This window comes from Panicum hallii, chromosome 7, assembly GCF_002211085.1.
Source record: "Panicum hallii strain FIL2 chromosome 7, PHallii_v3.1, whole genome shotgun sequence".
NCBI lineage: Eukaryota > Viridiplantae > Streptophyta > Magnoliopsida > Poales > Poaceae > Panicum > Panicum hallii.
In genome coordinates, this window is record NC_038048.1 from 10,869,615 (window position 1) to 10,941,703 (window position 72,089).

At 44.4% G+C, this 72,089-nt stretch overlaps 1 protein-coding gene across 1 annotated transcript; it reads left to right on the top strand.

Moving 5' to 3' along the window:
* The first annotated feature begins 24,354 nt into the window (after window positions 1-24,354).
* Window positions 24,355-58,481, top strand: LOC112900484 (nucleolar transcription factor 1-B-like). The gene is made up of 2 exons (XM_025969346.1): window positions 24,355-24,636; window positions 58,098-58,481. Exons 1-2 carry the CDS (start codon window positions 24,355-24,357, stop codon window positions 58,479-58,481), a joined length of 666 nt encoding a protein of 221 aa, XP_025825131.1.
* Window positions 58,482-72,089: the final 13,608 nt, after the last annotated feature.

Genomic DNA, 72,089 nt, shown 5'->3' on the forward strand with positions numbered 1-72,089 from the left:
AGATGTACTGCCGCTAAACAGATTTGTAAGTCACATATTCTGTTCAACCAACTCAATCAAAGGCAAAGATGTTGAAACGGATCAACAGAACATGAGGCTTAGATTACAAGGCAGACACTGGTTGTCCTTAACATATTACATCCGGGTGGTTCGATTACTACGGGTCAAGCCATATGCCACATACAGTACAACAAGTGGCTCTGGGTCCAGTAGACTACCCATTACCCATGTCACAACAGTCTACACTAGTTACATCTGAAAAGATCGACGATTTGGAGGGACTAGAAATCGTCGAGGTCGCCTACGGAGGACTGGCTGCCGAAAGAGGAAGGATCTGGCTGAGGATTAGGCTCTGGGTTTTGGTGCTCAGAGTCGAGATCAGAAACTCCCTCGATTTCCTCTAGGTGTTCTTCTTCGCCTTCAGGTGCTACAGGTATAGCAGGAGGTACTGGCTATTGCTGAAGTTCAACGATGTGAGCATGGGCGTCATTAACCTCAAGGATAAGGTCGTGGACTTGCTCCTGGAGGAACTCGATAATTGTGTCACGTTGAGTGATTATGGCATCACTCTCATTGATCTGATCCTCCCGGTGAATAATGGTCTCCTCTCGCTCTGCGATGATTTCCTCCTTCTCCGTGACCAATGCTTGAAGCTCTACTATCTGAGTGACCTGTCGATCCGCATTTCGATAGTGACCTTGAGCTATACTAGTCAACTGACCCATACCGCGGCATAGCAGAATCTGATAGTGGTGCTGAACATTCATGAACCTAATGGTACCACGGAGTGTTTCTTCGGCTGAATCTCCCAACATATGGCCATAATGAGCTATCCGGAAGTTCCACTTAGGATCACTGGAATCTATTACAGGGAATAGGCTGATAGGATGCCCTGCAACTTCCATGGGATGCTGGTTGCAGAAAATATGGATGGCCTCAAGAGCAGCGATCTCAATGGTGTCGACGAGACGATAGCCAACCACATCGACCTGGATAGGCTGCCACTGAGAATGAAAAGGGTGCTGAGGAATAGTCATTTTGACTTTGCACCAGGGAACACCTTCCTCTCTATACTCCACTCTATCGTACTGTGGGGGCTCGGTGTAGAAGAATAGACTAAGTGATTCCCATAAAAGACGGGAAAAACCCTCCCAGTGCAAGGCATTGGTATGGAGATGCCCTGCATGATCCCAAAAGATGTTTGAAGGAGCCGCCATCTGAAACAAGAATTTAGATGGTGAGATTTTGAAGGATGTTGAAAACCCAACTAAGACTACCACAAGAATCCTATTGAAACCACACTACAGATAGACAACACTCTATACGTCCTTAAAAGAACAACACATTCAAAGCATTCATTTTGATTATGGATGGATTATGCATGCACGTACTATTCGACCTCACAACCAAAACAATTGCCGAATATCTTCGGACTTACGTGGTTAATTTCGGTGGCATAACATTTACATCTCTCCCTAATAACTAATCGATATGTCCTATCCGTCTTAACCTCTTAATCGTGGTTAGTGTACCTGTAGAAAACCATAGGTATATAACATGAACCTTTCATGGCAGCACGACATGAAAGCGTTCCCAAACAGTACTGTTCACTATAGAAACAGTATCCGTACAATTTCCACCGTACGGACAATGTTAGCATACGTTACATCTGCAACGTATTCACGAGGGTACCGTTTAAAATGGGGGTATGAACAGTGATCACCATACCCTGTGCAGAACCATATACTCTCAATATGATCAACTAATTGTTGATATATTGGCAGCATCTCAAGTAAGCCACTGCTTGAGAAACAGCGTTCGGTTTGCATCACCGACGGGAAGGCCAATCTCCCTCAGTTGGCTGAGGATCCTTACCTTCTTACCTTCTTGTCTCGACGTTGAGGAACGGATAATACCAATAGATATCTAGGTTGGTTGTGCTTGAAAGTAAATTTTGACAGAAAGTAGTCCTGCGAGTTAGAACTAACTATACACACATATATATATATATATTAGTAGCCACCTGATTACTCCCATATAAATCCCTAGGGCTTTACGATCTAAGCACCATCCTTAACGAATCCAACGTACTTTGCAAATTCTTTTGTTAAGCAAATTTTATCCTGGAAACATTTGTAAGAGCTGCTGTAGTTATAAGAGTAAACCTACAGCTCTGATACCAGCTGTGGCAGAACCGCCTGAATTATTCCGGCTCAAGTGCGCTAGTCATCACTATACAACCGATACTAACATAATGCACTTCAAACGGAATAACCCATTGGTCTGTCGGGTGTCCGCCCGATGCAACCACAGTTCAACAGGATCGAAGCAGGTTTACCTCGCACGAAGGCGAGTTTAGAAACGCACAACAGCTCACCAACTTTTAATTCACAGAATAAACATTATTACAAATGTTTCAAACTTAAGTGTACTTATACAAACATTGTTTGAAAACCACAAGCTATACAAGCTTGTGCCAGAGTAACAGCGGAAGAAAATTAACATTGTGACTACACATCGCAAAAGTTGGCACCATGCTTCACCCTAAACATGGTGTCATTCTGGAGGGTCACTGCCGGCCGGGGATGGATCCCATTCCACGAACCAGCCAAACGGAACAGAGATTGGCCATGCCGGACCATCCGTGGGGTTCTCAATGGTCATACCTGAGAAATAGACTAGCAAGACTGAGTATACTAATACTTAGCAAGACTTAACCGGATTCGGGTATACTTAGCCCATAACTAGACCATGGAGGATTCGAGACGCTCTGGTTTTCTTTTGCTGAAAAGCAACAAAGAGTATGATCTAACTTTCTTATTTTAGCTTTCAAATTCTAGTTTCATTAACCATTCTAGGTAAGCACCTATTCTAGACAAACAAGGTAGAGATTACATCCATCAAGATTGTTCCAGCAATAGTTATTGTTCTTACTCTATGTGGCAGAAGGAATAAGCAGTCTCAATCTCCGCGTGAAACGGACGATTCTGAATCGAATTTCCAAACCTTGCGAGGCAAACCTAACTCATATGCTTGGAACATCCAATGATCGTTCCGAAGCAACCGTTTGCCTTTCATTCCGACTCGTGGAACAGGGCCACCACAAGCGACTGTAGGAACATACGCACATCCAATATGTAGGACGTACGTCTGTAGCGCGACTACATGACCGTAGTCCTGTCCGCTACGCGGAATGTACTCCCGCACGTCGGTGCGTGTGAAAAACAAAAATATGAGTGGTGGGAGGTATGTCCACTCCTCGGACCGATTGGTTACTAGGCTTACCGCTTTCCATATTTCACGGCATGTGGCTAGTACTTTCAAACGCTTAACCACCACTACCACACACTGTGACCTTATCAACTTTTATCAATACAGACGGGGTAACCATTCATGTCAGGATACTGTACATGACCCCGTCCATCATCCTTATAATGATTGCAGAATAGTAACATTCAATTCCTATATCGCGCGAGTGACAGGAAATCACCCGACTTCTGCCGGTCCTATTAGCAGAGCGTCTATTCGATAAGGACTCAGGCACAATACAAAGGTTCCTAAGATTCATGCATCTAGGGTTCCATTTCAACTCCTAGACTTAATGCATAATATAAATACATAAGTACAAAATTGCATAATGGTAGTAACTTCAAATATTGGGTTATGCATCGGGGCTTGCCTTCTTGAGCGGGGCTAGGGGCAGGAGTGTCAAAGATTTTCGAACTTTGGTTCGGAGCTTCAGTTAGAGTTTCGACAACGCTCACTGGGTCTTCAGGAAACCCTTGCTCTTGTTCCGGGACTAGCTCGTAGTCTCCGTCGTCGAGTGTCGTTGACTCTACATGATATGCAATGATTTGAATTAGTTGGTTCTCGAGTTAAGAGTTTTATTTCATGATAAAGTTGCAATCTAATAGATTAAGACATACAATTTCATAAAGCAAGATGTTTAAATATAAACCTACTATTGGTATCCTAACTCAATTATCCTAATTAGTTGAATTAATTGAATTAGGTTGGCGAGTGTGATTTTTAATTTGAAATCCCTAAAGGTTATGGTCTTGAATTTTTGTGGATAAGCTTATTCCTAATGAATGAGTTTACTATGAATTTCTCAAAATTTCTGAAAACAACTACTAAACCATTTGAATTTAGTTCAAATGTCAAGTTTAAATTCAAAGCTTAGGTAAAACAATGCTATAAATTCTTGAAGTATTTATTATGAGCTAATCAAATACAGATCACCACATGGTAAAAAGATCTAAGCATGAAAACCTTAGCAACATGCTTAATTAAATTTAAACCCTTTCAAGCTTGGTTTGTATAAGTTTAAATTAATTCCAGCTAGGGTTCAGTATTATAGGTAAATTTTTCACACAAGATCACCTGTATTCTAAACAAGCTACTCACCAAAATTCACATGAAATAAAGTTAATATGCAAAAGTTATACTCAAGATACCCTTTTGCTAGACTTTAAAAGAACTCTAAAAATATTTGGTTTCAAACTGAACTTCATTAACAAAAGTTGTAGAGTTGGATTTCAGGAGTACAACAAAATTGGTTTGGCCATTTTTGAATTTTTCTACAATTTCCTATAGGTTTTACAAATTGGCTGATTTGAATAGGGGGGTTCTGATTTCCTACAGATAGGCCCCTGGAAAATTTTGAATCGTTGCAATTGGGTCCTTGGCCGGGCTACACAGGAAACTCGATCGGTGCTGATCAAATTCCGGCGAGGGAGCTCACCGGCGGTGAGGGGCAAGTGAGGGGAAATGTTCAGGAGCTCATGGCGGTCATGGGGGTGGCCGGTGTTGAGGAAGTGAGGGACTGTGGCGACGTATCGACGGTGAACAGAGGCGGGCGGCGGAGCTCCGAAGGACGTCGATGGTGTTTCGGTGGCCGGAGGGCAGGAGAGCGGTGGGGAAGTGGCTAAATCGCTTCTACGTGATGATGTGGTGCTGGTGGTGTGCTTGGCCGGGGCTAAGAGGCGACGGAGCGGTGGGACGACGGCGAGGCCGAGCGGCAGCGGAAGCTCGAGCTCACCGGCGTAGTGGTCCGGTCGTTTCGGTGCATGAGAGCGAAATTGGCTAGGCTGGGGAGTACTAGTGGGTCGCGACGGTGCTCTAGGAGCACTGGATCGGGGATGGGAGGCGGCAGCGGCGGCTGTCGACAGCGAGCAGAAGCTGCGGCGGAGGTCCGGCGAGGTGGAGAGCTCGGGAAGAGGAAAAGCAGTGCAAATGTGGGTGTGGGAATGCAAGAGTGGGTTCGTGGGAAACTCCAGGACGTGCTCGGGGTCCAGAAGAAGGCTTGGCCATGCGGGAGCATGTGCTGGCATGCCCGCGGGATGCGTGGCAGCTCGGGCAGTGGCGGCGCGACGTGGAGCGGCAGGGAGGGGTCCAGCGCGGGGTGGGGAGCGGCGGCGCGGGTGCTGGGGCGGCACGTGGCACCGAGGAGGGCGGCGCGGGGATGGCCGGTGCTTGGCACATGGCCGGTGAAGGCGGCGGGGTCGAGCAGAGAAGAAAACAGAGGAGGAGGACTGGAGGTAGACGAAGGGGGACTTAGTTGCAAATTCCCAAAAGTACAGGGACTCCAATATAAAGCCTAGTTAACTTTCAAACCATAGCTCAAATGGAAATGTGTCCAAAAACAAAAGTATAGAGTTCAACAAGATCTACAGCTTTGCTTTAAGGTTCATCCTCAAAAGAGTTAAGGATTTGAAGCTAACATTAAACTTAGCAAAGTTTTTAAATTTTAAAGAAATCCTATTTAAAATCTACACTACACTTGCATCCTTTGGGTAGTGTCACCTCTATTTGCGGTTTAAAAGTAAGTTCTTGACTTTTTGCAAAACAATCTTCATATGTTTTGATTTTACATCCCATTCTCACCTATTTTGCACTAAAAGACCTAAATTTTCCAGAATTACACAAATACCCTTTTCCCTTTGCATTCAAGTTTTAGCACACATACAAAAGATCAAACATACACACTTTATACTAGAATCTAGTGGGTCTTAACCCTAAATACCTGAATGTCACATGTTGAAGTTCTTGTTTCTTGCTAAAATTCTAGGGCTTACTTAGAAAGATTTTGATTGTAGGCAGTTCGAGCAAAGCGGTACAAATAAGCCTATAAACCTTGGAAATTCCTTCGATCTACTTCTGGTTGAGGTTTGATTGGTCGAGTATGATTCCAGCATATTTCTTTGGAGTGTCCAGACATTTCTTCGGAATCTCCGGAAGTTGCGGAGATTTCGGATAAATATCCGCAAACTCCGAAAGTTACTTATAGAATTGCTTTAAGTGTCGTAAATTTTTAGTTTCAACTATTCAGCCCCTCTAGTCGATCTCTAGATCCTTTCAATTGGTATCATAGCTTTGGTCTCCGGATTGAAGCTTAACCGCTTGGAGAATCGACATGTCGACCACACAAGAGGGGATTCCGATCACCAAAAGTGAAGATGAGGCAAAACAGCAAAACATTGGTGAAAAGAAGGATGAGAAGCTAGAAAAAGAGTCACTAGGAGAGGACTCCAACTATGACAACAAATCGGTGAAGGTAACCAAAAAGGGAAGTACTAAAACCTTCACCAAAATTTCTTTCGATTATGATCATTTAAATGGGTCCTCCCAAAGCGCATCGGTTAACCTAGGGAAGCCATCTCATTTTGATGGGATAGGCTACTCCTCATGGCAATACTCCATGCTTGTGTATTTGATTAGGGTCAATTCAGACCTTTGGAAGATTGTGTGTGTAGATGTCAATGTTCCCGAGGAAGATGAACCTATCACTCAAGAAGAAGAGTTTCAGATTCAACGCAACATGCAAGCCGCTTCTGTACTTCTTACCTCTTTGAGTCTAGAAGAGTTTGACAAGTTTGATGGAATGGACTTGGCTAAGTAAATATGGGACATACTTCAAATCAACTATGAAGGTACAAGGAAAGTGCACAAAGGAAGAATTTGTGCACTAGAAGAAGAGCTCAACCGGTTCATCATCCATGAGAATGAGACACCACAAGAAATGTTCAACCGATTGAACAAGATGGTGAATAAGATTAGAGCACTTAGGGGTGGCAAGTGGAGTGACAAGTGTTGGTGTTTTACCGCCAAGCCCACAAAGGGATACCATCGAGGTGGTGAGTTGTAGGTGTGGTGTTGCCGAGATTAGAAACTCGAACGTGCAAGGAACATAAAGTTTAGATGGGTTCGGGCCGCCAAGAGCGTAATGCCTTAGGGGTGTGTGTTTGGAGGGGGTCCCTGCCCGCCCTTAGATAGTCTGGGGGGATAGGGTTACATGGAAATCCGAGCGAGATACGAGCTCAGGAGTCCTCCTCGAGTACTACTCGGGTAGTTTCCTTCTGTTCTGACTAGTTCTACTATGGTACCAGTAGTTCAACTGATATAGGGCATAGGCCATGTCCCATCCCTTATCCTAGAATATGTACGCCACGTGCGCAGTCCCGTGGCCCCGGGTCTGACAAGCCCCTGAGCTCTTCATAGTCGAGTACTGCAGGCTTCTGAGTACTTCTGAAGGTGTCTTCGAGTTCTCCCAAACTCCATCTTATGGTGTCTTCCAAGTACTTCCCTGGCTACATCGAGGCTGTGAGGTGCTCATGCCCCGAGTAGTTGTCAAGTCTTCTTTTATATGGGGTGTGATTAAACTCGACTCCATATGGAGTAGCCCCCGAGCCTTAGGTTGAATCAAACAATCAGGTTGAGGGTCAAATTAGTCTTGAATCTTCTATCCTTATCTTCCAAAAGATTAGAAAAATAAGTCGCTGATGACACGTGTCCCGCAGCCCTAGAGTTTGAAAAAAGGATCCAAAGAATCGTGGCATGCAATATATGACGGTAAGAATTTGATGGTTAAGATGGACAAATTGGTTCAAAAATTCGAAAACCGCTTTTTTCGGAATGAATTCCCTAAAAGAATGGTTAAACAAATAACTTCTCCAAAAAGCACCCTAAATTACTGCTCAAATCATACCTTTTTCCTTGATTTAATGGCTTGATAAGACCTGTGGGTTAAAAATTTGAAAAACCTATTATTTCGGAATAAAATCCCTGAAATAATGGTTAAACAATTATCTTCCCAGGATAAATTCTCAAAAGCCTCTTAAATGAAGTTCTTCTACGAATCTTCTGAGTAGTTTTGTGGCGTCCACCCTCCAAGAATGAGAGCTAAACGATCCGCCGAAAGCACGCTGAGTACCCTATCGAGCCCAGCCCCCGATCATGGGAGCTAGATGAGTTGGCGAAGGTACGCCAAGTAACCTTATTGCACCCAGCCCCCGACTATGGGAGCTAGACGAGCCACCAAAAAGAATGTTGAATGTCCTGTTTGTAGTCGAGCTGAGGAGTCGAGATTGCTGATGGTGCGTAATACTAGTCGGAAACTAGTAAACGCAGTGTTATGGGAGCGAGGCCCCTTTAGTAAACTACACGTAGTACTAGTCGAGAACTAGTAAACGGAGTGTTATTGAAAGTATAGGAGCAAGGCCCCTTCAGTAAACTAGGCATAGTACTAGTCGAGAACTAGTAAACAGAGTGTTACTCGAAGTATGGGAGAAAGGCCCCTTCAGTAAACTACGCGTAGTAGTAGTTGAGAACAAGTAAACGAAGTGTTACTTGAAGTATGAGAACGAAGTTCCTTCAGTAACATAGAATACTAGTCGGGAACTAGTCATCTAAGCGTTATTGGAAGTAGGGAGCGAGGCCCCTTCAATAAACTACACGTAGTACTAGTCGAGAACTAGTAAACAGAGTGTTACAGAAAGTATGGGAGCGAGGCCCCTTCAGTAAACTACGTGTAGTACTAGTTGATAACTAGTAAATGGAGTGTTACTGGAAGTATGGGACCTAGGCCCATTCTGTAACCTAAAATACTAGTCAGGAACTAGTAATCTGAGTGTTACTGGAACTATGGGAGCGAGGCCCCTTCAGTGAACTACACATAGTACTAGTCGAGAACTAGTAAACAGAGTGTTCCGGGAAGTATGGGAGCAAGGCCACTTTAGTAAACTAGGTGTATTAGTAGTTGAGAACTAATAAATGAAGTGTTACTAGAAGTATGGGAGAAAGGCCCTTTAATAAACTACAAGTAGTACTAGTCGAGAACTAGTAAACGGAGTGTTACTGGAAGTATGGGAACGAAGCCCCTTCAGTAACATAGAATACTAGTTTGAAACTAGTAATCTGAGCGTTACTAGAAGTAGGGAGCAAGGCCCCTTCAGTAAACTACGCATAGTACTAGTCGAGAACTAGTAAACGGAGTGTTACTAGAAGTATGGGAGCGAGGCCCCTTCAGTAAACTATGCGTTGTACTAGTTGAGAACTAGTAAATGGAGAGTTACTGAAAGTATGGGAACGAAGCCTGTTCAGTAACCTAGAATATTAGTCGAGAACTAGTAATCTGAGTGTTTCTGGAAGTATGGGAGAGAGGGCCCTTCAGTAAACTACATGTAGTACTAGTCGAGAACTAGTATACTAAGTGTTACTAGAAGTATGGGAATGAAGCCCCTTCAATAACATAGAATACTAGTTGGGAACAAGTAATATGAGCGTTACTAGAGGTATGGGAATGTGGCAGAACCAATCCGCTTGAATTATTCCGGCTCAAGTGCGCTAGTCATCACTATACAGGCGATACTAACTCAACGCACTTCAAACGGAACAACCCATTGGTCTGTCAGGTCACCGCCCGATTCAACCACGGTTACACAGGATCGAGATAGGTTTACCTCGCACGAAGGCGAGTTTACAATCACACAACAGTTCACCAACTTTTAATTCATAGAAATATTAAACATTATTACAGTCTGTTTCAAACTTAAAGTAAACTTATATATACATTGTTTAAAACCACAAGCTATGCAAGCTTGTTCAGAGTCACAGCGGAAGAAATTAACACGCGACTACACACATCGCGAAAGTTGACACCACGCTCAACCCAAAATATGGCATCATTCCGGAGGGTCATTGCCAGCCGGGGACGGGTCCCACTCCACGGACCAGCCAAACGGAACAGAGAATAGCCAGACTAGACTATACATTTGGTTCTCACAGGCCATACCTGAAAGATATACTAGCAAGACTGAGTATGCTAATACTCAGCAAGACTTAACCGAGAATGGGTATACTTAGCCCGAAGCTAGACCATGGAGGATTGAGAGGTTCTGGTTTTCTTTTTGCTAAAAAGCAACAAAGAGTATGATCTAACTTTCATGTTTTAGCTTTCAGATTCTAGTTTCATTAACCATTCCAGGTAAGCACCTATACTAGACAAGCAATGTAGAGATTAGCATCCATCAAGATTATTCCAACAATAGTTACTGTTCTTACTCTATGTGGCAGAAGCAGCAAGCAGTCTCAATCTCCGCGAGAAACAGATGATTCTGAATCGAGTTTCATAACCTTGCAAGAGATCCTAACTCACACATTCAGAAACTTAACTTTCCGAACAATCGTTCCTATCATATTCCGGGTTATGGATCAGGGCCACCACAAGCAACTGTAGGACCATACGCACATCATGTGCGGGACGTACCTCTACAGTGCGACTATATGACTATACTCCCATCCGCTGTACGGAATGTATTCCCACACGTTGGTGCGTGTGTGCAACAGAAACCAATATATCGAGTGGTGGGGATAATTCCATTCACCGGGCAAACTAGGTAATAGGCTTACTGCGTACCATATTTATGGCATGTGGCTAGTACTTTCAAACACTTGACCACAGCTACCACACACTGTGACCTTATCAACTTTTATCAACACAGACGGGGTAACCTTTCAAGTCATGATACTGCACGTGACCCCATCCATCATCCTTATAGTGATTGCAGAATAGTAAACATTCAACTCCTATATCGCGCGAGTGACAGGAAATCACTCTGATGGAACCCGCTGGGGTTTGCTCCCGATCTTTCGATGAGAGTGAGGGATAACTCGATTTGAGGAGGATCGATGTTGTGCTGCCCGACTACAACACCACAAGGGCTGCGCTGCGCCTTAGCGACAGTTACACCGCCTCCAATTTGTGTTGTTCTTGCTGTGCCAAGAACAACCTTGAACCTGCAAGCAAATCGAAGAACAAGCAAGAACAAGTGGACAAGCAAACAGCACACAGACCTTGCGCAAAGGATAAATCTGATACACACGAAGTTGGGGTTCTGAATCGAGCAAATCGGGTGGTCTAATCGACACACGCGTTTACAAGAAAGTAGCAACAGCTAACTTACAACCAAACAAAACCCAAGTGTCAAATGGTGGCTGCTGGTGGTTTATATAAGTGGGGGGGCGGGGGGGCAGCCAAGAGGCATGGGGCGTGTAAACCCTAACTTAGAATGGACCCCTTGTGGGCTGAAGTAGATACAAGGGCCTCAGCCCAAGACTGGAAGACTGAACGTCATTTTGGCGATTCTGCTTAACTCCTTTGGAATTTCATCTTGAGGTTGGATCCATCTGAAAGTAGACTTCAGGAGCTTTCCAACAAGTACTCGTGCTTCAAACAATATTCGGAGCTAAGAGTTATGGCCTTCCGAAGTTGCCCCTTCCTGGAGGTCCGAACTGGTATGGTCCGATCTGATCATCCACACTCGCTTTCTTATCGTGTTTGCTCTCCCTCCAATCTGGTTCATGTCCCATGTTCCTAAGAATAAGAAAAGCATCACAAGAATTTAGTAGTACCCCATTCATGGATGATGGTTTATGGAAAGCGAGGAACGAGTTTACCTGATAATTTAGCTCTCGTGCACGAGCTCTTGTCATTGGTCCTTGCTGCATAGTAGGCATAGGTGTATCGTTGGGAGGGATGTCCTCATCATCCTCCCCTTCTTGCATTTGAGTCGTCCTCGACTCAAGTTCATCTTTCTCACCCAAATATGGTTTCAAATCTGCAATGTTAAATGTGGGGCTAACCCCAAAATCTGCAGGCAACTCAAGTTTGTATGCATTATCATTTATCTTAGCTACAACTTTAAAAGGGCCATCAGCTCTCGGAAGCAACTTTGACTTCCTCAAATCAGGAAACCGATCCTTTCTCAAGTGCAGCCAAACCAAATCACCTGGTTCAAAAGTGACATGCTTCTTTCCTCTGCTACAAGCAAGTTTATATTTAGCATTCATGGTTTCTATGTTCTCCTTTGTGGTCTCATGCATTTTCAACATCAACTCAGCACGTTGTTTAGCATCAAAATTCAATCTCTCAGAAGTTGGTAGAGGCAGCAAATCAATAGGGGCTCGAGGCACAAAACCATAAACAATCTCAAAAAGGCTCTTTTTAGTAGTAGAATGTTGTGAACGGTTGTAAGCAAACTCAACATGAGGCAAACATTCTTCCCACATTTTTATGTTCTTTTTCAAAATAGCCCTAAGCCTGGTAGATAAAGTTCTATTCACAACCTTAGTTTGTCCATCAGTTTGGGGATGACATGTAGTAGAAAATAGCAGCTTAGTATCTAATTTAGCCCACAAAGTTCTCCAAAAATGACTAAGAAATTTTGCATCATGATCTGAAACAATTGTGTTTGGCACACCATGCAAACGAACAATTTCACGAAAGAACAAATCAGCAACATGAGTAGCGTTATCGGTCTTATGACATGGTATGAAATGTGCCATCTTAGAAAATCTATCCACAACCACAAAAACACTATCCCTCCCCTTCTTTGTTCTAGGCAGTCCTAAAACAAAGTCCATTGAAATATCCTCCCATGGTGCATTAGGAACAGGTAGAGGCATGTACAAACCATGAGGATTAAGGCGTCACTTAGCTTTTTGGCATGTTGTGCAGCGAGCAACAAATCTCTCCACGTCCCTCCGCATCTTGGGCCAAAAGAAATGATCAGCAAGGACGTCTTCTGTCTTCTTCACACCAAAGTGTCCCATCAGCCCTCCTCCATGTGCTTCCTGCAGTAATAACAAATGCACGGAGCTAGCTGGAATGCATAGCTTGTTAGCTCTAAAAATAAACCCATCAGTTAGGACAAATTTGTTCCAAGTTTTCCCCTCCTTACAGTTCAGCAACACATCCTTAAAATCATCATCATGAGCATATTGTGCTTTAATCGTTTCCAAACCAAAAATTTTGCAATCAAGTTGGGACAGCATAGTGTAACGCCTAGACAAAGCATCAGCAATGACATTCTCCTTCCCTTTCTTGTGTTTGATGACATAAGGGAAAGATTCAATGAATTCAACCCATTTAGCATGCCTACGATTCAGTTTTGCTTGACTTCGAATGTGTTTTAAGGACTCATGATCAGAATGTATAACAAACTCTTTGGGCCACAAATAGTGCTGCCAAGTTTCCAAAGTTCAAACTAAAGCAAGCAATTCCTTATCGTAAGTAGAATAGTTCAAGCTAGGTCCACTCAATTTCTCACTGAAATATGCTACAGGCTTACCATCTTGCAGCAGCACGCCACCCAACCCAATTCCACTAGCATCACATTCAAGTTCAAATGTTTTATTGAAATCTGGAAGTTGGAGCAAGGGTGCATGAGTTAACTTATCTTTGAGCACGCTGAAAGCATCCTGTTGAGCTGCAACCCAAGTGAAGGTTGTACCCTTCTTAGTGAGTTCATGCAACGGGGCTGCAATGGTGCTAAAGTCCTTCACAAAGCGATGATAAAATCCAGCAAGTCCTAGAAAGCTTTGCACTTGGGTGACTGTTGTGGGAACCGGCCAGCTATGAATGGCTTCAACCTTGGCTTGATCGACTTGAATTCCCTGCGGTGTCACAACATAGCCAAGAAAAGAGACTCGATCTGTGCAAAAGGTGCACTTCTCAAGATTACCAAACAAACGTGCATCACGGAGAGCATCCAAAACAGCACGCAAATGATCAAGATGGTCTTCTAGTGATTTGCTATAGATTAGAATGCCATCAAAATATACCACAACAAATCTGCCAATGAAAGCGCGTAAAACTTCATTCATTAATCTCATGAAAGTGCTGGGTGCATTAGTGAAACCAAAAGGCATGACTAACCACTCATATAGACCGAATTTAGTTTTAAACGCTGTTTTCCATTCATCTCCTAACTTCATGCGAATCTGGTGGTAACCACTACGCAAATCAATTTTCGAGAACACAATTGATCCACTCAATTCATCAAGCATATCATCTAGCCTAGGGATAGGATGACGATATCTGATTGTTATGTTATTAATCACTCGGCAATCTACACACATGCGCCAAGATCCATCTTTCTTAGGAACCAAAAGGACAGGAACAGCGCAGGGGCTCAGAGACTCACGCACGTAACCTTTGTCGAGCAATTCTTGCACTTGGCGCTGAATTTCTTTAGTTTCTTCAGGGTTGGTCCTGTATGGTGCACGATTGGGCAAGGAGGCCCCGGGAATAAGGTCAATCTGGTGCTCAATCCCACGAATTGGTGGCAGCCCTGGTGGCACCTCCTTTGGAAAAACATCCGCATACTCCTGCAAAAGATTAGTGAAAACAGGGGGCAAGGAAAGAGGTATGTCCTGAAGTGAAAACAAGGTTTGTTTGCAAATCAAGGCAAAGCAAACAGCAGTGGTAGCATCAATCTCATCCAAATCAGATTTAGTAGCAATGAAACATGCCCCTTTCAGCTTGATCTCATTTCTGTTATCATGAACAGATTTGGTACTTCTCTTTTTGTGCTTCTCAAGTTCATTTGCCACAATCTGATTTTCACTTTTAGCCTGTTCCTGATTCTTCATTTTACTAGCTCTAGTAAGTTCATCTTTTAAAATTGCTTCAGGAGACATTGGATGCAACACAATCCTTTTATCATGGTATTGGAAGGAATACTGATTTGATCTACCATGATGCATAGAATCTTTATCAAATTGCCATGGCCTTCCTAGCAGAATACTACATGCTTGCATTGGCACAACATCACATTCAACAACATCTTTGTAGGATCCGATGGCAAGATTAATTCGCACAAGTTTTGTTACCTTTGCCTTACCGGTGTTATTCAGACATTGAATGCAATATGGATGCGGGTGTGGTTGGGTGGTTAGCGCAAGCTTCTCCACCATGTCGCTGCTGGCCAAGTTGTTGCAGCTACCTCCATCGATGATCACTCGACATGAACGCTCTTTGATGACACACTTTGTTTGGAACAATGTGTGCCGCTGATTTTGCTCCGCTTTCTCCATTTGTGCGCTCAGCACACGCTGCGCAATTAGGCTCTCATAGCGGTCGGCTTCAGCTACATTAATATGTTCTTCTAAGCAGCCCTCACTTCCTGCATGGTCAGCCGCAAGCAATGCAAGTATATCTTCATCAAGTTCACTAGTAGATGAGTACTCAGCATCATTTTTGACCACCAAAACACGCTTGCTTGGGTAGTCACGCGTGACATGTCCAAATCCCTTGCAGCGGTGGCACTGAACATCTCTTGTTCTACCTATGGATGCCACCGATGAAGTGGTTGCAGCAGGTTTTTGCGTTGTCTTTGCTGCTGAATTTACAGGATTGTCACGAGGCTTGTCGCTAGAAGGTGGGGCTGCTGTTCGAGCTGACGATAAATAAGGTGTAGCAGCACGTCCAGTTGATGGAATGCTTGAGCGGGGCTGCGTGGAAAAATTCCTCCCTGCAGAAATGTTAGTCCTGGTACTTGCACGTCATCCCTGCACTTCCCTTTCAGCTTTGCAAGCAAGATGGAATAAACGGGTTATGTTAGTGTACTCTTTATAAGCAAGGATGTCCTGAATTTCCCGGTTTAACCCGCCCAAAAATCTAGCCATAGCAGGTTCCACATCCTCCTCTAAATTGCAGCATAGCATGCCCATTTGCAGCTCTTGATAGTATTCTTCTACACTTTTAGTACCTTGTTTTAACTGTTGCAGCTGGTTTAAAAGATCACGTGCATAGTAAGATGGAACAAATCTAGCCCTCATGATCCGTTTCAAAGCATCCCAAGTTTGTGGCATGTTATTAGGATTTTTCTTGCCATGTTCTATCCACCAAACGGAAGCAAAATCAGTGAATTCACTAGTTGCAGACCTAACACATGCATTTTCAGGAAAATCATGACAAGTAAACTTTTGTTCAACAGCCGTCTCCCAAGTAAGATAATCATCCGGATCATATTTACCATCAAAAGAGGGTATCTTAAATTTTATCTTACTGAAAGTAATGTCATTGTTATGTACCTCATGTGGATATTGTCCACCCATACCTCGACGGTTACGACATAGACGTCGCTGGCCTCGATCCTCAACTTCGGTGTCAGCAGCATAATCAGCACCTGAATTTTCTGCGCCGTCCTCATCCTCTTGGCCACATCCTCTATGCTGATCATTCATCTTCGCGTGGAGCTCATCAAAGCGCCTTAGAAGAGCAGCGAGACTCTTGTCCACGCGAGCAACCGTCGTCTCCAAACCTGCAAGCTTGGTGTTGTTGGAAATCTGTGCGGCCTCCATTTGCCCAATCTTTTCATTTATCACCTGCAAATCATTATCAATTCCAAAGGTGTACTCCCTCACTTGCTTTTGAAAATGCTGTACGATGCCTTTGGTGCGAGGTGTTAGCAGACCTCCACCATCCTCATCCTCACTCCCTGCACCTGCCATGGTTAGCTTGCAGCAAACAAAGTCACAAGAAGTTGCCTACCAACTAAAGGAAATAGGTGGTGGCACACTATATGTTCACTCACACTTGTCCATTCAAGTTCTTACATGTTCTTACCAAGCAAGGCAGGAGGTGTCGGCAGCCAGCAAGAATAACACAAATGGTTACACAAGCACAACCCCGTGATGTAGTTGATGATTTGTGGAGCTATAGGTGGCTGCAAACAAAACAAATCAAGGTACAACTAGAACCACATTAGTCAAAGCAAGTTGAATAGACATTCATTGATGGTCCTATGCTGGTTCTAGTGCCAAATCAAGCTAGAGACGTGAGCCTGAACACAAATGTTATCACACACCAAGACAGCAAGGAATGCAAGAAAACAACACCTCTATTCCCTTCACTTTTTTTTTCTCTTCTCTTCTCTTTATTTTTTTTTTGCTCTTTCTTTTTCAAGGGCTAAAACTCTTTTGAAAACCCAACAACCCAAACAAAGGGATTGCTGCACACAACTCCTTTGAAATTAGTTCCAACATCTCAACTTCCAGACAGCAGGTCGTGAATCTCAAGTGCTATTGCGACGCGCTCAGAAGGAGTTAGGGAGCAAATTTAGATCCGTTGGAAAGAACACGAGATAAGCTTTCCAGATTGTATTTAAACATTTGAATCGGACATGTAACACAAGATATAGGACTATTTTCTTCCAGTGCTCAGATCTGGGAAGATGGATTCGTGGTGGCAGAAATGACAGCGGAAATATGAATAGATTTGGTGGATTTTGTGGTGACTAAAACGTGACCAGAACTCAAAACTCTAAAGATTGAACCACTAAGAACCAGCCACTAGCCCAAACAATGCAACTAAAAACTCAACAAGCAAAGAACTAAGCAGAACAGCAAATGCTCAAACTTGTTGTTGGGATTTTCAGATCTAGCCTATTTTTGTGTAGTTTTCTAGACTGTAGGTAAAGGGATCGGTAGAATCTCTCACCAAAAAAAAACCTTGCTCTGATTACCACATGATGGAACCCGCTGGGGTTTGCTCCCGGTCTTTCAATGAGAGAGGGGGATAACTCGATTTGAGGAGGATCGACGTTGTGCTGCCCGACTACAACACCACAAGGGTTGCGCTGCGCCTTAGCGACAGTTACACCGCCTCCAATTTGTGTTGTTCTTGCTGTGCCAGGAACAACCTTGAACCTGCAAGCAAATCGAAGAACAAGCAAGAACAAGTGGACAAGCAAACAGCACACAGACCTTGCCCAAAGGATAAATCTGATACACATGAAGTTGGGGTTCTGAATCGAGCAAATCGGGTGGTCTGATCGACACACGCGTTTACAAGAAAGTAGCAACATCTAACTTACAACCAAACAAAACCCAAGTGTCAAATGGTGGCTGCTGGTGGTTTATATAGGTGGGGGGGGGGGCAGCCAAGAGGCGTGGGGGGTGTAAACCCTAACTTACAATGGGCCCCTAGTGGGCTGAAGTAGATACAAGGGCCTCAGCCCAAGACTGGAAGACTGAACGTCATTTTGGTGATTCTGCTTAACTCCTTTGGAATTTCATCTTGAGGTTGGATCAATCTGAAAGTAGACTTCAGGAGCTTTCCAACAAGTACTCATGTGCTTCAAACAATATTCGGAGCTAAGAGTTATGGCCTTCTGAAGTTGCCCCTTCCTGGAGGTCCGAACTGGTATGGTCCGATCTGATCATCCACACTCGCTTTCTTGTCATGTTTGCTCTCCCTCCAATCTGGTTCATGTCCCATGTTCCTAAGAATAAGAAAAGCATCACAAGAATTTAGTAGTACTCCATTCATGGATGATGGTTTATAGAAAGCGAGGAACGAGTTTACCTGATAATTTAGCTCTCGTGCACGAGCTCTTGTCATTGGTCCTTGCTGCATAGTAGGCATGGGTGTATCGTTGGGAGGGATGTCCTCATCACACTCGACTTCTGCCGGTCCTATTAGCAGAGCATCTATTCGACAAGGACTCAGGCACAATACATAGGTTCCTAGGATCCATGCATCTAGGGTTCCATTTCAACTCCTAGACTTAATGCATAATATAGATATATAAGTATAAAATTGTATAAGTGTAGTAATTTAAAATACTGGGTTATGCATTGGGGCTTGCCTTCTTAAGCGGGGTTGGGGTCAGGGATGTCAAAGACTTCCGAACCTTGGTTCGGGGCTTCAGTTAAATCCTTGGCAACGTTCACCTGGTCTTCAGAAAACCCTTGCTCGGGCTCCTGGATTAGCTTGTAGACTCCATCATCGAGTGTCGCTGACTGTACATGATATGCAATAATTTGAATTAGGTGGTTCTTGAGTTAAGAATTTTACTTCACGATAAAGTTGTAATCTAACAAATTGATAAGCACAACTTCATAAAACAAGAAATTTGAATTCAAACCTACTATTTGTATCTTAATTCAATTATCATAATTAATTGGATTAATTAAATTAGGTTAACAAGTTTGATTTTATTTTGAAATCCACAAAGGCTATGGCCTTGAATTTTTGTGGGTAAGCTTACTTCTAACAGATGAGCTTACTATGAATTTTTCATAAATTTCTGAAAATAGAAACTAAAGCATTTGAATTAAGTTCAAATTTCAAGTTTAAATTCAAACCTTAGGCAAAATAGTACCATAAATCCTTGAAAGTTTTGCTATGAACTACTCAATTACAGAACATTACATGGTAAAAAGATCTAAGCATGAAAACCTTAGTAACATGCTTGAATAAATTTAAACCATTTCAAACTTGATTTGCATAAGTTTAAATTAGTTCAAGCTAGGGTTCAGTACTGCAAGTGAAGTTTTTACACAAGCTTACTTACAACTTAACCAGGCTACACACCAAAAATCACAAGCAATAGAGCTAGCATGCAAAAGTTACATATAAGGTACCCTTTTGTTAAACTTTAAAATAACTTAAAAAGCATTTGATTTCAAACCAGACTCTAATAACCAAAGTTGTATAGCTAAACTTTTGGAGTACAACAAAACTAGTTTGACAATTTTTGGATTTTTCTACAAATTCCTATGAATTTTCAAAGTTGGCTGATTTGAAATGGGGGGTCCTTGGCCGGGTTTTACAGAGAAGCCGATCGACGGTGACCAAATTCCGGCTAGGTGGCTCACCAGCAGCAAGGGGAAACTAGGGGTTTAGGAGCTCACGGCAATCACGGGGGTGGCTGGTGTTGAGGAAGAGAGGGGCTGAAACGGCGAGTCGACGGTGAATAGGGGCAGGCGGCCAGGCTCCAAGGGACGGCGGCGGCGTTCCGGTGGCCGGAGTGCAAGAGAGCGGCGGGGAAGTGGCTAGAAAGCTTCCACGCGATGATATGGTGCTAGTGGTGTGCTTGGCAGGGGCTGAGAGGTGGCGGAGCGTCGGGATGACGGCGGGTAGGAGCTGTAGCGGAGCTCCGGCGAGGAGTAGCGCTCGGAAAGAAGGAAGATAGTGGAAATGTGAGTGCGTGAAGGCAAGAGTGAGTTCACTGGGAGCTCAGGGACATGCTTCAAGTCGAGGAGGAGACACGGCTAGCGAGAGCAGGTGCTGGCAAGCCGGCGGGAGGTGTGGCGCTCTCGGGTGTCGCCGACGCGACGTGGAGGGGCGAGGAGGGGCCAGCGGAGGCCGGGCAGGCAGTGGGTGCAGCGCTGGAGGGCACGTGGCGCAGGATTAAGCGGCGCGGGGGCAGCTGGGGCTCGGGAAAATAGCCGGCGGGCAGCGATCGGGCGCAGAGAGAAAACAGAGAGAGGGAGGGGCTGGAGGTAGATGATGAGGACTAGTTTGCAATTTTCCAAAAATGCAGGGACTCCACTGTAAAGCCAAAACAACTTTCAAACCATAGCTCAAATGAAAATGTAAGCAAAAGGGTAGAGCTTAACAAGATCTACAACTTTGCTTTAAGGTTCAGTTTCAAAAGAGTTAAGGATTTGAATCTATTTTAAAACTTGGCAAAATTTTAAACTTCAGAGAAATCCTATTTAAAATCTACACTCCAATTGAATCCTTAGGGTAGTTTCACTTCTATCTGTGTTTTAAAAGTAAGTTCTTGCCTTTTTGCAAAACAACCTTCACATGTTTTGATTTTTCCTACCACTCACACACATTTTGCACAAAAGGACCTGAACTTTTCATAATTACAAAAATACCCTTTTCCCTTTGCATTTAAGTCTTTAAACACACATACAAGATCAAACACATAAACTTCATACTAGAATCTAGTGTATTTTAATCCCAAGTACCTGAATGTCACAGGGAACGAAGCCCCTTCAGTAACATAGAATACTAGTTCGGAAGTGGTAAACAAAGTGTTACTGTAAGTATGGGAGCGAGGCCCGTTCAGTAAACTACATGTAGTACTAGTTGGGAACTAGTAATCTGAGTGTTACTTGAAGTATGGGAGCGATGCCCCTTCAGTAAACTATGCATAGTACTAGTCGAGAACTAGTAAATGGAGTGTTACTGGAAGTATGGGATCGAAGCCCCTTCAATAACGTAGAATACTAGTTGGGAACTTGTAATCTAAGCGTTACTTGAGGTATCGGAATGAAGCCTCTTCAGTAACATAGAGTACTATTCGGGAACTAGTAAATGGAGTGTTACTGGAAGTATGGGAGTGAGGCCCCTTTAGTAAACTACGCATAATACTAGTCGAGAACTAGTAAATGGAGTGTTACTCGAAGTATGGGAACAAGGTCCGTTCAGTAACCTAGAATACTAGTCAGGAACTAGTAATCTAAGTGTTACTGAAGTAGAGATAGGTGACTAGAGATCAATTGGCAAAGGAGAAATAAATCTTGCTAGTAGCTTAGTTGATTCCTTGGGCAGGCCATGAGAATTCACATGTTGCCATGCGAAAATGTCACGGTTGGCCCGAAGGAAGTGACGACGAGGTCCTTCACATGATTTTGATCAGTTCCTTGGGCGGGCCAAGACAAGTCATATGTTGCCATGCAAAGATATCTCGGTAGGCCCGAAGGAATAGATTACGCAATCCTTCACATGTGTTGTTACAAAAGTGGTCGTCGTGCGAAGATGACTCGGTTGGCCCGAAGGAATTCCTTAGGCGGGCCAAGATAGTTCGTACGGTGCTGAAATGTGGATGAACGGACAAAAGGCCCTATTTTGTGTAAATTCATTAATTCCCTGACCGAGTGGTTGAATCGGTTCTTTAGGAAAAAACTCTTGTTTCGAGATAAAACTCAAGACAATGGTTAAATAAGTTCCCTAAAGATCTTCGAAAATCTCCTTGAATGGGATCTCACTCTTCATTGAGTGGTGGAGCTCCTAGTGCCCTTCGGATGGTTTGACATTCAAAGGTGGAATGCTTGCTTCTCGGGTGCCATGGGCATCGCTTGTGCAGAGCCTCCTCGAATCGCTTCTTCGAGTTGAGGGTTCTCTTTCTTTGGGTGGGTCGAGAACTAGTTGGTGGTGCTATAGGCCTCCACCTCGTCATGCTTCTGCTACCTAGCGATGATGACGTTGCGGGCGTCCTGGCTGGTGTTGATGAGAGTGCGGAGTACACTCATAGAGGAGTCGTAGAGGTTGCCTTGCCCATGTTGTTGCTCCTCGACTATGTGTTGCTTGCGTTCAGCGTGCTTTGCATTTCTAACCTTGCAGCATTTGTTTCGCACACCGTCTTCATTTTTCCTTCTTCACGGTGTCAAAGGTGTTGAGAGCAAATTCGGGTGGCCTGCGTGTGTTGTGGTTCGGTGTTGCAGGGGCATCGGAGATGTAGTCATCATAGTCAAGGTAGTAGTCATCAAGTTGGACGTGATCCGATCTGTCCGCCTCCATGAATGGGATCTTCAATGAAAGCCATAAAGACATCACGATCTACAGAGGAGCTTTTGGCTATCCACCCCTCTTCTTTGTCGGAATGGTAGTTCGTCGGGGTTGATAGCGCAGAAAGGTGGGCTGAGGTCGGGTAGATTGGAGGACTCCGTGCCCTTCCAATGCCCGAGCCCGCCCGACCAAGCTGATGGCACAGGAAGGTGGGCTTAGGTTAGGTAGCTTGGAGGACTCCGTGCCCTTCCGATGCCCGAGCCCGCCTGACCAAGGTGATGGCGCAGAAAGGTTGGCTAAGGTCGGGTAGCTTGGAGGAGACTATGCCCTTCTGATACCCGAGCCCGCCCGACCATGTTGATGGTGCAGGAAGGTGGGCTGAGGTCGGGTAGTTTGGAGGACTCTGTGCCCTTCTGATACCTGAGTCCGCCCGACCAAGTTGATGGCGCCCTCAGGCCCTGGTGGCCGCTTGATAATGGCGATGCATTGTTGTTGAAGTCCGAGTAGTCAATGGAGATGGGAGCCCTCCGATAGACGGTGACTAGTCCTCCCCCAACTTGTAGTAGATGATCCAAATCCTCCTCCGACTCAAAGAGGGACTTATGGTATGGGATCTGGGACTGAGGCGGACTCGGTTTGAGGCGTTCCAAGTTGTCGATAAAGTTGTTGATTGCACGGTTGACGTCCATGGCGGGTGCTTCGGGCTGCTTCTAGTTGGAAAGCTGAAGACTTGTTTCCGCGAGCCCGATACATTTAGTGATGTTGCGGTCGACTCGATCTATACTAGAGCAGATGTCGCTAGGAGCAGCAAAAAAAGTGCGAGAAATCTTAGGGCTAATCAGGGGAAGCTAATTAACGGAGTGTTGAAGGCCGGCCTCTGCGAGCTTGATGCACGCAACGATGTTACAGTCGACCCGGTCCACTCCGGCGATCAGTTCGTCAGCATTGACCTGTGGACATGGGATAGCTCCGAGGTGACTCGCATGGTTTCTGATTAGATCGGAAAAATGAATTCCGCCAAGACCATTGGCAAGATCATCGGTGTCGCATGTGATGGTGTAGTTGGTGCCTCCGGCTCCTTGGTGTCGGCCAGGCGGCTGTTGTAGCCACCTGAACCATTGGTGATGCAGACCCCAGAAGCCAAAAATAAAAGTTTTGCCCTCATCGAGCACGGTGCTGGTGAAGTCGAAAGATGCCATCGAGTTCTCCGGTGGATGCTCGATGAACACCCCTAGCTGGTGTGCCAGCTGTCGGTGTTTTACCACCAAGCCCACTGAGGGATATCCCCGAGGTGATGAGTTGTAGGTGGGGTGTCGCCAAGATCAGAAACTTGAAGGTGCAAGAAACACAAAGTTTAGACAGGTTTCGGCCACCGAGAGCATAGTACCCTACGTCCTGTGTGGTGGTTTGTATGGCCTTAGGTGGGTACCCTGCCCACCCTTATATAGTCTACGGGGATGGGTTAAATGGATATCCTAGCCAGATACAAGCTTAGGAGTCCTACCCGAGTACTACTCGGGTAGTTTCCTTCTGTTCCGACTAGCTCTACTATGGTACGAGTAGTTACAACTGATGCAGGGCGTGGGCCATGTCTAGGGATGTAAATGACAAAGTCTTGACCACATACATGGCTAGGGATGTCAACTTGCGCACATTGATAAGGGAGAAGAGAGGCTTCAAGAGATTCACTCCCGCCAATGTCATTGGAAGAATAGAGCAACATCTTACCACCATGAAGGAGGCCAAGATCTCTCAAGAATTCATGAGAAAATGGAGAAGAACAATGGCGTAGCTCTCAAATCAAGCATGAAGGAGAAAGGAAGAACCATGGTTGAGAGCACATCATCAAAGAAGAAAGAAAGTGATAGTGAGAGTGATGAAGACATGACATTATTCATCAAGAGATTCAAGAAAGTCATGAAGAATGATGGATACTTCAATAACAAGAGAAGAAGCAAAATCACAAGAAGATCCAACAATCCATGCTTTGGGTGTGGGAAGTTGGTCATTTCATTGCCGATTGCCCCAACCCAAAGAACAAGAACAAGGGTGAGAGGAAGGAGCATGGCAAAGGAAAGAAGAAGTACACGGGTGAAGCTCACCTTGGTGTGGAGTGGGACTCAAGTGAAGAATCATCCTCCAATAATAAGGGTGTGGCAACCATGGCCGTGGAAGCTAACATCATCAAGTCGTCACTCTTTGGAAACCACACCGATGATGAAGATGACTTCACTCCCACTTGCTTCATGGCAAAAGGGGCAAAGGTAGACTCTAAACTTAAACCCAATTGTGGCAGAACCAACCTGAATTATACCGGCTCAAGTACGTGAGTCCACTCCCGAGGGCTCCAATGTGCTTCAAACGGTATAATCCCTTGGCCTGTCGGGTAACGTCCCGATAAACCACCGATACACAGGATCAAATAAGGTTACCTCACACGAAGGTGAGTCCAGAGATACAATTACCAACACATGTTACATCACAGAGAATTACATTACAAGGGTTTCCAAAAGAGGTACGAAGTTTCAAACTCAGAGAAAACATTACAAACTGTTAAAACTATAGTTTTTAGCAGCAGAAAACATACGCGATGATTACAACACGTCGTTAAGACGGATGTCATGCTAAGCCCAAGCATGACATCGCTCGATATCATCAATTTTGGCCAAGGACGGATCCCATTCCACGGACCAATCTTCTGGGAGAGCATAGTGCCAAGGCAAGGGAAGAGTAGGGTCTTCCAGACATCATCTGCAAAACATATAACTAGCAAGGCTGAGTATACTAATACTCAGCAAGGCTTACCCGGGATTGGGTATACTTAGCCCATAACTAGACTTATGAAAGCTTATAATGGTTCTGGGTTTAGTTTCAGCTGAAAAGCAACAAAGAGTAGATCCTTAACTTCAAGTTTTAGCTTTCAGATTCGAGTTAATTATCCATTCTAGGTAAGCACCTATAACTAAGCAAGCATGGTGTAATCTTTGGTCAAGCATCATCTTTGATAACCATAATATTGCTCTTGTTACTCTATGTGATAAAGGGATTAAGCAGTCTCAATCTTCGTGAGAGGCGGACGATTCTGAATCGAATTTAACCTTACAAGGTAAACCTAACTCACACGCTTGGAACATCCAACGATAGTTCCGAAGCAACCGTTTGCCTTTCATTCCGACTCGTGGATCAGATCCACCACAAGCGACTGCAGGAACATACGCACATCACCCGTGCAGGACATACGTCTGTAGCGCGACTACAAAACCCGTATTCCTGGTTGCCCTTGCAACACGTATTTCCTCAGTCGAACATGAGTAACCAAAAGAAGCAAATCGAGTGGTGGGAGGTATGTCCACTCCTCGGGCTGATTGGCTACTAGGCTTACCGCTTACCATATTTCGCGGCATGTGGTTAGTACTTTCAAATGCTTAACCACCGCTAACACACCCCGCGGCCTTATCCAATTCAACAACACAGACGGGGTATCACCTCAACCATGATACCTCACAAAACTCCCGTCCGGCATCCTTATAGTGATAACAGGAATGAAAATATTACAATTCCTATATCGCGCGAGTGACAGGAAATCACCCGACTTCTACCGGTCCTATTAGCATAGCAGCTAGTCGGACTCAAGTGCTAGTATTCATCACATTGGTTCCTAGGGAAATGCAACTAGGGTTTCAAGCAATTCCTAAGAACTTAGTGCATAGAATACGTAAATAGATATAGATTGCAGTATAATTAAAATAGTGGGTTATGTCCGGGGCTTGCCTTTACTGGTGGGGCTGGGGTTAGTCAAGTTAATAACGTCCGAACTTTTGTTCGGGCCTTCAGAGAATTCCCTGACGAAGTTCTTAGGGTCTTCAGAACAACCTCCTCTTGTTCCGGGATTAGCTATTATTTTCCGTCGGCGGGAGAGATGAGTCTACATGATATGCAAGATGAAGTTCAATGGATGCACACACTTTCATCTCAATTCATGGTAAAGTTGCAATTCAAAAGCTAATACTCAAGAACTCATGGTATAAAAAGGAATCTAAGCCTTGAATCATAAGTATTAACTCATGACTAAAACATTAATTTAATTGAAAACAGAAATCAAGTATTCAAGTTTAAATTAAATTCAAAATTGAATGTGAGCCCTAGATAACTAGAGTTATAAAGTTTGAAAACTTAAACACAATTTTATTGCATACTTAAAAGATTTTGACTAAAAGATCTAATTAGATAGGTTTTACTAAATAGACTTAGCTAATTTTTCATATAAAACGAATTGAATTAAACAACTCATACAAATTAAATTATAAATCAAGATTAAGTTTGAAATTTCCACATCACTTCATATTTAAACAATGGAGGTTGCATAACAAAAATCATGATCACATGGTTAACCTATAGGATTAAAATTGGAATTACGGATAGGATATTACATTCCCATGTCTTAGATTCAATATTGATTCAAAACTATTTGGTTTCAAATCAAACTCACTTAATAGAAGTTATAGAGTTCAAAACCTAGTTTCAAACAAAACTAGTTTTGTAATTTTCGGAATTTCCTACAACTCTCTATTGAATTTACAAGTCAAAAATACCACTCACATGAAATAACAAACATCCATTTAATTTTATTCTAAATACAGTACAAACTATCTATTTTCACAGCATGGTCATAAAACAAAAGTGATAGAATTTGAAATGAAGATTCAAATACAACTGGTTTCATATTTTTTTGAATTTTCTACGATTTTCTAGGAGTTTTCAAAGTTTAGCACATTGGAAAAGGGAAAGAAACCAAGATCTTTCATTTAGACCCTTGGAAAGAGTTCAATCTTCGCGAACAGGTCCCTCTGCCATTGCCGGCCGGAGCAAGCTCGGTTTGGGCTCCAATCCGGTGAAGGGAAGGCTCGGGTAGCAGGGGAAAGGGAGTGGGGAGCAAGAGGAAACCGCGACGTACTCGTTTGGGGGCTTGGCCGGGCTTGGGGAGGCCGGAAGGATGGCCGCCGGCGGAAGGCAGAAGCGGCGGCGGCACGGTGGCGTGGGGAGTTGGGCTGTGGCGTGGGAGAAGTGCAAAGGAGTGGAGGAACAGCTTCAGGAGGTCCCGGAGGTGCTATTTATAGGGAAAGGAAGGGAGGAGAGGGGCGCACGGCCGAGCGCCACGGCGGCGTGGAGGGGCAGTGCCAGCGGCGGCGCTGGGCACGTTGGGGACGCGAGGATGTGCCACGGGGGCGGGCTAGGGCAAAGGGCAGGCCTAGGGCGGCGCCTAGGAGAGGGGGGGGGGAAGGGGGCTGCACTGCCGGGTTGAGTTCCGAGAAATTGCGGCGCCGAAACAGTAAAAACAGGGGAGCAGAGAAGATTAACCAGAGGAAGAAGAAGGAAGGTTGGGGATGACTGGACCAAAATGTAATTTTTCAAAATTCCAGGGACCTGTCTGTAAACCAGTGATAACTTTTAAGCTAGAGCTCAAAAGAAAAAGTGTTCAAAATGAAAGTTATAAAACTTTTCAAGCTCTACAACTTTGTTTTAGGGTTTGAATTCAAAAACTCAAAGTATACAACTTTATTTTGAAATTTTGGACTAACTTTAAGTTTTATAAAGATTTGTCCTTGTTACATATTTATACACATAACTTTGGGCCTTAATGCAAGTTTCCAGGTAAGTCATGATGACTTGCATTCTTATAATTTGGCCCCTGGTAACTTTTGAAAATTACTTTTGTAACTCGTGCATTTTGCACAAAAGGACTCATATTTTTATAAAATTACACATAGGGTCTTATTTCTACAAATACATCCAACCTTATACATTTCAACACATGCATTACATCTTATACATATCATGGTACAATTTGACACCTAGGGTGTCACACCAATGATGATGATGATATTCTTGATGACAATGAATGTGAAAACATGATAAAAGAACTTAGTAAAAAGGCAACAAACAAAATAATGAAGCTTATGATAGAGATAGAGGATAGGGATGAGACTCTTGAGGTACAAGAAGAGTTAATTAGGCTTGAGTGGGAGAAAACCGTAGGTGTTTAAAATTCTAAGCAAGAAAACCTAAATATAGCATCATGCATAATAACCCAGAATCTTTAGAACAATGCATCTAATTATGTGTGTGCATATGCATGTGTATGAATGTTTATGTATATGTGTATGTGAGATTTGTTCTTTCTGTGTTTATAATCATACATTCTCAACTTGTCACAAAAAATGTAGCATAAAAACACACTCATATTTTAGTACCTTACAAAGTGTACTGCAGACCATTTGCAAATTCAAATGTTAAACACATGAGATGAATAGGAATTAAAATCCTAATAATCTTGAATTTAAAATAACTTCTGAACTAAAGCTCAAATGAACTTCGATCCAAAATGATAGTCGTAGATTTTCAAATTCCCTACAACTTTTGTGTTTAAAGTTTTCAAGTTTCTGTTCAAAATTTTGAGAAAATTTAATTTAAATTCGGGTGGTTCTGCCATAATTTCGTTGCCCTATCCACCGCCGAGGCCGAGTATGTTGTTGTCGGTGCTTGTTGTGTGCAACTACTTGGATGAGGTTCACTTTGAGCGACTTTGGTTGTAAGTTTAGTAAGATTCGACTCTCATGTGACAACGAGAGTGCTATCAAGCTAGCTAACAATCCTGTGAACCACTCAAGAACCAAACACTTAGACATAAGACGCCATTTCTTGAGAGACCACGAAGCCAAAGGAGATATTGCTTTAAGCCATGTGAGTACCAATAATCAACTAGATGATATCTTCACAATACAACTTGATGAGAAAAGGTTTTGCACCTTGAGGAGTGAGTTAAATATCATTTCAAATCATGCACACATTTGTTTGTCTTTAGGATAATCTTTGTGAAAACCTTTCTTTAGTTACTAGAAGTGTGCTTTGAAGAAAATATTGATTCTTAGATTTGCTAGCTTGAGACTATTGTTCTCATTGGTTGTTTGCTGGCTAGTCTCAAGCAAGTAAATCTCTCATGCCTTATAGAATTCATAGAGAGAGTCTATCCTCCATTCAAATCAAGCCATAGGTCTGCAATCTTCAAAAATCCTGCTTTGTCTCAAGGGGAGCGGAGACTCTGGGTGAAAAGTGAATGGTTAACTCTTTTATTTCACCCTGCGTCGTGTCTCTCTAGTTTCTCTCTCTAGAGACACTCCCTCTAGGCGATTCTTGCATTTCACCATCAAATGCATTCAAGATCATCAAGGAAGGCCTCTCCATTGCTAGGAAATGTTGTGGGGACTTTGGATTTGGATTCACCTTCACCATTTTTGAATTCAAGGTATCCTAATCTTGTCATCGCCTGATCTCTCAATGTAGGTTGTTCAAGATAGTATCTCTTGGATAGAACTGATCTATAGGGCTTCTAGGACTAGGATCTCAAGTTTTATTAGATTCCTGTGGTGGATTGTTGTGCTTGATGACTTTTAGGGTTTATGCTGCGAGTTCTGGAATCTCTGGACAAATCTCCGGAGTCTCCAAACAAATGTGCGGATACTCCAAAGAATTGGTCGGATACTATGAAACTTGTGCAGAAAACCTAGAATGTATATCATGCCTTTGATTCATTATTCCAAGTTCTTGACTCCATGTCTGTATTTCTTCTAGAATGGGCAGTGAAAGGCATCCTAGTCTTGGAGGTGGTGAGTCCTCTAGGAGGACCAAAGAATGACACGATCCCAATCCACCACGTTATGTTGAGGAATGTGAAGAGAAAGAGGAAGAGATTGAGGAGATCCCTGAGCCTCCACCAATGGGGAGAAGGAGTGGAAGAAGACCTGGTAAAGAGATTGCTCAATCTCAATATGCACCGTATCCTCAACCACCACCTAGGCAAGCTCCTTGGTCTTGGCTCCAAGGATGAGACATGTGATCCAATTCACGTTGAGAAGAAGCTCAAGCCCGACCGATGTCCCTTCATGTTCTACAATCTCATTGAAGCATGGAGGGAAAGACCAAGAACTTGCTGCCATACTACTACTATGCCAACTTCATGCTTCGATGGACAATTGACCCAAAGAAAGGTGATTCCTCAGCTTATGTTTTTTGATCAATCTCCTAAATCAGTTTGCTCCCGGTAGAAAGGCTTTCAACATCTTTGATTACTTTTGGAATGAGCTTAGAAGGGTGATGGATGACTCAAGGAAGCACCTCCCTTATGCACCATATATCATGTAAATGATAGAATGAGGCACCAAGATTAGTTTTCCTAAGTATGTCAAGCATGAAGTACTTCAGCTTTAGGATGCCCCTGCTTTTTTGTTGAGGTTTGATTGGTCGAGTTTGATTTCAGCATATTTCTCCGGAGCGTCCGGACATTTCTTCAAAATCATTGGAAGTTGTAGAAATTCCAGAAAAATATCTAGAAACTCTGAAAGTTACTGACAAAATTGTTTTAAGTGTTATAAATTTTTAGTTTTGACTATTCACCCCCTCTAGTCAACCTCTAGATCCTATCACTGAGGTTGGAGGGTGTAAGGAAATCCAAACACATCCCGTAGTTGCTACCTAGCGATTTTTCATGGGCCAAAGCCTTGTTCCCCTGAGTACGTGAAAATGCTTCCAATGTAAATGCGCAGGCTACATGAATGGTACCTGGATGCATCATCCCATAAAGGCTTGATCACGCAGGGTGTAATGATTAAAGATGAACATTACTTTCATGGAGAGGACTTGATATGGTTGAGATTCGAAGAACTGTACCAACTATACCATCAAGACGCCTATCAGACCCGAGCCCACTGGACTGTGCACATAACCTACATCCTACAGGATAAGGGGTGGGACATGGCCCACGCCCTACACTAGTTGTAACTACTCATAGCATAGTAGAACTACTCATACAGTAGTAAAACTAGTCGGAACAGAAAGAAACTACCCAAATACTACTCGAGTAGGACTCTTGGGCTCGTATCCGACTGGGACTTCCATGTAACCCTATCCTCCCAAACTATATAAGGGCGGATAGGGACCCCCTCCAAATAGGAGATCACCCGATCACCACCTAAGGCAATACAAACCACACAGGATGTAGGGTATTACACTCTCGGTGGTCCGAACCTGTCTAAACTTTATGTTTCTTGTATCTTTGAGTTTCTGATCTTGGCGACAGCCTACCTACAAACTCACCACCTGGTAGCCTCTCTGGTCATCAAGCAACTACTTGTCTAAGGTGACTCCTTGCTGGTGGTCCAACAAATCAACAAAGAGTGGGACGTCAACAAGGACACCACGGATGCGTACGTTACTGAAATACGCAAGCTCGAGAACAAGTTCTCAGGGCTGGAAATTCATCATGTGATTCAAGACAACAATGTGGGAGTGGATGTGCTCTCAAAACTGGGTTCTGATCGAGCTAACATCCCACCGGGAGTTTTCGTTCACGAGTTGCATCACCCATCCATCAAGACACCGGATCCGAGTACCATTGCTCAGGGTCCAACAGGAACCCGACCGAGAGGTCTTGATGATCGAGGCCGACTAGCGGGTCACATTTATGGACTACATCCAGGAGCACAAACTACCCCCAGCGTCGATCCAAAAAGTGCTGAGGCCATACGCATCCTAAGGCGCAGCAAAGGGTACGTTCTAGTCGGGGATAACTTGCACAAGCGTGGATTAGTATCAGGCATACTCATGAAGTGTGTCCGTATGGAAGAAGATAGAGAAATACTCTAGGAGATTCACGAAGGCATGTGCAGGAACCATGCTGCTTCTCACACACTAGATGGCAAGGCTTTTAGATTCGATTTCTACCAAGGAATTGAAGCAAACCCAAAGAAGATGTCACACCCGATTTATAAGAACATAAATCGAGCAATCATATATGCGCCAGGATCAAGTCACGCATATATACAACAGAATCATCAAGATATCACAACATGTATCTTGAAATAAAAGCGTATAAATTATAAATGAATATTTTTATTACAACTGAATCAAGAATTAGTTCAAGGAATGCGGAAGCGCAAAATAAATACATGAAGAATAGGGCGCCACAGGGACATCGGCTGGGAGACAATGCCTAGAAATTGTCGAGTCCGCTGATGTAGTCCTCCACGTCGCCTGGTACTGAGCAGCAGTCGAAGATATCCCATAGGGAACAGAAGAGTAGAGAAGGCAAGTGTGAGTAGACAACTTGTACTCAACAAGTATAACACGAATTATGAGGCTCAAAGGTTAGCTGACTCAACTGCATTAGCTTTTAATCTTGGCAAATTTTATTAAAGCTATTTACTACAAGTGGATGAATTACCATAACCCAAGTTACATAATTGTGGCAGAACCAACCTGAATTACACCGGCTCAAGTACGCGAGTCCTCGCCGAAGGGCTACCTCATACTTCAAACGGTATAATACTATTGGTCTGTCGGGTAACATCCCGATAAACCACCGAACGCAGGATCCAACAAGGTACCTCACACGAAGGTGAGTCCAGAGATATAATGCCAATATATTTTACACTACAGGCAGTTATATTACAAAAATATACAAAGTATCATTAGCTCCCACTGAGGAGAGATTATTACAAAATAGGTTTAAGTTTTCAGTCAAAGCAGCGGAGTTTGAAAAGCGTAGACAATGTACATGTCGTTATTACAGATATTATGCTAGCCCTGGCATAATATCACTCGGCGGAATCTGTGTTGGCCGGGGACGGATCCCATTCCACGGGCCAACCATCAGGCAAGGGGTAGGGCCACGGTGTAATGAACGCTGGCTCATCAGAAGGATTACCTGAAGTAAATCAACAAAAGCAAGGCTGAGTATACTAATACTCAGCAAGACTTACCCGCTCATGGTATACTTAGCCATGTAGCTAGACTTATGAAGGCTTTTCAGGTTTTGGGTAAGGTTTTCACCTAAAAAGCAACAAAGAGTAGATCCTTAATTTCAACTTTTAGCTTTCAGGTTCTAGTTGATTAACCATTCTAGGTAAGCACCTATAACTATTCAAACATGGTAGAATCTTTAATCAAACATCAGCTTCATAATCACAAGTTGCTCTTGTAACTCTATGTGGTAAAGGGAATAAGCAGTCTCGTTCATCGTGAGAGGCGCACGATTCTGAATCGAGATTCAACCTTGCAAGGTAAACCTAACTCACACGCTTGGAACACCACAGGGTCGTTCTGAAGCAACCGTTTACCTTTCATTCCGACTCGTGGATCAGAGCCACCACAAGCGACTGCAGGTCATACGCACTTCCAAAGTGCAGGATGTACGTCTGTAGCGCGACTACAAAACCCGTACTCCTGGTTGCCCAGCAACACGTATGACTACACGTCGAACAAAGTAACCAAAAGAAGCAAATACATGTGGTGGGAGGTATGTCCACTCCTCGGGCCGATTGGTTACTAGGCTTACCGCTTACCATATTTCACGGCATGTGGCTAGTACTTTCAAACGCTTAACCACCGCTACCACACACTGCGGCCTTATCAAATTCATCAACACAGACGGGTATCATCTTGACCATGATACCTCATAAAATTCCCGTCTGTCATCCTTATAATGATAACAAGAATGTAAACATCACAATTCCTATATCGCGCGAGTGACAGGAATCACTCGACTTCTACCGGTCCTATAAGCAGAGTAGCTATTCGGACTCAAGTTCTAATGATCAATACATTGGTTCCTGGAACAATGCAACTAAGGTTTCCAAACGACTCCTAAGAACCTAATGCATAAAGATATATATATAAATAATATAGGTTGCAGTGTAATAAAGTAGGGGTTATGTCCGGGGCTTCCCTTCGCTGGTGGGGTTGGGGTTAGTCAAATTAATATCTTCCGAACCGGGGTTCAGGGCTTCAGAGAATTCCGCGACGAGACTTCCGGGATCTTCAGAACAAACTCCTTTTGGTTCCGGAATCAGCTGATAATCCCCGTCAGCGAGAATGGTCGAGTCTATATGAGATGCAAAGTTACAAGTTATGAAATGCATATATTTTTATGTTATTTCATAATAAAGTTGCAATCCAAACAAAAGAACATTACATTACGACAATAATCTAACTACCCTGCACTAGGCAGTCATTTATCGAGTATTAACTAAACTAACTAGTCTCGTTAGGCAACGGGGTGGGTTACCCTAAACATCTGATTAACTATAACAGGTAGCATATTAGATTACTATAAGCAACACTAAATACACTTAACAAACTCTATTTATTTTATTAGCTAAACATTGTAACTAATCTTAGGTTATTACTTAATTATGGCTAACTTGGATTAATTAACCAAATCTTAAATTAAGAAAAATAATTAATACTTATGAAAATTATCATAGGTGGGTTTAATTGAAATTTTACTGTAAAAGGAACTAAGCCACAAAATTAAACAAGATTATAATTGGAAATTCAAGATATAATTATAACTGGAGTTTTACACTAAAACAAGGGTTCAAAATTTAAGAACATCATGAATTACTCAAGACTAATATTCCAGAAAAGTTTCATAATTTTTCATGCATAATAATTATTATTTATGAATTACCATTGAATTTAAGCTTGAAACTTATAACTCAAGTTATATTAGGCTTCTGATTCTCAAATTTTTATCTTAGATTATTTCTGTTGTAAAAAAGCTAAGATAAATTTTTCAGCCCTAAATATGAAGGAACACATTTGGAATTAAATTAAGTAAATTTTATCAACATATAACAAAAAGTACTCGAAATCTAAGCAAATGAACAGTAAAGTACTCGAATTTTTTACACAGAGCTATACATAGAACCTACAATCTAGGTTCCAAATTTCAGCTTTAACACATGCCTACAACATGAGATACAATTAAAACACTTATTTTCTAATATTTAATCTACGTCAGAAAATATACTCCTACAGCTTAAACTTCCTAAACAAAAGTAGTCGAACTTGACTTAAGGATTCCAACAAAATTTAGTTTGCATTTTTATGATTTTTCCACGAATAGATACAGAATTTCTAAGTTGACAGCCTAATTTACACAAAGGGGTCCTTCGGTACTATTCCTCTGAGTCTATGGTTGTGCACATAACCCCCTGGATTTTTGATTCTTCTAACCCGAGGTCCTTGGCTGTGAACCAGAGTAGAGCAAGGCGGCGGCGGCCGTGTTCCGGCGACGGTGGTCACCGGCGGCGAGGTCCAAGGGCAGGGAAAGGCTCAGGGGCTTACGGTGGCCTTGTTGCGCTACTTGTCGAGGACTGGGATGGCCGGAGAGAGAGATCTCGACGAGCACCCGAGGCGGCGGCGGAGGGGTCACCGTTGACGGTAGTGCTCCAGCGGTGAACATCACCAGCAAGCCTGCGTACGAGCTTCAGTGAGACACGGGGAACGTGTAGGTACCATCCATTGGAAGAAAACACATCGGGTCACAGGTAATCGACGAGGACAGTGGCGGCGGCGGTGAGGAGGAATACCAGCGATCGTCGGGAGGGAGATGTGCTGGACTAGAGGGTCAATGGATGGGTCGAGAAGCTTCACAGGGGTGATGTAGTGCTGGCTAGGGTATCGTGGTGGCGTGGAAAGGCTCGGAGCGAGCTGCCCACGGTGAGGCCGAAGGTGGCGGCGGCGGCGCTTCGTCGGAGACGAAGCTCCAGTTGCAATTCGAGGACAACGAGTGGTCGAGGAGCACCAGTGAACTTCGGGGAAGCTTGTGCACAGGTTGATTGGGGCGAAGATGGTCTGGTGTGGGCTGCCCACGGGCGTGCCGTGCGCGGCCGGAGTTAAAGGAGACGGCGGCGGAGGAATGTGGGTCGAACGCTCGGGATTGGGCTCTGGAGTTGGAGGAATAGAGTGTGGGCGTCAAGAGAATGCTATTGCGCACGGGAGACAGGGAATTAAGGCACTGCGATGAGCTCTCCACGGCGGCGAGGAGGTGGCGGCCGGAGGAGGCTCGGGGTCGTCGTGGCGCGCGCTCGAGAAGCCACCAGGGGAGAGGAAAGAGGTCGGGATCGAGAGGGGATGACGCGTGGGCATGTGTAGCAGCTGGAGGTGGAGCTTGGGGGCCTGCGCCGGCGGTGAGCGACGGTGGCAGGAGCAGAGGGCAGAGAGGGAAGCGGCGGTGGCAGAGGAAGACGAAGCAGGGAGGTGTCAGGGGGACTTGTTTGTGATTTCCAAAAAGTTCAGGGACCCCTCCGAAAACTAAAATTTCTCACTGCTACAAAGGTCAAATGAGAAAATGGTCAACATGAAAGTTGTAGAGTTTTTCAAACTCTACAACATTGTTTTAGGGCTTAGGTTCAGAAACTCAAAGTTTACAACTCTTTAGATTACATTTTGAAACAAGATGGAATTTAAGTTAAATTTGTCTTTGCCCACCTAAAATTGATCAAATTTTGGGCATGATTACAAATTGTCTGACCTGTCATGATTACTTGTATTTTTACACCTTAACCTTAAGTAAATTTGAATTTGACTTTTATATTCCAACCATTTCATATGTAACCCTTATATTTGTGTTAATTACATATAGGCCCTTGGTTTCATACAAAGTCTATTTCTTTTAGGTTTTAACTTAATATTTGTACTTTTCTTCTCTATAGTCATTTGAATTTGACATTTAAGAGCATTTTCATACAATTGCTTATAGGAACTTATAAAAATCTATAATTTACAATTACACCCCTAGTCTTCTGTACAACTCATAACATACATACAATACATTCAAACTTACTATCTAGTTGTCTAACTACCTAGATATTACAGCCTTCCCCCCTTAAAAAGAATCTCATCCCGAGATTCCGAAGCTGAGCAAAAATGGATGATTAGATTTGGGGATTGGCTTGCAGGAAGTTTGGGAAATTTCGTTGAAGATAAGACTCAGTTTCCCAAGTTGCTTCTTCCTCGGTGTGATGATCCCATAAGATCTTGTACATCTTAACTGCCCTTCTTCTGGTGAGTCTTTCCTTGGTATCCAGGATTCGAAGAGGTTGTTCGATGTACAATAGATCGGGTTCAATCTAAATGGCACATGTCTCAATGATTTCCGTGGGTACTTTGACACACTTCCTAAGCTGAGAGACATGGAAGACATCGTGAATAGTTGCCCATTGAGATGGAAGACGAAGTTTGTAAGCCACTGGGCCACAAACATCGAGTATTTCGAAAGGTCCGACATATCGAGGTGCTAACTTCCCCTTTATGCCGAAACGTTGGACACCTTTGGTAGGAGACACTCGGAGATAGACAAATTCTCCTACTTGGAATTGTAGAGGTTTCCTCCTCTTATCTGCATAGCTCTTCTGTCTGGACTAAGCGGTTTTAAGATTAGACTGAGTAACCTTAACCTTATCTTTAGCTTCAACGACTAGGTCTGGTCCGAAGATTTTGCGTTCACCGGTCTCTGACCAACTCAAAGGAGTTCGGCATCTGCGACCATATAATGCTTCAAAAGGAGCCATTTGAAGACTAGCTTGATAACTATTGTTATAAGAAAATTCAGCTAGAGCAAGGCACTTGTCCCAACTTGTACCATAGTGAATAATACAAGCTCGGAGCATGTCTTCAAGAATTTGGTTAACTCGCTCAGTCTGCCCATCAGTCTGGGGATGATACGCAGAGCTTCGAATCAATTTGGTTCCTAGAGCTGATTGCAATTGCTCCCAAAACCGTGCAATAAATTGGGGCCCTCGATCAGAGATGATGGTTTTTGGAACCCCATGCAATCGAACGATTTGTTCCAGATAGACTTCAGCATACTTCTTAGCAGAGTAAGTGGTATGCACAGGAAGAAAATGAGCTGTTTTTGTGAGTCTATCAATGATTACCCATATGGAGTCATGCTTTTGAGATGTGTTGGGAAGACCGACAATGAAATCCATGCTAATGTCTTCCCATTTCCATGACGGAATGGGTAATGGCTGAAGTGTACCAGAAGCTTTTAAGTGGCTAGCTTTCACTCTCTGGCACGTATCACACTCGGATACATATTTGGCAATTTCTCTCTTCATTCTGGTCCACCAAAAATGTTGCCGAAGATCTTGATACATCTTGGTGCTACCAGGATGAATAGAGAATTTGGACAAATGTGCTTCGTCAAGGATTTGCTTACGAAGTTGACGATCCTTAGGCACAACAATTCGATCGTTGAACCATAGGACTCCTTGATGATCAGTGTGAAAACACCTATATTTAGCTTCTCCCTGGGATAGCTTTGATTTGATGATTTTTATACCCTCATCATGTAATTGCGATATGATGACTTTATCCTGTAGAGTAGACTCAATGGATAGCAAATTTAGACTACCTTGAGGAATGATCTCTACATTAAGTTTCCTCATCTGATGGCAGATAGTGTCACTGAAAGTTGATACGGATAAGTAGTGACAATGTGCCTTGCGGCTAAGTGCATCCGCAACCACATTGGCTTTGCCAGGATGGTAATGTACCTCAAGGTCATAGTCTTTGATCAACTCTAACCAATGCCTTTGCCTCATATTTAGATCAGCTTGAGTGAAAATATACTTGAGGCTCTTATGGTCAGTGTAGATGTTACACTTAGCACCCATAAGATGATGTCTCCAAATTTTGAGGGCATGAATGACTGATGCTAATTCAAGATCATGTGTTGGATAGTTTTGCTCATGAGTCCGAAGTGCTCTTGATGCATAGGCAATGACCCGATTGTTTTGCATAAGAACACAACCAAGGCCAATTCCAGAAGCATCGCAATAAACATCAAAAGGTTGAGTGCTATCTGGTTGAGCTAGCACTGGAGCAGTTGTCAGAAGTTTTCTCAAAGTATGGAATGCTTCCTCACATTTGTCATTCCAGCAGAATTTAACTTCTTTCTTTAATAGCTTAGTCATGGGTTTAGCTATTTTGGAAAAGTCTGGAATGAATCGGCGATAGTATCCCGCCAATCCAAGAAAACTTCAAATTTGATGGACTGAAGTGGGAGGGTTCCAGTCCATCACTTCTTGAACTTTGGTTGGATCAACCGATATGCCTTCACTGGAAATAGTATGTCCTAGAAATTTCACACTATCCAGCCAGAATTCACACTTCGAGAACTTGGCATAAAGGCGATGATCACGTAGTCGTTGAAGAACGACACGTAAATGATTAGCATGGTCTTCTTTGGTTTTGGAGTATATTAGAATATCATCGATGAAGACCACGATGAATTTATCAAGTTCCGGCATAAATACGGAATTCATAAGATACATGAAATATGCCGGTGCATTAGTAAGTCCAAATGACATAACCAGATATTCATAGAGTCCATATCTGGTTGAGAAGGCCGTTTTTGGAATGTCACTATGCCTGATTTTAATCTGATGATATCCGGAGCGTAAGTCAATCTTAGAAAAGACCTTTGCTCCAGCTAGCTGATCGAACAAAATGTCAATACGGAGAAGAGGGTACTTATTTTTGATAGTAACCGCATTGAGTGGACGGTAATCGACACATAGCCTTAGGCTATCGTCTTTCTTCTTGACAAAGAGAGCAGAACAACCCCAAGGTGAAGCACTTGGGCATATATAACCCTTATCAAGAAGATCTTGGAGCTGAATTTTCAGTTCTGCTAATTCATTTGGAGGCATGCGATACGGCCTTTTTGAAATAGGAGCAGTGCCAGGTTGAAGTTCAATGATGAACTCGATGTCTCTATCTGGTGGCATTCTAGGCAAATCGTCTGGAAAGACATCGGGGTATTCACATACTATAGGAATATCCTTGACTTTGATATTTGTGATAGCATGAGTACAAGGATGCAGACATTCGGGCTGAGGCAGATAAAGGGTAATGGCCCCACGATATGGTGAATCAATTTCGATAACTCGGGAAGATATGTCTAATCGTACTCGATGTTCCGTCATCCAATTTGTCCCAAGTATAACATCGATACCCTCCAAACTTAATAAAACCAAATCAGTTTTGTTTTCTTTACTACCTAACTGAATTGGCACACTTCTAATCATCTGGTTGGAAGTAATATTTCCTCCAGGGGTAGAGATCATATATGACCCTTGAGTGAAATAAGGATCAAGTCCTATCCGGGTACCACAGTTGTTACTAATAAAGCTATGTGTTGCTCTAGAATCAAATAAAGTAACAACTGGTTTGTGATGAATAGAAAATGTACCCGACATGACGGGAGCTCCATCTGGAAGTTCTGCCAGAGTGGTGAAATTAATTCGTCCTTGCCGGACTTGCATTACCGGCTTCTTGCCCTTGTTCTGGTTACCCTGAGTAGAACTTTGCCCTGGATTAGGCTTCTTGGGCCACGGACAATCTCGGATAAAATGATCCGCACTCCCGCAATTGAAACAGCGATAATTGCTGCCTCTCTGTGGCACTTGTTGAATATTTGGCCGTTGGCCAGATTGTTGTGCTTGTTGCGGGGTACGGGAGGTCTGTACCTTCCTTTCTGTTGAGGCGGCCTGAAAACCAATCTACCCGTTGGGGCATTGCGCTGTGGTACTTTGGGCGGCGTATTGGGAATAACCCGATACCTCGGTGGTTGAGCACTCGAGGGTCCAGTAGGAGTCTTCCGCTTTTTCTCGGCATAATGCGCCACGATGCAATCTTCTTGAGTTAAGGCCATGTTAACCAACTCACTGAAAGTATTAGCCCTCACAAGATTCAGGCGTTCCTTGAGTTTGGTGTTAAGGCCCCGATGGAAACGATCTTGTTTCTTAGCATCGTTATCCGCATGATACCCCGCATATTGGCATAGATGATTGAAATTCTGTGCGTACTGCAAAACTGTACTGGTGCCTTGAGTAAGAGCCAGGAATTCATTAAGCTTTCGCTCCAGTAATCCTGCTGGAATATAATGGGCTCTGAAGGCTGTCCGAAACTCATCCCAAGTAATAACATGCCCTGCAGGTTGCATGGCATAGAAATTGTCCCACCAGATCCGAGCAGCACCACGGAATTGTTGGGCAGCAAAGGAAGCTTTGCTAGAGTACGCACATGGTATTGTCAGTAAAGCGAACTTCGATTCAATGATATGGAGCCATGCATCGGCATCCAAAGGTTCTTCGGCCTTACTGAAAAAGGGCGGCTGGGTACTGAGGAAATCTTGGTAACTAGCCACAGGAGGATTGCGATCATCACGGCCTCCTCGGAATTGTTGATGCTGCTGGTTCTGCTGTGCTTGTACCAGTAGGTTGAGCAGCTCCGTTTGCTGAGCCATAACTTCGGCAAGGTTGGGAGGAGGTGGTGGCGGTTGTTGAGAACCGCTGGCCTGATCAACCCGGAAACCTTCCGGGGTTCCGCGCGTGGCTCCAACCATCTGAAATAAAGGAGATGTCCATCATTAACCATATAGCCTTACTCCCAATTTCAGAAGATATATCACTTTAGATAAACAATGCATACACCCCATTTAATCATCTCATTTCAGAATTTAAAGATAATGAATAAGATGATAAAATAGGAACTTATATTACATCACTGTCTCGGATAGTTTTCCACAACACACATCTGAAGGTTCACTACTTAGGCCATTTAGGTTACAACAATTGGCACGAGGTTTAACTACTTAAGCTATTACATCCCCATGGATTACATCTCGAAAGTCGATGATTTACTAAATTAAAAATCATCGAAGTTGCCTACAGACGACTGACTGCCAGAAGGAGAGTGATAGGGACTAAGAACAGGATCCCCATGCTCAGAGTCAATCTCTGAAACACCCTCAATCTTCTCTGGATCTTCTTCTTCTTCTTCAGGCATTATGGGTATAGCAGGAAGTATTGGTTGCTGCTGCAGTTCCTCAATGTGAGCCTGGGCATCATCAGCTTCAAGTATCAGATCATGAATTTGCGCCTGTAGAAACTCAATAACAGTGTCGCGCTGAGTGGCAATATGATCACTCTCATTGATCTGATCTTCACGATGAAGAATTGTTTCATCCCTTGCTGCAATAATTTCATCCTTTTGTGTCACCAAAGCTTGTAATTCTTCTATTTGGGTTACTTGATGGTCAGCATTCCGATAGTGGCTTTGAGCCACTCCAGTTATCTGACTCACCCCATGACGCAGTAGCATCTGGTAATGATATTGCATATCCATAAATCTGGTAACGATACGGACGGTTTCTTCAGCCAGATCTCCTAGCAGATGACCATGATGGTCTGTCCGAAAATCCCAGTCCAAATTACCCGGGTCTATGGTAGGAAATAACCCAATAGGATATGCAGCAACTTCAATCGGATGCTGATTGCAGAAAAGTTTGATAGCTTCTAAAGCAGCAGTTTCAAGAGTATCCACTAGACAATATCCAACCACTTCCACTTCTATGGGAGGCCATAAGGAGCGGAAAGGGTGTTGAGGAATTATCATCTTAACCCGACATCATGGAACTCCTTCTTCACGATATTCCACCCCATCGTATTGAGGAGGTTCTGTATAATGAAACATACTTAAGGATTCCCACAAGAGATGAGGAAACCCTTCCCAATGTAAACCATTGGTGTGAAAGTGCCCTTCCTGATCCCAAAAGGCATTGGAAGGAGCAGCCATCTGCGACAACATTGCAAATGGTAAGATATTTTTACCCTGTTGAGAACTTACAAGGTAAATAGATTAAGATAGCTAATTCTGATAACAGCAAAGGCTGGAAATCAGATGGATATCTAAGAAGCTCAACTAAAGATTCCTATTTACCCAAACTAAGAAATACCAACATGTTGCCTATTTCTTAGGAAGCATCAAAATTAAGCATTCATTTTAGTTGATTAGTGGATTATGCATGCACGCACTATTTGATCTCACAACCAGAATTTAACTGCCAAGTAATCTTGGTCTTACGTGGTTAGTTACGGTGGCACAATATAAATACGTCTCTCTCTATTAACTAGTCGATAAACCCTATCCGTCCTAGTTTCGGAATCGTGGTTAGTGTACCTGCAGAAAACCACAATGCATGTATATATATCCAATGAACCTTTCATGCCAGCATGTCATGAAAGCATCCCCATTCATTACTGCTCACTATAGAAATAGCATCTGTACAATTACCGCCGTACAGACAACGCTAACATACGTTACTGAATAACGTATTTACGGGGGTACCGCAAAATGCGAGGGTATGAACAGCGATCGCCATACCCTGCGCCGAACCATATACTCCCAATGTAATCAACCGAAATTGATACATTGGCAGCATCTCAAGTAGGCCACTGCTTGAGAAACAGCGTTCGGTTCGCATCACCGATAGGAAGGCCAAGCTCCCTCAGTTGGCTGAGGATCCTTACCTTCTTACCTCACGATCGAAGATGTCGTTACAGAAAGTAAAGTTGAATTGTGCATGAAATTAAGTTTCAACAGAAAAATAATGCTGGAAGTTAGAGTTATATATATATATATATTATAGCCACCTCTAATTCCCATAACAACATTACCCTAGGGCTTACGTACTATACATAATCCTTAACGAACCAACGTAGTTCGCAAACACTTGATTAACCAATTTTTATACTATAAATTACTTTTTAAGGCTAATTATATATCCAGGGTACACTTGTTAGCTCTGATACCAGCTGTGGCAGAACCAACCTGAATTACACCGGCTCAAGTACGCGAGTCCTCGCCGGAGGGCTACCTCGTACTTCAAATGGTATAAAACTATTGGTCTGTCGGGTAACGTCCCGATAAACCACCGAACGCAGGATCCAACAAGGTACCTCAAATGAAGGTGAGTCCAGAGATATAATGCCAATATATTTTACACTACAGGCAGTTATATTACAAAAATATACAAAGTATCATTAGCTCCCACTGAGGAGAGATTATTATAAAATAGGTTTAAGTTTTCAGTCAAAGCAGCGGAGTTTGAAAAGCGTAGACAATGTACACGTCGTTATTACAGATATTATGCTAGCCCTGGCATAATATCACTCGGCGGAATCTGTGTTGGCCGGGGACGGATCCCATTCCACGGACCAACCATCAGGCAAGGGGTAGGGCCACGGTGTAATGAACGCTGGCTCATCAAAAGGATTACTTGAAGTAAATCAACAAAAGCAAGGCTGAGTATACTAATACTCAGCAAGACTTACCCGCTTATGGTATACTTAGCCATGTAGCTAGACTTATGAAGGCTTTTCAGGTTTTGGATAAGGTTTTCAGCTAAAAAGCAACAAAGAGTAGATCCTTAATTTCAACTTTTAGCTTTCAGGTTCTAGTTGATTAACCATTCTAGGTAAGCACCTATAACTATTCAAACATGGTAGAATCTTTAATCAAACATCAGCTTCATAATCACAAGTTGCTCTTGTTACTCTATGTGGTAAAGGGAATAAGCAGTCTCGTTCATCGTGAGAGGCGGACGATTCTGAATCGAGATTCAACCTTGCAAGGTAAACCTAACTCACACGCTTGGAACACCACAGGGTTGTTCCGAAGCAACCGTTTACCTTTCATTCCGACTCGTGGATCAGAGCCACCACAAGCGACTGCAGGTCATACGCACTTCCAAAGTGCAGGATGTACGTCTGTAGCGCGACTACAAAACCCGTACTCCTGGTTGCCCAGCAACACGTATGCCTACACGTCGAACAAAGTAACCAAAAGAAGCAAATACATGTGGTGGGAGGTATGTCCACTCCTCGGGCCGATTGGTTACTAGGCTTACCGCTTACCATATTTCACGGCATGTGGCTAGTACTTTCAAACGCTTAACCACCGCTACCACACACTGCGGCCTTATCAAATTCATCAACACAGACAGGTATCATCTTGACCATGATACCTCATAAAATTCCCGTCTGTCATCCTTATAATGATAACAAGAATGTAAACATCACAATTCCTATATCGCGCGAGTGACAGGAATCACTCGACTTCTACCGGTCCTATAAGCAGATTAGCTATTCGGACTCAAGTTCTAATGATCAATACATTGGTTCCTGGAACAATGCAACTAAGGTTTCCAAACGACTCCTAAAAACCTAATGCATAAAGATATATATATAAATAATATAGGTTGCAGTGTAATAAAGTAGGGGTTATGTCCGGGGCTTGCCTTCGCTGGTGGGGTTGGGGTTAGTCAAATTAATATCTTCCGAACCGGGGTTCGGGGCTTCAGAGAATTCCGCGACGAGACTTCCGGGATCTTCAGAACAAACTCCTTCTGGTTTCGGAATCAGCTGATAATCCCCGTCAGCGAGAATGGTCGAGTCTATATGAGATGCAAAGTTACAAGTTATGAAATGCATATATTTTTATGTTATTTCATAATAAAGTTGCAATCCAAACAAAAGAACATTACAATACGACAATAATCTAACTACCCTGCACTGGGCAGTCATTTATCGAGTATTAACTAAACTAACTAGTCTCGTTAGGCAACGGGGTGGGTTACCCTAAACATCCGATTAACTATAACAGGTAGCATATCAGATTACTATAAGCAACACTAAATACACTTAACAAACTCTATTTATTTTATTAGCTAAACATTGTAACTAATCTTAGGTTATTACTTAATTATGGCTAACTTGGATTAATTAACCAAATCTTAAATTAAGAAAAATAATTAATACTTATGAAAATTATCATAGGTGGGTTTTATTGAAATTTTACTGTAAAAGGAACTAAGCCACAAAATTAAACAAGATTATAATTGGAAATTCAAGATATAATTATAACTGGAGTTTTACACTAAAACTAGGGTTCAAAATTTAAGAACATCATGAATTACTCAAGACTAATATTCCAGAAAAGTTTCGTAATTTTTCATGCATAATAATTATTATTTATGAATTACCTTTGAATTTAAGCTTGAAACTTATAACTCAAGTTATATTAGGCTTCTGATTCTCAAATTTTTATCCTAGATTATTCCTGTTGTAACAAAGCTAAGATAAATGTTTCAGCCCTAAATATGAAGGAACACATTTGGAATTAAATTAAGTAAATTTTATCAACATATAACAAAAAGTACTCGAAATCTAAGCAAATGAACAGTAAAGTACTCGAATTTTTTACACAGAGCTATACATAGCACATACAATGTAGGTTCCAAATTTCAGCTTTAACACATGCCTACAACATGAGATACAATTAAAACACTTATTTTCTAATATTTAATCTACATCAGAAAATATACTCCTACAGCTTAAACTTCCTAAACAAAAGTAGTCGAATTTGACTTAAGGATTCCAACAAAATTTAGTTTGCATTTTTATGATTTTTCCTCGAATAGATACAGAATTTCTAAGTTGACAGCCTAATTTACACAAAGGGGTCCTTCGGTACTATTCCTCTGAGTCTATGGTTGTGCACATAACCCCCTGGATTTTTGATTCTTCTAACCCGAGGTCCTTGGCTGTGACCAGAGCAGAGCAAGGCGGGGGCGGCCGTGTTTCGGCGACGGTGGTCACCGGCGGCGAGGTCCAAGGGCAGGGAAAGGCTCAGGGGCTTACGGTGGCCTTGTTGCGCTACTTGTCGAGGACTGGGATGGCCGGAGAGAGAGATCTCGACGAGGACCCGAGGCGGCGGCGGAGGGGTCACCGTCGACGGCAGTGCTCCGGTGGTGAACATCGGCAGCAAGCCTGCGTACGAGCTTCAGTGAGACACGGGGAACGTGTAGGCACCATCCATTGGAAGAAAACACATCGGGTCATAGGTAATCGACGAGGACAGTGGTGGCGGCGGTGAGGAGGAATACCGGCGATCGTCGGGAGGGAGATGTGCTGGACTAGAGGGTCAATGGATGGGTCGAGAAGCTTCACAGGGGTGATGTAGTGCTGGCTAGGGTATCGTGGTGGCGTGGAAAGGCTCGGAGCGAGCTGCCCACGGTGAGGCCGAAGGTGGCGGCGGCGGCGCTTCGTCGGAGACGAAGCTCCAGTTGCAATTGGAGGACAACGAGTGGTCGAGGAGCACCAGTGAACTTTGGGGAAGCTTGTGCACAGGTTGATTGGGGCGAAGATGGTCTGGTGTGGGCTGCCCACGAGCGTGCCGTGCGCGGCCGGAGTTAAAGGAGACGGCGGCGGAGGAATGTGGGTCGAACGCTCGGGATTGGGCTCTGGAGCTGGACGAATAGAGTGTGGGCGTCAAGTGAATGCTATTGCGCATGGGAGAAAGGGAATTAAGGCGCTGCGATGAGCTCTCCACGGCGGCGAGGAGGTGGCGGCCGGAGGAGGCTCGGGGTCGTCGTGGCGCGCGCGCGAGAAGCCACCAGGGGAGAGGAAAGAGGTCGGGATCGAGAGGGGATGACGCGTGGGCATGTGTAGCAGCTGGAGGTGGAGCTTAGGGGCCTGCGCCGACGGTGAGCGGCGGTGGCAGGAGCAGAGGGCAGAGAGGGAAGCGGCGGTGGCAGAGGAAGACGAAGCAGGGAGGTGTCAGGGGGACTTGTTTGTGATTTCCAAAAAATTTAGGGACCCCTCCGAAAACTAAAATTTCTCACAGCTACAAAGGTCAAATGAGAAAATGGTCAACATGAAAGTTGTAGAGTTTTTCAAACTCTACAACATTGTTTTAGGGCTTAGGTTCAGAAACTCAAATTTTACAACTATTTAGATTACATTTTGAAACAAGATGGAATTTAAGTTAAATTTGTCTTTGCCCACCTAAAATTGATCAAATTTTGGGCATGATTACAAATTTTCTGACCTGTCATGATTACTTGTATTTTTACACCTTAACCTTAAGTAAATTTGAATTTGACTTTTATATTCCAACCATTTCATATGTAACCCTTATATTTGTGTTAATTACACATAGGCCCTTGGTTTCATACAAAGTCTATTTCTTTTAGGTTTTAACTTAATATTTGTACTTTTCTTCTCTATAGTCATTTGAATTTGACATTTAAGAGCATTTTCACACAATTGCACATAGGAACTTATAAAAATCTATAATTTACAATTACACCCCTAGTCTTCTGTACAACTCATAACATACATACAATACATTCAAACTTACTATCTAGTTGTCTAACTACCTAGATATTACAATAATAATTAATCAAAATTAACCATGAGTCTACTGAGAACCAAGCCAAACCACCAAAGGTAAACTCCCACTAATCAGACGGAGGATCCAGGCCGCTCATGACCGTGAGCACGGCTAGTATACCAGTTTTACACTCTCGAGAGGTTGCACAACTTTACCCACAAGTCGTGAGCTACGCTAGTTGTTCATCACACTTCCTTAGGTGAGATGACTAGCAAGCACACTACGAGACCGTTACAAAGGATCACGTTAGTAAGGTGTAACCGCTAAGGTTTCTGGATCAGCAACGATGGGGCCCACCTCACGGGGGTACAAGCACACAGCACAGACCAAGCCGGAGGAGCAGGGACCATTGGAGCTTACCACCCCTCTTGCCCCGCAGGTAAGTTACTCCCAAACCAAAATGACCTAATTAGTAGGTCAAGACCATCCTATTCCAGTCTTGTGGTTGCGCGGTTGTCCTAGGTTGTCGCTCTATGAACCGGTCCTTATGGAGAGTGGCCAACCAAGCACTAAGCACCGCACTGGCCCCCTAAACCATGTTTCTAACAAAAATATATTTTAAGGAGATGTGAGCCACAAAAGCACACAGCACAGAGGGCCACTCTCAGAATTAAGTTGCATATAACCATTAATCAAATTAATTAAAAAGGACCGAGATGTGTGAGAGCGCAGCACCTAGCACAACTAACCAAAATGCAACCCAAGGTACATATATAAAGGATAAGGTGGCTAGGGAATCATTATAGGCATACAGAATTAAAATGTAGTATGAAATTGTATTTAAATGTGATGGGTTATTCATGTTATACTTGCCTTCCTCAAAGTTCTTCTGCTGCTGCTCAAACTGCTCTGCTGAAAGGGGCTCCTGGTACTCGTCCAAAGGCTCAGCGTCTACTCACGATCGCAATGCCAAAACATGGTCCAGCACATACACATACATGCAAACAAGGACAAAAGACAAGAAACAGTACAACATTACATAAAAACAGCATACAAAACTATGATAGAACTGTTCTACACGTTACAACAATCGTGTGAGAGCGAAAACCACCTAAAACGGAGCTAAGACGCGAAAACTAGGGTTAAAACAAGGTCCAGGGGCTTTTCTACGAGAAAACAGAACTTCCAGGGGGTTTTGAGCAAAAACCAGGGACCTAAACATAATGAAAGGCTAGATCTGGGGCCTAACCCGTGAAAACACAGGGCATGGACGACGGACCCAATTTCCAGAGAACTCAGGGGCTCCGGTGCTAAAAATAGGACCTAGTTGGAATTTCTTTTGAATAGGTATGGACTGCAGGTTGATTCCAGGGAAATAGAGGGACTCTTTAACAAAACATTTGGCCGAACTGGTATGCGGGATCTAATCCTGACCGCTGGTTGCAGATCGGACAGTCCAGGCGAAAGGGGGCGCGAGGTGGTGGCGCTGGGTCGCCGAAGACCATTTCCCGCGGCGGCGCTTCGCCGGTGCTGTGCATCCCGGGCGCTCCGGTGACCTAAACTACTCAAGCTTGGGTCTGGGAGGTTCAGCGCAGCATGCGTGATCCACCCAGGGCTACTGCGGGCTCGGGGATGGCTCAGGCGGTGCGCCTGACGATGGGGGTGGTTCGGCACGGCGGCGTATCACCGGCGCACGCGTTCCGGCCGCAGGGGCGGGTTTGGGTGCACATAAGCTAGCGCAAGACAACCAGGGAGATAATGTGGTGCTCACCGAAGACTTGAGGTGGCCATAGATGCGGCGAGGGTGATCATCGACGACGGGCAGGCGGCGGAGACGGGCGGTGCTCATGGAGGAAGGTGATGCAGAGGTGATCGAGCCTTCTGGGTCGCGGGGATCGGTCCGGGGAGCTCCTGTGGAGGTGGCCCGAGGGTTAAGGAGACCCGAGACTCACCGGCGGCGAGTAATCGCAAAGGCGGAGCACTTACCGTTGGCGGATCAACGGCGGTGGCGCCTTCCAATCCGAGCGGTGGCGTGCGGTGCAGAGGTTCAGGGCGTACTAGGAGACTGCTGCGGTTTAGGGTAGGCCCAAGCGGCAGCTGTGGATAAGAGGAGGGAGGCTAGGCAGCCTCGGCGTGCGGGTCGTCCACGCAACAGACCCCGCGCCTCCCGCGGATTCGTTGCAGCTAGACCTAATCCGTGCGCGAGCGTGCTTCTGGAAGGACCCAGGCATGGGTGAGGCTGGCGTGCAGACCCGGGCCTAGCACGGCGCGGAGGGTAGGGCCCAAGAGCAGAGGGAGCGGCGGCAGAGAGGAACAGAGGAGCTCGAGCGTGAGAAGGAAGAAAGAAAGGGGGAAGAAGGAGCGCCGACAGGTGGACCCTAGCTGTCAGAGGGAGAAAGAGAGAAAGGAGGCGCGCTCGGGCTGGGGACAGGGGAAAGCTGGGCCGGGCGTGGCCCACGTGGGGAGAAGGAGGAAGAGGGGAGAGGGAGATGGACCGCGGGGGAAAAAGGGTCGGCCCAAGGGGGAGGAGGGGAGGCAGGTTGGGCTGCCTTCTTAAATTCCTTTCCCTTTTCCATTTCTAATCCCTTTTTGAAACCCAAATCTATTTGAATTCAAATAAACTTTTGAATTCACACCCTGTGCACTCATTCCAATAAAACATATGCACCAGCATGAATGCACAATCATGTTGTTCCTAAAATAAATTTTATTCCTTTGTATAATTTAATTAGGTTAAATGCAAACTATGCACAATAAATCTTTAGAAAAATAATGGAGCCAATTTAAATCCATTATAAATCTTGGAAACTTACATTAGGGTGTTACAGAAGATCACCATCATCACAGACATGGACGCTCCACGGATGATCAAGGATGTCCAGAACCTCACAGGCTGTATGGCAGCTCTGAATAGATTTATCTCACAACTTGGAGAATGGGGACTACCCTTCTTCAAATTGCTCAAGCACAACGACAAGTTCCAGTGGACCAAGGAGGCGAAGCAGGCGCTGGAAGATCTCAAGCATCATCTGCATTCACCCCTATCCTAATGGCCCCACAACTAGGTGAGAACCTGCGACTCTACATCGCCGCGACTACTCATGTAGTTAGCACGACAATCATGGTGGAACACCAAGAGGAAGGCCATGCCTTCGGTGTGCAGCGGCCAGTCTACTTCATCAGCAAAGTCCTTTTTGAATCCAAGGTTCATTACCCGATAATTCAGAAACTACTCTACGGTATACTCATCACCTCTAGGAAGCTTCGCCACTACTTCAATGCATACGACATCTCGGTGGTCACTGATTTCCCATTAGCAATATCCTCCATAATCGGGATGCCACCGGGCACATCTCCAAGCGGGTTGTGGAACGGGGGGCTCTCACCCTCGACTTCAAGCCCCGGACAGCCATCAAGTCACAGGTGAGAAAACCAAGTGGAAGCCCTAGCCAACCAGCGAGAGCATTGGATCATGTACTTCGACAGCTAACTCAAGCTTGAAGGTGGTGGCGCGGGAGTACTCTTCATCAGTCCAAAAGGAGAACAACTCAAGTATGTGTTCCAAATAGTATTTGAGGTCTCCAACAACGAAGTCGAGTATGAGGCACTATTGCACGGGCTACGCCTGGCAGACTCTCTGGGCATCAAGCGACTACTTGTCTACGGTGACTCCTTGCTGGTAGTCCAACAAGTTAATAAAGAGTGGGATGTCAACAAGGACACTATGGACGCGTACATTGCGAAAATACGCAAGCTCGAGAACAAGTTCTCGGGGCTAGAAATCCATCATGTGATTCACAACAACAATGTGGGAGCGGATCTGCTCTCGAAACTAGGTTCTGATCGAGCTAATGTCCCACCGGGAGTTTTCATTTACAAGTTGCATCACCCATCCATCAAGACACTAGATCCAAGTACCATCGCTCAGGGTCCAATAGAACCCGATCGCGAGGTCTTAATGATCGAGGTCGACTCGCGGGTGACGTTCATCGACTACATCCAGGAGCACAAACTACCCCCTCGCATCGACCCAAAAAGCGCTGAGGCCACACGCATTCTAAGGCGCAGCAAAGGGTACGTTCTAGTTGGGAACCACTTGTACAAGCATGGATCAGCATCAGGCATACTCATGAAGTGTGTTCATACGGAGGAAGGCAGAGAAATACTCCAGGAGATTCACGAAGGTGTGTGCGGGAACCATGTTGCTTCTCGCATACTAGTTGGCAAGGCTTTTAGATCTAGTTTCTACTGGCCGACTGCTTTGTCAGATGCCGAAGCACTCATTCACCAATGTACAAAGTGCCAGTTCTTCAGCAAATAGCCCCATGTCCCGGCTCACAACCTTATCACCATACCACCTTCATGGCCATTTGCATGCTGGGGCCTGGACATGATAGGACCTTTGACAACTGTGCCAGGTGGTTTTACTCACGTGTTGGTGGCCATTGACAAGTTTATGAAGTAGATCAAGTACAAGCCAATCACAAAGCTTAATTCACAATGGGAGGGACCCTTCCTCGTGCACAAGGTTACAGGACCAGGGTTGTATCGCTTTACAGTACCCTGATGGCCAGGAGGTCCCAAACTCCTGGAATATCGAGCACCTACACCATTTTAACCCTTAGCTAACTTGTAGCCCAAGCTGTTAGCTGCAGCGTAGCATGGTCTACTGGAGGAGCATCGCTCCCACACTTCTAATACTACTCCGTTTACTTGTTTCCACCTGGTACTACATGGACTTTACTGCTTGGGCGTTGCTCCCATACTTCCAGTACTACTCCGTCTACTAGTTCACGACTGGTACTACGTGGACTTTAATGCATAGGCATCGCTCCCATACTTCCAGTACTACTCCGTCTACTGGTTCACGACCGGTACTATGTGGAGTTTACTGCATGAGCCTCGCCCCCATACTTCCAGTACTACTCCATCTACTGGTTCACGACTGGTACTACGTGGAGTTTACTGCATGGGCCTCGCTCTCATACTTCGAGTACTACTCCGCCTAGTGGTTCACGACTGGTACTACGTAGAGTTAACTGCATGGGCCTTGCTCCCATTCTTCCAGTACTACTCCGTCTACTGGTTCATGACTGGTACTACATGCAGTTTACTGCAAGGGCTTTGTTCCTACATCTCCAGTACTACTCCATCTACTGGTTCGCGACTGCTACTACGAGGAGTATACTGAAGGGGCCTTGCTCCCATACTGTGGCAGAACCACCCGAATCAATCCGGCTTAAGTGCACTAACCATCGCCATAGAGGCAATCCAGGCTAACACGCACTTAAAATGGAGTAAAACGACAGTCTATTGGGTAACATCTCGATGCAACCACTGGAATTTCGATCGAGACAATGCTTACATACAATCCACTAGAAGGTGAGCCCAGAGATTACAACAATCGACAAATTTTACATCTTAGAGTTCAACATGAATTATTATTACAAACCATGTTCGAATTCATGCATAAACAAGTACTATCAGAGTGTAATAGTGCAGCGAAAAATAAATGATAGTTCTAACGACGATACAAGATATCATGATGAAGCCCCTACGTGACATCATTCAGCGTTATCACCATTGGCCAGGGATGTATCCCATTCCACTGACCAAACAGAAGGAAGAGTACATGGCCAAGTCAAACTAGCAACCATGTCCTCAAAGGTCTCTCCTGAAAACAAAGCCACTACCCGACTCGTAGACATGCAAGGCTTTTGGCTGAGAGTTGTTTTTGCCAAAAAGCATCTAAGAGTGAGTCCTTGCTTTCAGGTTTTAGCATCAAGTTCTAGTTGATTAACCATTCTAGGTAAGCAACTATCCAACTCACACATGGTGGAAAAATAATTAACTGAGCATCCAACTAGATTAATCATCATCATTGTTCCTCTTCTTACTCTATGTGGTAAAAGGGTTAAGCAGTCTTAATAGCCACAAGAAATGGACGATTCGAATCGAATTCTTAACCTTGCATGGGAAACTTAAACACACATCATGTGGTTACTCACAGAGTCACACGTGCAATTTTTCCCCTTTCTTCCCGGGTTGTGGATCAGGGCCACCCCCCTCGAGTACAAAGGTCCACGAACCACAGAATGAATCTGGGCCATGGCTGCTCTTGCACTCACCATGTGCCCATGGGAACGAAGTCAAGAGGGTGAGGATATTGTCCACTCGCTGGTCCGATCAGGTACTTAAGCTTACCGATTAGCGTATTCTTGGCATATGGTTAGTACGTTAAAAAACTTAACCACCACTACCAAACACCGCGACCTTAGCATTTTTGCTAAACAGACGGGGCCTCAATCATCAACAGGAATATTGTAACATAGCCCCATCCGTCGACCTTATGATTCCAACATAAGTAAAACAAGGAACTCCTATATCTCGCGAGTGACAGGAAATCACTCGACTTTTACCGGAGTCCTATTAGCATAGCAATCTAGCGACCGACACAGACTAGTGTTCATATCATAGGTACTAGGATTATGCAACTAGGGTTTCAGTCAACTACTACAAACTTAATGCGCAATACCCATCCGGGGCTAAAAGTAGGGGTTATGCTCCGGGGCTTGCCTTCCTAAGCAAAACTAGCCGTGGGCGCTTCCGAACTTTGGTTCGGGTCTTCAGCAATTTCAACTAGATTAACTTGAGCTTCACGCTACTCACTCTCAGACTCTAGCACCAGCTCGTAGGTTCCATCGGTGAGAGTCGTCGATTCTATATGAATGCATATGTATGAGTGGTTTTAAGTTTTAATGGTACAAGATAAATAACTTATTTCTCTATAAAGTTATAATTCAACAAAACTCAAGTTAAGTTGTAAAGCACTTCATTTTCTTTTCCTTGGGCAGTCATTTATCGAGTAGTATCTGGACTAACTAACTTAATTAAGTAAGTGGGTGGTTATGTCATTTTATAAACGGCCATTTTTCAAAAGTAAGCATGGATTAAAATAAAACAACTCGTAGAGATTATTTCTGGTGTTGAGATTTTTATGCAGAGCATATTAATTAAGTAGAAACTCACTGTAAACTTTCCAGCCATTTTCATTCAGTAGATTGATCATGAAAAATACATTAAATAGCTACTACTAGGATCAAGATCTATTTATGCAGAACGAACCATGCAAGAACTAGTGCTCAACATTTTATTCAGTACTTCTAAACTTATGTTGAGTCTACTAAACTTTTTTCAGATTTTAGTGTGCAAGATACAGAGCATAGAAAATAAGTCAAGATACATCTACATTAATCAAAATTTATTTCTACAGGCAGTTCCATAAAGTTCCTATGTCTCAAACTTTTCCAACATGATAAACTACTCAAAGGTAGTCTCTGGTTAAAATTTCTTATTTTTCTAAGCACCGATACTAGTTACTTTGGTTCAATGTAGTTTTTCTTAACTAAAAACATATGAGTAAGTTAGACATATGTAAAAAGTTCCAAACGTTGCCCATAGCATTTATGCATCAAGATTAGTCTACTGTAAAAGTTTCAACTCTAAAATATCAGTAGAACAGCATGAACAAATAACTCTAACAAAATAGCACATCAAACACGATCCCATAAAAACTACTCGTAGAGACATGTTCTAGCCTTAAAATTTTTACATAAGTCTTAATAAGTAGAGACTAGCTTACAGTCCGAAACTCATTTATAGTAATGTCCTAGATCAAGAGATACATTTATAGGCTATTTAAAATAAGATTAATTTTAGATCAAGTTTTAGTTTGTAACTAGTCATCCATCTATGCAAAAGTAGTCGGGTTCATTAAGAGGGTCACAACAGATTTTAGTTTGCATTTTTTTGATTTTTCTATGATTTTAGATTGATTTTACAAGTGACAGCCTCTTGAAAGCAAAAGTACTTGAGTTCTCGCAGATAGATCCCTAGATATGGCAGAAAAGACCCTAAAAAGAACTTGGCAATTGCAATGTAGTCCCTGGGTAGGGCTGGGCTGTTCTCGGCCAAAATCTGGTGAGGTAACTAGTCGGCGGCGAGGGGAAAGGGGTGGGGGAGCACGAGCAGGTTGAGGGAAACCTGTTGGTGTGCTCAGTTGGGGTTGGGGTGGCCGGAGTTGGGCTGCCGGCGGTGAGCAGGAGCTCCAGTGAGATGCGGGCGGTGGGTGGTGGTGGTCCGGTGAGGGAGGGTGGCGTGGGGAAGTCCGGGAGAACCAGCAGGTCGAGGGCGACCCGTTTAGAGCCTCGGTTTGGGCGGAGGAGCGGAAAGTACGGCTCAACGGCGAGGTCGAGTGGCGGTGCTAATGGTGGGGTGGTGTTGTCCGTCAAAACCCACCGGCAAGTAGCGACACGCAACACGAGGAGTTGGGAGGCTCCCGGGACTGCTGGTGGGCCCCGGTCCCTCGGTCAACGGCCCGAGATCCGGCACACGTCCTGGCGTCTGGGTTGCTAGGCGTGCTACCTGACATTGTACCTGATCAGGAAGGTGTTATGTGTTAGTTTCCTACATGCACAAACATGTATAAATATTAGTCTGAGCTGTGATCGCTCATCAGGTGACTCCCTATATCGGCTGTAAAGAGCCAATTGTATTCAGTACCAGATCGGATCTATAAACAAGGCAAACATATCTGATGGTAACATAAAACTTGCTCTGTAACCATTAAGCTAATCCAATCTACAATGGTTAAAGCTTTCACTGCATAACTGAAACATCCTACACGTAATTGAGCCTAACAGATATGCAAGGTAACGGAACAACAACCTAAACAGAGGCTTAGAAAGCTAATTCCCGGAACAATCTCTTTTTAAGCTGTGATAAAGCGCCAAACATACTGCCGGAACATTCAACCCGTTTGAAGGGCCTAATCATGCAGATATTAAACTAAATCTTTGATAAACAAAGACTAACCATAATAGATTGGATCTACTAAACAAAAATAGAGCAAGATGCTGCCCTTACACCCAAGATCGGGCACAATGACAGCTGAACTTTTACAGGTAACAAATGATGCACGATTAAAGCATGGAAGAGCCGATGCTACTCTATAAATATTAAGATAACTAGTGTTACTCGCCATCAACAATGCTTCAGAACGAGAAACACAAAAGGTGGATAAGCGGGAACGATACCACCCCAATCACGCAGGGCGTGATCGGGGTTGCACAGCACTTACCCGAGAAATCCTAGAACAGGGGTGGCGATGTGCCGAGAATTGTTGGTGAATGATTGATTAATTATTCGTAATCTAGAGTACATATTTATAGTCCGAAGTCTTGCCTTCCCTAACCAATCCTAACTAAACACGACACGAATCTTGGCTATCTCTATCTAAACTATTTAAACACATATGCCTATCTAGATGCATGGCCAACCCTGGCCTCAAACACCCGCACAGGGGCCGATTCACAAGCCCACTATGATTACCTTTCGAGCCCATCTTACTTCGCGGCCCACCTTTCTGGCCCGCCTAAGTTATGGTGATAACACATGCCCCCCTGGTTTCGGCAATAATTATTCCAAAACCATTTCTTTTTTAATTGCCCCGCCTCTTCGACTTCCAAAATCCGTACAGGCGTGCCTCTTCAACTTCCAGAGGATGTGACTGCTCTGCATCAAACTCCTTGGAAACCGCTACGGTGCCGATTCATCTTCCACTCCATCTTTATAAACCTGCCCCTGGTAGCTTTCTTTCTCTCATCCCCTTCCTTCAGCCATTAGCAACCGTACCAGATTCAACTTTCCTCTTCTTGTAATGGCTTCTTCTTCTTCCTCTGCTTCCTCTGCCATCTCCTTCGAGTCCGAGTCCACTCGAGAACCCACTCCAGAGTACGACCCTATAGCCACTTATGAGGTCCGTGCCCCCCTGCATTGGGATGTATAAGAATGGGACTTCCAGACCTGGTCAGAGGATGATGAGTCCTTGATCGATGGCGAAGATCTCCACCTCCTCCTCGGTGGTGCCCTGGAGGAAGATGACAAGGACGACGCGTCCTGGGAAGAAGACTTTTTCTTCTCCTCGGAAGAAGAAGCTGATTCCTCATCAACCGAGGAGGACTCAGTGGCAGGAGGCTTCCTCCTTGGCAGATCATCGGAGGATGACGATGATGATGATGACGACGAAGAAGCCGAAGACAGTAGCAGCTTCAGCAGTGATAGTGGCGGAGACGATGGCGGCGATGTTGACGGCAGTGGTGATGACAGCGATATCAGCATGGCTCCACCGATCAAGCACCGCAGATCCTCCGGCACCTACTGGTGGTTGACTATAGGATTAAGCTGATAGATCGGCTCAAGGAGCAACCGGCTCCCCCTTTTATACTCACTCCCCATTATAAATAAAATCTTCTATTTCAACCACAATTCTTAAGAAACTGATCTCTTCAGAGTCGATGGCAACGCATCGGTTCCTTCCTTAAAACAGATCTCTAAAGATTCCCCGAATCCAAGTTATTCTCCAAAACCTTCTGCTCATAAACCCTAATCGCAAAGACCCAAACCAAAGCCTTTAGAGCACAAACTCGTACTTGTGCCACCAACCCTAGATCCAATTTCCATGTTATTGATCTTTGGGGATCTTCAAATGCCGATGCGGGTGTATTTGGCCTGAAGGTAAAACGCCGACCTTTGCTAATTTAATACAGCAATTACTAGATCCCTTGCATCATTAAATGATCCTTCTCTAGTTGTTTTGTTTTTATGGATTCTTCAAGTTTCAGACCTTCTCTTGCCGCATCCTTCTTCTCTCAATTTCTTTTGTCTCGGGCCTCATTCTTATAAAAAACCCGTAGATCTAATTTCTTGCAAGGCCAATCGGATTCCATTCGTGAGTCAAAACATAGATTTAGATTGTTGGGCCAACAGCCTACGTGCCTGGCCAAATCAACAAAGACATACCAGCCCACATGGGAGACCATAGGGATAGCTGATGCTCTATCTTTGTCTCTATCCCCTCTTGAGAAGAATGAGAATCTCCTGAAAACCATCGGCTACTTTTGGTCCGATGCCTTGAACTACTTCCTATTTGGTCATGGACCGATGACTCTAGCCCTCCTAGACGTAGTGATGATCACTGGTCTAAACATCTCTTCATCCAACCCCTCTACCTACAGACTATCCGAAATCCCCTTCAAGTTGTCTTCCAAAACAGAGAACAAAGGTCCTATGACCGAAAAGGAACATATAGCCTTCTTGAATCTTTGGTTGGAACACTTCTTATTTTGCGGTCCTTCCTTTGCCCCAACCAAGAATTATCTCCCCCTTGCATATGAACTAGCCAAAGGTAACACTGTTGGCCTTAGCAAGTTGTTCCTTGGGGAAGTCTACAGATACCTCCACCTGATGTCCTTGAGCCTACTTACCCAGAAGAAACTTAGGACCGGTGGTCCCTGGTGGTTTATCCAATTGTGGGCTCACCTATACTTTCAGGACTTCATCCCAGACTTCCCTGTTTTGGCCGATAACTCTTTCCCAGATCAGAGTGGGAGGCGGATCAGATGTACCAGCTTCAGCCAGGCTTTATATAGCCTTCCTGGCAGCAAGTTGAATCCCTCACAAGCTTCAAGCTGGTTTAGAATTTTTTATAGGGGCCTGAACCACCCTATCTTCCTTCCTTGCACTAATTCTAAAATTTTTGAGAACCCAGTCACCTTTAGGTTGGCTGATTTTGCCGATGATGATGGCACTCGGCATCTATATTCTATCATGATCTGCCCTTGCCTCCTTCCAGTCGGCATGAGCACCTCCAACTGGATCATCAAGCTAGGATATGAATTCTATCAGCCAGTCGTAGCAGCTCGGCAGTTTGGCCTTGGGCAAGTTCCTCCTCACTTCTTCCTTCATTATTTGACAACCAGCAGAAACAATCCGCCCGACACTATCACCACCAAATGATGTTACAGCCTATTTTTGGACCTTCTCATCCCAATCCCTGTTGACCTATCATTCACTTCTTCAGCCATCGACTTCAAGAACTGGTGGTCAATGTGGAAGACTCATATCTTCTAGAAAGCACTGGGGCCGATGCTGCAGCAGACTCATGCTGAGCATGAAGCCCCTGAGGAAGAGGTATTACCATCAATCCAATGTTTTCCTCCTGATTCCACTCACTTCCTTTTCTGATTCCATTTGCTCTTTCTGCAGCAGGAAGATGGTCCGGAGCCCAAGAATGATGTTGGCTCCACCTTCCAGTTTTTGCAGGTTGCCCCCATGGTCCTTTTTGGCAAAAATGCACCTCCCCTGTCAAAAGGTATCATGCAGATCCAGCCTGGCACTGCGAAGCTGACCCCCAAGCGGAAATGATCCTCTGATATTGCTGCCCCTGGGGCCCAAATCAAGGTGAAGAAGATGATTGTTAGAAAAATTCGAAAGATAACGGGGCCATCTTCCACCACTCAAGAAGCTCCGATCGTCAGCCAGGTTTAGATCGCCCTTCTTATAATTTGATCCTCTGAACACATATATATTTTGACTTGATCGCTCTTTCCTTTCTTGTAGTCCGATGTTGTAGACATTTCTAGTGGGGAAGAGCCCGCATGCCAAAAAGACCCAACTCCAGAGGCTCCAGAAGATCCTTTTTCAACTGTCAACGCCTTAGTCAACCTTCAGGATCCCATCCCAAAAGCTTCAGATAACCCCGCAACGCTAGTTGATGCTTCAGTCGTCCTTCGAGGTCTGCAGGAGTCGGTCGTTGCCGCGTCGGACATTGGTCCCTCACTGGAAGAGCCGATCGTCACCTTGTTGGCTATCAATCTTCCTCCAGAAGAGGCGCACCTGCAAGAGCTGATCATTGCTTCATCGGTTGTCACTCCTTCCCCCAGAAAGGGTGCGTCCTCAGGAGCCGATCATCACTTCACCAGCCGTCATTGCTCCTTCTCCAGGACAGGTATGTTTTGTCCCCGAGTCGTTTGCATCTTCTTTTCCCTGTGTCTCCTATGCCGCTTTAGTCTTATATCTTCTTTTAGGGTCTGAACCTCTCGGAGTTACTTTCATTCGAACCTGCATCCATCGGCTCGGCCATACTAGAAATCAATGATCATCAGCAAGATTTGACCAGCATCGCCAGCCAGCTTCTCCGCTTGAAGGGTCTTCTGTCAGCTCCGATTGACGCCTTGGTGCAGGATGCTGATGCAGTGAGGCAGATTCTCGAGGAGATCAAGTCACAACTCCCAGAAGTCCTTCAGATCAAGCTTTGGCCAACCGGGCACCTTCCTTTCTTTCGGGCAAGGGTAGAACAGGCTCGACATAGAATTGAAGCTCAACGCTCTCAAGCTCCCTTGAAGGCCGACATTGCCGAGAGGTGTCGATTGCTTAATGAGAAGAAGGCGACTCTGGACACCAAGGCTGGTACATCTGTGCACTCTCAAAGGCTTCAACTTCTGGAGAAGGAATTAGAGGAACTCAAGGCTAAGGTCCGAGCAACCGAGCATCGCATCCAAGATGAGAAGAACCTTATTGCTAGCTCCGAACATGAAGCAGAAAACCTAATCGCCGATGGTAGCACTGCTTCTTTAATCCCCAATAAGGCCCATGCCAGTTTGGAGACCATTTGCCATACGCTGCATCTTTAATCCCCAATGGTAGCACTGCTTCCCAAACTAGATCTCCAACTTGGAATTCTTTTGGCTTGACTTTCTTGTTGTACGCGCGGGCTACTTTGGCCTTATTTTCTTTGATCTTCTCAAGTGACCAAAGCCTTAGCTCCGTGAGGTCTTCAATATTATCATTCATCAGAATAGCATACTCTTGAGCTGTTAAGTCATTTTGGAACTCTATGCGCCTCGAGCCGGCCGTAATTTCCCACGGTAATACAGCCTCCTGTCCATACACTAGGTGATAAGGAGAAGTTTTTGTTGCTCCATGGCAAGAAATACGATATGCCCACAATGCCTCTGATAAGACCTCATGCCAATGCCTAGGATATTCATCAATCTTTCTTTTGATAAACTTGATAAGGCTCTGATTGGATGCTTCATCTTGTCCATTTGCTTGGGCATAATATGGAGATGACCTAATCAGCTTGATGCCCATGTCGGTGGCGAACTTCATGAACTCCTCTGAAATGAAGACCGAACCTCCATCTATTGTAATGGTCTAAGGAATTCCAAACCTATGAATGACATGCTCCTTGACAAAATTAATAACATCCTTGGATGCTACCGACTTCATGGGAACCGCCTACACCCACTTGGTAAAGTAATCTGTGATGGCCAAAATAAACTGGTGGCCTTTGCTAGATGGAGGATTAATTTTGCCGATCATGTCCATGCCCAGCCTCTGAACTGTGGCAGAACCAACCTGAATTATACCGGCTCAAGTACGCGAGTCCTCAATGAAGGGCTACTTCGCACTTCAAACGGTATAAAACTATTGGTCTGTCGGGTAACGTCCCGATGAACCACCTAACGCAGGATCCAACAAGGTACCTCACACGATGGTGAGTCCAGAGATACAATGCCAAAATAATTTACACCACAGGCAGTTATATTACAAAAATATACAACATAACATTTGTTCTCACTGAGGAAAGTTTATTACAACACAAGTTCAAGTTTCTGGTTATAGCAGCGGAGTTTGAAAAGCGTAGTTAATATACACGACGTCATTACAGATATTATGCTAGCCCTGGCATAATATCACTCGGCGGAGTCTGTGTTGGCCGGGGACGGATCCCATTCCACGGACCAACCATCAGGCAAAGGGTAAGGCCACGGTGTAATGAATGCGGGCTCCTCAGAAGGATTACCTGAAGTAATTAAATGAAAGCAAGGCTGAGTATACTAATACTCAGCAAGACTTACCCGGAATTGGGTATATCTTAGCCCATAACTAGACTCATGATGGCTTTTAGCTTTGAGTAGGGTTTTCAGCTGAAAAGCAACAAAGAGTAGATCCTTATTTTCAATTTTTAGCTTTCAGGTTCTAGTTGATTAACCATTCTAGGTAAGCACTTATAGCTATCCAAACATGGTAGAATCTTTACTCAAACATCATTTTTAATAACCACATAATTGCTCTTATTACTCTATGTGATAAAGGGGATAAGCAGTCTCATACATCGTGAGAGGCGGACGATTCTGAATCGAGATTCAACCCTTGCAAGGTAAACCTAACACACACGCTTGGAACACCACAGGGGCGTTCCGAAGCAACCGTTTGCCTTTCATTCCGACTCGTGGATCAGGGCCACCACAAGCGACTGCAGGTCATACGCACTACAAAAGTGCAGGACGTACGTCTGTAGCGCGACTACAAAACCCGTACTCCTGGTTGCCCAGCAACACATATGCCTACACGTCGAACAAAGTAACCAAAAGAAGCAAATACATGTGGTGGGGGGTATGTCCACTCCTCGGGCCGATCGGTTACTAGGCTTACCGCTTACCATATTTCACGGCATGTGGCTAGTACTTTCAAATGCTTAACCACCGCTACCACACACTGCGACCTTATCAAATTCCACAACACAGACGGGGTATCATCTTATCCATGATACCTCATACAACTCCCGTCCGGTATCCTTATGGTGAAAACAGGAATGTAAACATTACAAATCCTATATCGCGCGAGTGACAGGAAATCACTCGACTTCTACCGGTCCTATAAGCAGAGCAGCTAGTCGGACTCAGTTCTAGTGTTCAGTACATTGGTTCCTAGAACAATGCAACTAAGTTTCCAAACAACTCCTAAGAACCTAATGCATAAAGAAATATATATAAGTAATATAAGTTGCAGTGTAATAAGGTAGGGGTTATGTCCGGGGCTTGCCTTCGCTGGTGGGGTTGGGGTTAGTTAAAATATTTTCTTCCGAACCTTGGTTCGGGGCTTCACAGAAATCCGTAACAAGAGCCCCGGGGTCTTCCAAATAAACTTCTTCTTGTTCCGGGATCAGCTGATAATCCCCGTCAGCGAGAGTGGTCGAGTCTACATGAGATGCAAATTACAAGTTATGGAATGCCTTTAATTTTAGTTTACTTCCTGATAAAGTTGCAATCCAATATAAATAACATTTTATTTTGATATATTTCCTAATTACCCTGTACTGGGCAGTCATTTATTGAGCACTAATAAATTTACTTAGATTCATTAAACAATAAACTTAGCTAGGTTAAGTGTTCAATTAGTAGCATGGGGCAGCAGGTGGTGTGGTTTCTATTAATATTTATATTAAAAGCTTTACATATTAACCTCTCAATTTTAAGTTGCCATTAACTTATAAATCTAATATAATATATCTAATTTAATTAACATCTAATTCTTGGTTGAAAATTTTAATAACATGCTATAATATTACAAAACAGGACCTTAAGCTATTTTCATGATTTTAGAACATTTAACATTGTATTTATAAATTATATTAAGGAAACTACTCCTTATTTCTAATAAAATTTATACAACAAGAAAATAACACTAGAGTACAAGGCTAATTATTTTTCTTCAATTCTACATGTTAAAAGAAAATTATTGGCACTGGTTTTACTAATTTATCATTTTTCTATGAATTACTATGTATTTATTAAGCCTACAAACAACTAACTTTGATATTTAAATTAGATCACTAAATATTCAAAAACTGCAGTCGACCCTTAAAGCAAAGTTACAGATCTTTATCTAAAGATTCCAACAAAATTTAGTTTACTATTTTATGATTTTTCCTTGAAGAGATATGGTATTTCTAATTTGACAGCAAAAATTACATAAGGAGGTCCCTGGGCACTATTCTTCTGAGTCTATGGCTTTGCACTTAACCCCCTGGATTTCCTTTCCTTCTAACCCGAGGTCCCTGGGCTGGGAACCGAACAGAGCCAAGCGGAGGCGGCCGTGTTCCAGCGATGGTGATCGCCGGCGGTGAGATCCAAGGGGAGGAAAAGGAACAGGAGCTCACGAGGGTCCTTATGCGCCACGTGTCGAGGGTTGGAACGGCCGGGAAGAGGGATCCCGATGAGGACCCGAGGCGGCGGCGGAGGGATCAACGGCGATGAGGGTGCTCCGGTGATGAACGTCGGCAGCCAACCTGCGCACGAGAACCAGTGAGTCCCGGGGAACGTGTCCGTGCAAACAATTGGAAGAAATCGTGCTGGATTAAAGGGGACCGACGGAGACAGAGGCGGCGGCGACGAGGGGGAACGCCGGCGATCGTCGGGAAGGCACTGTGGTGCACCAGAGGATCAATGGATGGGTCGTATAGCTTCAGGGCGATGATGTGGTGCTATGTAGGGTGATGTGGTGGCTCGGGATTGCTTGAGGGGTGCTGCCCACGGTGAGGCCAAGGGCGGCGGCGGATGGTGCTCGTTGGCGACGAGTTTGCAATGGAAATTGGAGGGCCACGAGTGGTCGAGGAGCACCAGTGGACTACGAAAGAGCTTGTGCAAGTGCTGGCTGGGGCGGAGGTGGTCCAGTGTGGGCTGCCCACGGGCGGGTGGTGCGCGGCCGGAGAGGAAAGGGACGGCGGCGGCGGAATGTAGCTTGGTTACTGGAAATTGGACGCGGGAAGTAACAGAACAGCAGGTGGGGGTGGATGTAGTGCTACTGCGCGCGAGAGGGAGGAAGTTAAGGCACTGCAGCGAGCTGCCCACGACGGCGAGGAGGTGGCGGCCGGAGGAAGCTCGGGGATGGCGTGGCGCGCGCGCGTGCGGCCAAGAAAGGAGAGGGAAGCGGTCGGAACGGAGGGGAAATGACGCGTGGAGGTGTGCTGCAGCTGGAGGTGGCGCTCGGGAAGCTGTGCCGGCGGTGAACGGCGGCGACAGGAGCAGAGCAGAAGGGAAGCGGCGGTGGTCAGAGGAGGAAGAAGCAGAGAGATGTCAGGAGGACTAGCTTGCGAAATCCAAAAATTCCAGGGACCCCTCTGTAAACTAAGATTCCCCATTGATAGAAAAGTCTAATGAGAAAGGTGTCTAAAGAAAAGTTGTATAGAATTTCAAATCCTACAAAACTGCTTTAAGGTTCAAGTTCAAAATCTTAAAGAATATAGTTTTATTTTAAACTTTACAACACAATTCAAATTATAGACTTTGTCTTGTAATTCAAACAATTTGCTTTAATGCTTAGGGTCTTTTTGTAAGTTTTCCTGCAGTCATCATTACTAGTTCTTTTTACACTTTAGTCCTTAGGTAAAACTGAGTTTTACTTTTATCTTTTACCATTTCACATGTAAATCCTTATATGTTTGTATTAATTACACAAAGGTCCTTAATTTCATATAAAGCCTATTTTCCCTTAGTGTTTATTTAACCTTTACTCTTTTCTTTTCTATAGTCAACTGAAATTTTGACACTTATGCACATTTTTACACACTTGCACATGAGAATTCATAAAACTTATATTTTACAAATATACCCTTATTGCTTTGTACAACTTGTATACACTATCCTGCTTACATATAATATACCCAAACTTAGTATCTAGTTATCTAACTACCTGGATATCACATGAACGGCCATGGTTTGATGATAGGGTTCATTACTGACGCTGGTACCATCTGAATCTTCCCGAACCACTAACATGCCTGACATCCTTTATAATATTTGAAGCAATCTTCAAGCATGGTGGGCCAGTAATACCAAGATCGCCTAATTAGCCACTTCATCTTGTGAGCCGATTGGTGAGTCCCATAGGTGCCTTCGTGGACTTCGTGTAAGAGCCGATTGGATTCAACCAGTCCCAAGCATTTGAGCAACAAACCTTCTAAAGTCCTGTAGAACATGTCATTTCCTATCAGGACGTATCTCATGGCCTTGTAACGTATCCTCTTGGGTGCCCCCCAAGCCGAATCCTTCAAATAATTGAAGATATCGGCTCTCCAATCTCCTTGGTCCAGTAGGTGTATCTAAAGATCGGTTCTGTCCGCTACAGCCTTGTATCCTGAAGCCATTTGTGCCAAATCATTGGCCTCCAAATTTTGAGTCCTAGGTATCCAATAGAAATTTATGTACCCTAAATTGGGCCATCAGCTCTTGATATTGTACAAATAACAGGAATAGCGACTCGCACTCACACCTGTATTCCTCTATCAACTGAGAGATCACCAATTTTGAATCCTCAAAAATTTCCACTGCTTCAGCTCCGGCCTCAAGAAGCAACTCCATACCTTTACGCACTGCTTCATATTCCACGAGATTATTGGTGCAAGCGGTAGGTAATCTAATGGAAAAAGAATATGTTGCCCCCCGAGGCGACACAAGCAGGATACCTATGCCGCATCCATCTCCACAAGCCGATCCATTAAAGTACATTGCCCACGCGCATATGGAAAGTGCTGCTATGTCAGTATTGATCCTTTCGGCATGATATGACGAAGCATGTGTTTTATGACATCCGATTTGCAGATGACAATTATCTCGGCTGAAAGCACGATATGACGAAGCTTTGTGCATGTAAAGAACAAACAAAGACATAATTTTTCAATATCAGGGTACCTTGTCTCCGCATCTAGCATTCTTCTGCTGAGTTAGAACACAACCCTTTCTTTGTTGTCATGCACTTGTATTACTACTGAAGCGATGGAGGTGTCACCTACTGATAGGTACACGTAGAATGGTCTATCTTGTAGGGGTGGAACAAGCACAGATGGTTTTGATAGATACTCCTTGATCTCTTCAAATGCCCATTGCTACTCTGCCCCCCAGCAAAACCCTTCGTTGGCTTTAATTTTCACCAAGTCCGTAAAAGGCTCAATCCGCCTGGAGAGATTGGACATAAACCTTCTGACTGAGTTGATCTTACCAATGAGCTGCTGGAGCTCCCTCTTCGTAGTAGGCGGCACCATTGTTCGCACAGCTTCCTGACATTTTAGGCCAATCTCGATTCCTCTTTCATGAACCAAGAAACCCAGAAATTGACCGGCCGACACGCCGAAAGTGCATTTCTTCGGATTCATCCTAAGCCCGAACCTTCTAGTTCATTCCAGAACTTGCCGTAAGTCCCCCAAGTGCCCTTCAACCGACACAGACTTCACCACGATGTCATCAATATAAATTTCCACCAGCTTGCCGATCAAATAGTAGAAAATGTAATTCATGGCACGCTGATATGTAGCACTAGCATTCTTCAACCCGAAAGTCATAACCACATATTTGGACAGTCCTACTGCCCCACGCACTTTGAATGCGGTCTTGTTTACATCCTCCGGAGCCATGAAGATCTGGTTATAACCGGCGTTGCCATCCATGAAACTTAAGATCTTATGACCAGCAGCCGCGTTGATCAACGTCTCCGCGACAGGCATCGGGTATTCATCCTTTGGAGTAGCCCTGTTGAGGTCTCTGAAGTCCACACAGACTCCATCGGCCATCTTTCTTTTGCACAGGTATGACACTTGAAATCCACTCGGCATACCTGCAAGGCCTGATAAATCCTGCTTTTAGCATTTTCTCCACTTCCTTCTTGACCTCCACCAGGACTTCAGCCTTCATTTGCTGCGCTCGCTGCTGAAATGGCCAGAATCCATTCTTGAGAGGGTGCCGATGCTCAACTATACTTCTGTCCAACCCAGGCATCTTCATATAATCCTAGGCGAAGCAATGTGCGTACTCCTTTAGCAAAGCTATCATCAGCTCTCGTAAACACGGGCGTAACTTTTTGCTGACAAATATTGGTCGTGGCTTATCCCCAGGACCAATATCCACTTCTTCAAGCTCGTTAGCTGATGTAAACCCGTATCCTAATTTTTCATCATCTGTTAAATCAACAATGCAGATGGACAAAGAAGCTAATAAAAAGAATTTTGGCCGATCGTTGAGATCAGCCGCTTTATATCCTTCATTGTTCTTTGAAACTTTACAATAGAAGTATGGTCGGCTGCTAAAGCAGGCCTCCCTGTAACTGCTATGATCATGTAAAACACTTGACATCAAAGGTTTACATTTTATTTTTTGGGGCCGATCGCGGGGATCGGCCTTGCCAAGTTCGTCAGAGCAGCTCGTTCTTTGTGACTTATCTACTCTATAAGGCCAGTGGATAAGACCAGCCTCACCCTATTTTTTGTAGCTTCAATGCGGTCGCAGCCTTCCAAACTGATCCTCGAGATCAGCTCTTGGTCTTCTGCGTCCCAGATGCTCATGGCAGCATGCGAGATCTTGATCAAGTCATCTGCATGAACCACCTCTACCTCATCTCCATCCCACTAAATTAGACATTGATGCATTGTGGAAGGGATGCAGCAATTAGCATGGACCCAATCCCTGCCAAGTAAGACATTGTATGTGCTCTTGCTGTTGACGATGAAGAAAGAGGTCGGGACAATTCTTTTTCCAACGGTCAGATCCACACTAAGGACGCCTTGTGCCTCTGAAGTTTGGTCGTTGAAGTCGCTTAGCATGATGTTGGTCTTGATCAGATCTCTAGCGGACTGCCCCAAATGGCGTAGCACTGAGTACGGCATTATGTTAACTGCCGCTCCTGTGTCGACCAACATCTTATTGACAGGCTGGCCGTTTATGTAACCCTTGAGATATAAAGCCTTCAAATGCATGTAGTTCTTTGCTTGTGGCTTCTCAAATATTACTGGCCGTGGCCCGAAGTCAAGCTGGGCCACTGATAACTCTTCACAGCCATGAGCATGGAACTCTACAGGGAGTACAAACACCATACGTGCATCAGCCGATGTCTTTGCATCGGCTCTTGTTGACCTTGGCCGCCACTCCTTCCTGGGAGGGCGCGACTCCCTTTTCTGCGTGTAGTAGACTTTGTCCGCCAAATCAGAGCACGCCTTTCTCAGTGTCTCAAGATATCTAGCCTCAGCTACCTCCAGGCTGCAAAACCGCTAAACCCTATGTTTCTGGGAATGGTTAAGTCCATCAGGGCACCAGCACGGACGGTGATACTTATCCTCTTCTTCTTCGAAGTCCACCCTTCTTCATGGTGGTTGAATCTGTTCTTGCTGGGATGGCACAGGTCCTAAACGTCAGAAAACTGAGACCCCCTCTGCATCTCGCTTCCGGGATCCGCACTCCAAGCAATCCTTGGTAGTACACAATCGGCTCATGCCAGAATCCCAACAATACTTGAAGAATGGGCAATGCCAATGATCAAGCGTGTCTTCCCACTTCTTCAAACTTTTTCCAGTATAGCGTTCATACTCTTCCTCCTCTAACTCATACTGGAGACGCTGCTGGTAGTGGTACTCATACTTCTTGAGGAGATCAGAAGAAGCTGGCTGCTGATTCCTGACATGCCTTATTTGTTCTTCCGTGATATATCCCTTTTCTCCTTTTTGGGGCCGATCGCAAGGATGGACCTCTTCATTCTTGGTTTGGCGGCATGGTGCAAGCCCTTCCATGTTAATGCCGAGTGCAAAATCTAATTCCTGCCTCGCGGACCGGTCATAACCTTCCACCATATTCACACTCGGGAAGGGCTGGGTGTCGACCTTCATGGTAATTTGGCCCAAGATCAATCGACCCTGCTCAAAAGCTGATTGGATCTGCCGATGGAGTTCCTTGCAGTCGCTCATGTTGTGAGTGAAAGAGTGATGCCACTTGCAATATGATCTCCCCTGCAGCTCCTTTGCCGTAGGAGGCTTGCAACCTTCAGGTAACTTCAACTGTTTCTCCTTTAATAACAGATCAAATATCTGTTCAACTTTGCTCACGTCGAAGTCAAAACCTTTCGCAGGCTCTTGTTGTTTCACCCACTTACAGGACACGGGATTTGCCCCCCGAGTCCATTCTGCAACTGCTACTTCCTAATCATCCCCAGAGTCTTCAGCATTTTCTGTGTCGATCAATGTCACTTGACGCTTGAACTTATCCTGGTATAGCTCTGGGTGGCGCTGCTCATATGTCGTTAACTTTTGCACCAACTACGCCAAAGAGTTGAACTCCAATTGGAAAGCTAGATCCCTGATCGGCTTTAGTAATCCCAAGGATGCCAACTCGACCGCCTCCTTCTCTGAAATATGGGTCGAGTAACATCGGTTCTTCACTTCTCTGAAGCGTTGGATGTATTCCACCATGGTTTCCCCATGCTTCTACCGTACTTGTGCCAAGTCGGCAATTCCTGCCTCTGCAGCTTTCGAGTGATAATGAATATGAAATTGCTCCTCCAGCTGCTTCCGGGGGCGGATCGAATCAGGGCCTAATGATGTGTACCATCCAAAGGCTGGCCCTATGAGAGACTGCGAGAAAAACCTTATTCGCAAGGGATCCGACACCGAGATCATCCCTAGTTGCGCTAAGTATCGGCTCATGTGCTCGATGGAGCTAGATCCTGCTGCTCCACTAAACTTGGTGAACTTAGGAAGCCGATACTTAGGCGGTAGGGGAATTAAATCATAGTCACTAGGATACGGCTTAGTATAGCCGATCGCCCTCCTCTTTCGTAGAATGCCAAATTGATCTCTTAGGATGGCACTGATCTGATCTACCATCTGCGCTCCTGGGGCCGAGCGCGCACTGTCGTGACTCGGCCCGGTGGCACAGGCAGCTAGCCACGCTTGTATGTCAGCATCTGCCCTAGAAACTCCTCCAGCCGGCCTCTCCACTGAGTGTACCGAATTATTACTATCTAGTATCTAAGCACACATATACCCATGCAGGATCTCCTTGGGTGGCTCGCTGAAGAATTGGTGATCCATAGGATCACCTCCCACCTTGTAGACAACATAGGCTGGGGAGCCGTGTGACTCCGGAGCCGCGAGCGCATAAGGCAGTGGTGGCCTAGCCTGGAATGGCAATTCTCCCTTATAACTCCCCAAGGTAGGTCCCGTTGGAGAGTATTGATGCTTCATGATTTCCTGGACCACACGCAGCGCAACACACTCGAAAGCATTTACCAAGCTCTCGGAGTGTCAGTGCAGTGAGTGGGGCACCACGTAGTTTACTTCCTAGCACAGAGCTCTGGTACAATCTTCTGAAGGGGTGGACAGATCCACGCCATCAAGAGCGCCTTCGGGTGA

Coding starts and splice junctions, on each gene's coding strand:
- LOC112900484 (XM_025969346.1), top strand. CDS start 24,355: ATGCTTTGGGTGTGGGAAGTTGGTCATTTCATTGCCGATTGCCCCAAC. Junction 24,637..58,097: donor TCATGGCAAAAGGGGCAAAG/GTAGACTCTAAA, acceptor TGGGACTTCCAG/ACCTGGTCAGAGGATGATGA.